At 41.0% G+C, this 72,089-nt stretch overlaps 1 protein-coding gene across 1 annotated transcript; it reads left to right on the forward strand.

Moving 5' to 3' along the window:
- The first annotated feature begins 20,020 nt into the window (after positions 1-20,020).
- Positions 20,021-38,741, forward strand: LOC138752918 (scavenger receptor cysteine-rich type 1 protein M130-like). Its single transcript, XM_069915530.1, has 6 exons — positions 20,021-20,030; positions 29,170-29,481; positions 31,572-31,886; positions 32,729-33,043; positions 35,924-36,180; positions 38,643-38,741. Exons 1-6 carry the CDS (start codon positions 20,021-20,023, stop codon positions 38,739-38,741), a joined length of 1,308 nt encoding a protein of 435 aa, XP_069771631.1.
- The last annotated feature ends 33,348 nt before the right edge of the window (positions 38,742-72,089 follow it).

A 72,089-nucleotide genomic window follows, 5' to 3' on the forward strand; every position in this document is an offset into this window, starting at 1 on the left:
TTATAAACCCTTTTCAGTCACTGAAAGTCTGGCCGCAGAGGCTCAATTTTCCTGAACAAGCCTCCACTGGAGTCCAGTCCCATGCAATCACACCTTATCTGATTATATGCTGAGAACCGTCGTTCCCTCAGAGTCATTTTCTTTCCAGAGTCCTTTCCTCACTTTGTTCCTTCTCGTGTCCGCCAGCTCACATTTCGGGCGACATCTCTCTTGCTTCCACCCATCCCCTACAGTAATTAGCCCACTGACCACATTTGTGTTTATTCGTGGCGCAGGGAGCACCTGGTCAGAGTTTGCCTCCATGAATGTTTTAGTATTTGTCTCCAGGAAACACAGGAGGAAAGTTATCAAATCACGGGGCCTAATAGTGTTCCCTGTTCTAAGTAAGTATAAATTGAACTCCAGGGATCAGCTGATGTAAAGTAATCGAAGTAAAGACCCTGCAGCATAAATTTAAATAAATATGAATGTTGACGCTTCTTACGAGAATATTACAGAAATACCTTCGAAAAAGACTATCTTTGAGGAAATTAAAAAGGAAATTCTGAAGGATGTGTGATTGTCGTGCAATACATAAAAATAATGGAGAAAATGAGATGCTGCGTGAGCTGTTGAGTTTCTCTTGCAAGTTCACGTCTGCGGATGATAGAAATGGGAACAACTTAAATTCTATTCCGTCTATTTCTTCTTCATTAAGACAATCCATTTAAATACTGGGGAAGTTAATGCTCTCACGTCTATAACAATATTGTCCGAAAATCTGCCAGTCATTTGATTGTTGATTTATTTTTGTTTTAATTCCGCTGATTGAGAGGTCTCTGTTCAAATCCTAGCATAGTGATTGTCCCTTTCTCTCTTTGGGCCATCATACTATGGTCTCCTCTCTACCTACTGCCGTGATGTTCATGCACATTGATCTGTTAACTAAGCTATCATAAATTTAATCCCTCATCACGTTTGAAATTTCGACAATCTTGTCGGCCTGCCACATGTATGGCTACCTAATGCAAAAAATGTACATCAAGGCTACTTGTGATCTGAAGGAATCACAGGTGAACCCACTGCCCTGCTGAAATGAATAAAAATTGAGACTGGCAGCTCGCACTCAGGAATCCCGACTTGTTAACGTGGGAAAACCGGAATTGAGGTCGGACCGCTTGTGTGACGTATAATATTATGTATATATATATTTCCGGAAGATAATTGTGGGGTTTTAGAAAGGTTACAAACACTTCAAAACAGATTCTATTTTAAATGCAGGGGCTTAGCTCAAGCCAGACACTTCGGGTCTGAGTGTATTTGCAAAGACAATGGATTCCTGTGCTGGAGAATTTTATAAGAAAGTGCCAATGGAAGGGCCATCTCAGGAAATTGATAAGATCGCTCATGAATACATTTTTTGAGACAGCAATTTTTTAGGAAGGCCATGTGGTTTTATGGTTTTGGCCTGTTAAAACCTCTCGTTTTCCCTATAAGTGAATGATTCCCTTGCTATAAGGGAAAGAGAAAGGAACTCTGTGGTGACCTGAAAGAGAGAGTTTATCATCTGGAAAATCATGATGGGGCATGTTTCTTCGGCAAGATACTGAAGTGGCTGATCGTAAGGAATCAGTTTGTAAGTGTCCAATGATCAACAAATCTCTCTGAAAACCAAGCAGTAACCATTTACATTTCAAGCACCAAAGCCTGGTGAAGATTCATAAATGTTAAATCTGTGCAAGAATTGCCTGAAACCCGTAAACCTGGAGGAGAGAGAAGTGAGATTAAACGGTGAATCACAGAATATTCCTGAATTTACACATGTGCTTAAAATTAGAAGGGGATTAAGTTAGGTTAAGGTAAGTTCATAGCAATAAGTTAAGGTTTTACCCTGTTTTTATGTTTAAGGCAATGAAAAGTATCATTTGACGGTGCATTTCTATCGCTGCTGGGCTTTGGGGTCCTCTGGCACCTTAAAACGTGGCATAACCCAATAGGATCCTGCCAATAACTTCTCACAAGATCCTTTTAATCTTCAGCATCTATCGACATTTACTCTGGCGGCGCTTGTGCAGTATGTGTGCAGTAACCCAATGACTGAGAAGTCATATATTAGTCAAAGAGCTCTCTCAATGAATTTCCTCCCGACCTGTCGATGCCTGCTCAGGAAGTCCTGATGCAAACTCTCTATGCAGAAACAAAACGTTTATATCCGCACCTTCTGTTTTTACGATGGGCCATCTGATATTAAAAACTTAGATTAATGGATTGGATCTGACACAGGCCCTGTGGATCATCTAAGATGTGCCAAATATTATTTTGCCTGGGCACATTGCCAATGTGCGGACCATAGCTCTCTATGCACATCCCATTCATGCACCTATCAATTGTTATTTCAATGTTGAAATTGAGTCCTCAATCACTACTTCATCTGTCGCCTCATACCTATCTCTCACCACTCTCTGCGTGATCTGGATCCAAACAGCAGCAGTTCCAACTGTTTTCAACCTTCCTAAATAATATTTCAAAGACTTCTAATGTTCCATGAAACAGACACATGTTTCACAAAATTCTAAATTTTAGTTCAATGTATTACCCATTCAACTTCAAATGATATTCGGTTTGGGGCGTGGCAAGATGGCGTAAGGATCAGACGTGCCTTCCAGTCCTCTCCTGACTCTATCTTATTGTTTTGTCTAGAAATGCCCATTAAAATTCTTTAAAAGTTTAGATTACTTCAGTGCTGTTAATTTAACTTCTGATGGTACAATTGGTGAAAAAGAGCAAAAAAAAAACGACAACAGATCATCAAAAAACTACATTTTCCAAAAGTTCAAGTTTTGGAGCCTACCTGTAGAAAAGACACCGGGACTCAGTGTGAAATGGATCCCAGGAGAGAGGTACAGTGTTCGGATGCAGAACTCTATGTTACATCGGTAGAGCCCCCTAAAGAGGCCAAACAGCCTTTAGAAGAAAGAGTTACTCAGGTTCGCACATGCGCAGTAGCATCTGACGGCAATGTTATGAATGAACCGCTTGTAGTATCATCAGCTGAAGTATTACCAGCTGAAACACCGGCTGGGGCAAGGCATCTGTCAACTGTAGCGGTTGCGCTGCAAACTGCACCTCTTAAGGTAGAAGAACCTATACAACTTGATGTACTGGGAGAACTTAATACATTATGGACTGGGGAAAAGCCCGGCCAGCGTCCTCCAGTCACTGGTGGAGAGGCTGTGGCTCGGGTTTCCACACGCAGTCATACTACAAGGAAGGCAACCAGAATGAAGGAAGGAACAGAAGATCCTTTGGTTATGCAGAAGAAGCAGGAATCTGTTGAGCCAGAATCTCTTCCAATTGAAAAGATTCTTGTGAATCTTGAATCTAAATTATCTTATACCATGCAGGGATTATCCAAGATTATGACTGAACTTGGTACTAATACCCTGGTGAAAATACATTCTCAACAGATGGCTGAGTTTGGAGCTTTTAACCTTGAATTGACAGATAAATTTAATTCGTGTGAAGAAGATATAGATGAAATACGGGATGAAGTTCTTGATGTGACCAAAATGGTTGAAGACTTACAAACTCAAAATAAAAATTTGGTGAAAAAGATTGATTATTTGGAAAACCAATCCAGACAGAACAATATAAAGATTATTGGTTTTCCGGAACATATGGAGGGACCATGCCCAAGACAATTTTTTACTGAATGGATTCTGCAGGTGCTGGGTCAAGAACATTTCCCGGAAGGTATAATACTGGAACGTGCTCACAGAGCTTTGCATAGAAGACCTATTTCAGGTCAAAGTCCAAGACCTGTTTTGGTTCGTTGCTTGAATTATTATGACAGAGAAATAATTTTACGTGTGGCTATTAGAAGTGCACAACAGAGAAAATCACCCTTGATGATAATCGAGTTTTCTTCTATGCGGATTTGAGTCAAGAGGTTATGTTCCAACGACGGGAATTCAACCCTACTAAAGAGTTGTTGTGGAAGAAAGGTTATAAGGCAACCTTTAGATATCCAGCTGTTTTGAAGGTTTTTCAAGATGGTTACCAATCAAAGCTCTTTGATTCTCCAAAGGAAGCAATAGCATTTGCTCAAGAGCTGCCAATCACTCAGTTTTAACAGAGATATAGTCCGCCGTGATCTCCAAGGAGACAAGAGATGGAAGAAAAGAGCCATGCTCCAAGAAGGAATGGTCATAATGGTGACTCGGCAGTTGAAGCTGATTAAAAGAAGAGTTGTCTTTTTTTTCTAATGCTTTTTTTAAAAAAAAAGGATATTAAATAATGATGATGTTAGTTTAAGATGAAGTGAGAGCTGGGAAGAGAACTGGATAGGCACTATTTTCTGAAAGTCATCTGCTACGTGTGAATAATCTCACACCCATTTTTTTTGGGAGTTACCGCATTGCGCGGTTTAGACGGGAGGGGGTATTTTTAACGTTCTACCCGTTTTTTTCTTTTTTTTTGTATTATTAGATTAAAGAGTGAAGGGTTTTTTTGTTTAAATAATAAAGAATTTTTTTTAACTTTTTTTCTCTTCTTTCTTTTTTTTGATCATATTAAGAGAGGGTAAGGGGGTAAGAGTTGGGTTTTTTTTCTAACTGTTGTAAGACACGTCGAAATTTAAATTTGCTTCTTTTAATGTTCAGGGTTTGAATAATCCTATAAAGCGTAAGAAAGTACTTGCTTATTTTAAAAAAAATTAAAGTAGATGTGGCCTTTTTACAGGAAACTCATTGGACAGATAAAGAACATTTGAAACTTAAGCGGGACTGGGTTGGACAAGTCTTCTATTCTTCATTTAATTCAAAGGCAAAAGGAGTTGCGGTTTTGGTACATAAGTGTTTACCGTTTCAATTGCAAGACGAGGAGAAAAATGGAGGAAGACTACTTATGTTGAATTGTATGATCTCTAATGAAGCCTGGACTTTGATTGATGTTTATGCTACAAATGTTGAAGACACTGCTTTTATTACAAAAATATCTTTATTATTGGGACAAGCTAATTCCAATGTGATGATTGGGGGGGGGATTCAAATATGGTTTTCGAACCGTTATTGGATAAGTATCCAAAGGTAATTAAGAAATCTAAGATGGCGATACATATGGCTAATATGATGAAAGATTTGAATTTAGTTGATATTTGGCGTAGATTTAATCCTACACAGAAAGACTTTTCTTTTTATTCTTCTCGATATAATTCATTTTCAAGACTTGATTATTTTTTTTTATTTCAGAACATTTACAGGATAAGGTTATATCTGTGGATTATAAGGCAAGGTTAGTCTCGGACCATTCATTGTTATTACTGGAATATCAAAGTTCTTATGTTGCACAACATACTTGAAAATGGAGATTTAATACTATGTTACTACAAAAGCCAGAATTTATTGTTTATTTGAGAAAACAATTTGAGGATTTCATTGCTAATAATGTTCACTCTGTTTCTGATCAGTTTGTTTTGTGGGACGCAGTTAAAGCTTTTTATGAGGTCAAATTATCAGTTATGCATCCAAACTGAAGAAAGAGAGAGTTAGAGAAACTGAAGATTTGGAGAGGAAAATAACAATCTGTGAAAAAGAATTTCAAAAGAAAGCTACTGAATTTCAAAAGATCCAATTAAATAATTTAAACTTGAAGTATAAGAAGTTACAGTCATATTGATTTGAATGTCTGTTGAATCGTTCAAAAAATAAATTTTATGAATGGGATGAGAAAGCTCATAAAGTATTAGCTTGGAAATTAAAAAAAGAACAGTTATCTAGGATTATACCAGCTATTAGAAATAAATCGGGTATTACTTTTAGTCAAAAAGAAATTAACGATATATTTTGTAATTTTTACAAAAAACTTTATTTTACTGAATGTAAAGAGGTAAAAGAAGATGCAATAGACTCTTTTTTGAAAAATATTAATTTACCAGTTATCTCAAGAAGACAGACAAGAGTTAGATAAACCTTTTACGGATAGTGAAATTGAAATGGCTATAAAAGATATGCCAAATGGAAAAGCGCCTGGTGGAGATGGTTTTTCTATTGAGTTTTACAAGAATTTTTATGTTGATATATCTTCCTTATTTAGGAATGTAATACAACAACTTTATGATACTTTTCAATTACCTGAGTCCTGTTCTAATGCTATAATTACAGTTATACCAAAAAAAGATAAAGATCCCTTTTTCGGTAGCTTCTTACCATCCTATATCTTTGTTAAATGTATACTATAAAATAGTGGCTAAAGTTATGGCTAATAGGTTGGCTCAGTATTTACCAAAGATAATACATCGTGATCAAACAGGTTTTATAAAAAATATGTATGCTTCAGATAATATTCTACGATTAATTACTTTGATAAATAGATCTAAATCTCAGAAGAATTATCCAATGGTGGTTTCATTGGATGCAGAAAAGGCATTCGATAGAGTAGAATGGAAGTTTTTATTTAAAGTACTTGAAAAGTTTCGTTTGGTCTCTCATTTATTGGTATGATTAGTGCTCTGTATAATGGTCCGAAAGCTAGAGTTGTTACTAATGGTTTGCTTTCAGAATCCTTTAATTTAACAAGATCTACTAGACAAGGGTGTCCATTATCACCCGCCTTGTTTGCTTTAGTTTTTGAACCTCTAGCACAATTAATACGTCAGAATGATAGTATTAAAGGTATGAGAGCCTTGAATGAAGATTATAAAATAAATTTATTTGCGGATGACGTTTTGCTGTATTTGGTGGATCCTGATGTTTCTCTGCCAGCACTTCAAGATTCCTTAGAGATTTTTGGTCAATTATCTGGTTATAAGGTTAATTGGACTAAAAGTGAAATTTTATCAATTAGTAAACATGATTATTTAATGTTTAGAAATATTACGAATTTGAAGTGGACGAAACAAATTAAATATTTGGGAATTAATGTTAATACTGACTACCAAAATTTATATTCACTTAATTATCTTCCTTTAATGAAGAAGATTAAGGCAGATTTAGTTAAATGGAAAGATTTACCTTTGGGTTTATTAGGAAGAATTAATACTATAAAAATGAATATTTTTTCTCGTATACAATATTTATTTCAATCAATTCCTTGTTGTTTACAAAAAAGATTTTTTAAGGATTTATATAAAGTAAATAGGGATTTTTTGTGGAAAGGAAAATTTCCTAGGGTGGCGTTGAAAAAATTGATGTGGGATTTTCAATTTGGAGGGTTACAGCTACCTAACGTTCAATTTTATTATGAAGCAGCTCAATTTAGATTTATTAGCGCATTAATGGCCACACAAGATATGCCTAGTTGGGCACAGATAGAATTGGCAGTTATTTCTGAAAAATTTTCGAATGAATTTTTATTTTGATGGAATAAAAAATTGTTACGAACATATGATGTACCAATATTGAAACATTTAATGAATTTATGGTCAAGGAAATTACATAAAATGGGATTGAAAAATAAGTGGTCAGGAAGATTACCATTATATAATAATCAACTTGTTCCTTTCACGGTATCTAATACAATTTTGTAACAATGGGAGGAGAAAGGAATACATAATTTATCTGAGTGTTTTTCAGAAGTTCATTTTGTTCCTTTGTAGAATTGCAAAAGAGATTTGATATAAGTGGTTATTCTATATTTGTGTATTATCAGTTAAGGTCTTTTGTAAAACAGGTATGCGGTCGTAAAATGAATTTACTGTCTAAAACTGATTTTGAGAAATATGTGATCTCATTTCCAAAAAAGGGTTATATATCAGGTTTGTATCATATTTTGTTGGAAAGTGAAAGTAAAATAGATTGGGATGAAGATAAAATGAAATGGGAAAAAGATTTAAGTTTAAGAATAACTGAAGAAGATTGGTCTGAAATCTGCCGTAATAGTGTTCGAAAATTGATTAATGCTAGATTGGCGATGATTAATTATAGTTTTATACATCAATTATATAGTTTTTTTTTAGTCTTAGTTTTTAGTTGTTAGGGGGAGATGCCGAGATTGGTATTGTATTAACTATGTTACTTTGTACTTTTATTACTTTATTTTGTATTTTTTCTGTACGTGAATTATTTACTTTCTTCATATGTTAAAATTAAAAAATAAAGTTTGGAAAAAAATTATATTCGGTTAAATTCAAAGGTCTATTTGACAAGACTTGAAATTTAAAGCAAATTCTGCAGATAGTTGCACAGTGAATGTTCTGAGAAATCTCGGAAAGTATCTGTGGAAAGTGAACCAGTATTAACGAGCATTCAGAAGATGATTTTTGATCTGATAGATTCCTCTAGCAGTTTGTGGTTTGCTCTTGATGCGAGCATCTGCAGTCTCTCGTGTCACCAATATAAAAAGGAATCCTCTTGGATCTCCACTATTGGGTAGCGTTTACTGGGTGATTTCCAGGATTTACGCAGTTATAATAAAGTAACACAGACATATCTGCATGTCAGGATGATGTCACATTGAGGGCCATCGACCGGTACCTTTGATCTAACCTGCTTGTGGTCCGTTCTGCAAGAAAAGGACTGCTTTTAGCAGCCGACAGGGTAAGTGCAAATTCATTGTGCAGGCTGCACAGTGCAGTCAACTTTAGCAGCCATGGAGTGAACGGCGGTAGGGGACGGTGGAAGGAATAGATGGAGCGTTGGAAATTAATGGTTAAAATGAGATACTTTGTCGTCAGAGATCTCAATCTTTTTGAAGGTTAGCAGAGACTAGTTGTTACTGAGTCTGCTACTTTCATGCATGTGACAATCAACCATTTTCTTCTATTGCTCAGTGCAATGTACTGACGCCGATGACGTTATTCCGGTGTTGAAACGAACTCACACTCTTGCCCATCTTTCCGTGAAGATGTTTGGACGTTGAGTGGGTGAGCGGTGGTGAGCGGTGCGCCGAGAGGCGGAAGGAACCGCGGGCGAGACGTTCCTGCTGACGTTTCTCTTTTGTTTCAGAGAGGGCTGTGTTGAGGCTGGTGAATGGGAAAGTCCGTGCACCGGGAGAGTAGAGGTTTACCACCAGGGTTTCTGGGGAACTGTTGGTGATTATGGATAGGACCTGAACGACGCCGCGGTGGCGTGTCGGGAGACGGGCTGCGGAGCAGCGCTGCGAGCCCTGCGGTATTCTCACTTTGGACCGGGGACCGGACACGTCGTGGCAGGGAGTGTTAACTGCACCGGGAATGAGACCGTTCTGCGGGACTGCCCATGGAGACCATGGAAATTATATAGATATCGACACGCCAACGGTGCCAGCCTTATATGCTTAGGTAATGATCCGTTCTGTCTCACCTCCGATTGGAATGGTTCGGGGACGCCCGGGTGTGAAAACATGCGATTGACCGCGACTGATGTGAAATTAGTTCCAGTGTCTAACTGTGTTAGTTTTGTCATGTTGGATCACAATTTGTGTCACAGAAATCACACTCCTGTTAATTAATCTGCATTAACTTGTGTCAATTAATATTCTGTACAATGCAAGTACCGATCAAAATATAAACAAGATGCTGAAGCTACCAAAGGATCGAGCAGCTTCTATCCTGATACAGGGTCCAGCTCGGAAAGTTGACAAATCCCCCCACCAACCCCCGCTCCTCCCATCACCCCGCAACCAGACGATGCTGTTCGATATGAGGGATTGTTTTCCAGCAGTTTGTAGTTTGCTCCATATTCCAGCATCTCCAGTGTCTTGTGTCACCCATATGGATAAAATCCTCTTTCTGGGTGGGTTTTGCTGAGAGAATTCTGGGATTCACGCAGAGTGATTATAAAGTGATAAGGATAATTTGTGTATATCAGTATGATATCCTTAGGGCCATCAGCTGGTGATTTTGATATAATTGGCGTGCGGATCTTTCTGCGAGAAAAGGACTGTTTTAGCACCCGACGGTATAGCGTCGTGCTATCAAGTTTATCGGTGATGGAGCGAACGCCAGTACAGGACAAGTGGGAAGGAGAAGATGGACCGTTGGAAATGAATCGTTGAAAGAAGTTACTTTGTCGTTGGAAAATTCACTGATCGAGAATGTTATCAGAGAACAGTTGTTACTAAAATCTGTAGCTGAGTGATGACCGCTACCTTTACGCGGGTGACAATCATTCAGCTTCTTGTACGGTGCCGAGGAGTGCACTGAGCCCGTTGACGCTGTTCTCGAGTTCGAATGAATTCGCACTGTGCACCCCACTTTTCTCGTGCTGAAGGCCCAATCCGACGGGTTCTCGTTTGTTGGCCAGTTCCTGGAATTGGTCCACTACCCGGCGATGGGGACTGGATACAACTGACTTCAGAACAAACTAGGCCATCAGGCGCTCTTCGTAGCGTGTAAACAAGAACGTTCTTCTGGTTCTGGGAGCCTCCTTATTCATTGGAATCACCGGGTGACTTCCCGGGAATTAGGATGTTTCCCAGACTGCATGTCTTCGCCACTTTTTTCGGGATATACCACAGACTGGCTCTTCGGTTGAAGATGTGTGGGCGTTGTGCCCAGACGCGCGCGAGCCCGGTGGTGACGTTTCTGTTTTGTTTCAGGGAGGGTCGAGTTGAGGCTGGTGAATGGAAAGAGTCCGTGCACCGGTAGAGTGGAGGATTACCACCAGGGTGTCTGGGATACAGTGTATGATGAGGGCTGGGACCTGGAGGACGCCGTGATGGTCTGTCGGCAGATGGCCTGCGGAGCAGCGCTGCGAGCCCTGGGCTATTCTCATTTTGGACCGGGGACCGGACCCATCTGACTCGGAGTGCAAAGTGTACCGGGATTGAGACCACTCTGCGGGATTGTACATCGGATCCATAGAATTCATATAAATATTCGCACAACCACGATGCTGGCGTTATCTGTTCAGGTAATGATCAGCCTTTTCTATCCTCGACTTTGGATCGTTCCGGGATGCCCAGGTGTAACGACATGAGACTGACCGCGAATGATGTGGAATTATATCCAATTTCTGTCTGTGCTATTTGTGTCATATTGGGATCATAATTCTTGTAACAGGACTCGCATGCCTGTTAATTAATCGGTTATAATCGGTGGCAATAATATTTTTTTGTACCGTGAAAGTACTGTGTAAAGAAAAACGTACAGACTGCTGGAATATATCAGGCGATCAAGAAGCTTCCGTCCTGATGCAGGGACGGGTAGGAAAGTTGACAATACTACCTAACCTTTCCCCCACCCCTAACCTGACCTCCCCGTGTCCAGCAGATGCTGCTCGATCTGAATGGCTCCTTCAGGAGTTTGTGGTTTGCTCCAGATTCCAGCGTCTGCAGTCTTTCGTGTCACCAAGATGAAAAAAAAACCTCTTGTATCTCCAAATGGGTGGGCGAGATTTCCAGGATTTACGCAGAGTGATGATAAGGTAACAAGGATATATCTGCATGTCAGGGTGATGTGACCTCGAGTGGCATTGGCGGTGCTTTTGATCTAAACGGAATGGGTTTCTTTTTGCGAGAAAAGGATTGTGTTTTAGCACCCGACGGAATAGGTGCAATGCTACCATGCAGGCTGCACAGAGTAGTCCAATTTAGGGCCATGGAGCGAAAAATGAAATAGGACGTGGACGGAATCAATGGAGCGTTGGAAATGAATCTTTGAAATGAGCTACTTTGTCGTAGGAGATTTCAATCTTCTTGAATGTATTCAGGGTCTAGATGTTACTGAGATTTTCAGCGCATAGTCGACCGCTAATGTCAGGAGGGTGTCTTCGCCACTTTATTGGGGATGTACTACAGACTGGCTCTTCCGTTGAAGATGTGTGGGCGTTGAATGGGTGAGCAGCGGTTAGCCGCGAGCGAGGTGCTCCGAGACGCGGGCGAGCCCGGTGCTGACCTTTCTGTTTTGTTTCAGGGAGGGTCAAGTTGTGGCTGGTGAATGGTTGGAGTACGTGCACCGGGAGAGTGGAGGTTTACCACCAGGGTGTCTGGGGTACTGTGTATGATGAGGGCTGGGACCTGGACGACGTCGCGGTGGTCTGTCGGCAGATGGCCTGCAGAACAGCGCTGCGAGCCCTGGGTTATTCTCATTTTGGACCGGGGACCGGACCCATCGTGACACGGAGTGTAAACTGCACCGGGAATGAGACCGCTCTGCGGGATTGTACGTAGGATCCATGGAATTCATATAAATATTTTCACAACCACGATTCTGGCTTTATCTGTTCAGGTAATGATCAGCCTTTTCTATCCTCGACTTGGGGTCGTTCCGGGATGCCCGTGTGTAACAACATGAGACTGACCGCGAATGATGTGGAATTACATCCAATTTCTCTCTGTGTTATTTGTGTCATATTTGGATCATAATTCTTGTAACAGAACTCTCATACCTGTTAATTAATCGGTCATAATCGGTGAAAATAATATTTTTTGTACCGTGAAAGTACTGTGTAAAGAAAAACGTACAGACTGCTGGAATATATCAGGGAATCAAGAAGCTTCCGTCCTGATGCAGGGACGGGTCGGAAAATTGACAATAACACCTCACCTCCCCGCCCCCCAACATGACCTCCCCGTGTCCAGCAGATGCTGCTGGATCCGAAGGGCTCCTTCAGGAGTTTGTGGTTTGATCCAGATTCCAGCGTCTGCAGTCTTTCGTGTCACCAAGATGAAAAAAAACCTCTTGTATCTCCAAATGGGTGGGCGAGATTTCCATATTTACGCAGAGAGATGATAAGGTAACAAGGATATATCTGCATGTCAGGGTGATGTGACCTCGACTGGCATTGGCTGGTGCTTTTGATCTAAACGGAATGGGTTTTTTTTGAGAAAAGGATTGTGTTTTACCACCCGACGGAATAGGTGCAAGGCAACCATGCAGGCTGCACAGAGTAGTCAAATTTAGCGGCCATGGAGAGAAAAACGAAATAGGACCGTGGACGGAATCAATGGAGCGTTGGAAATGAATCTTTGAAATGAGCTACTTTGTCGTAGGAGATTTCAATCTTCTTGAATGTTTTCAGGGACTAGATGTTACTGAGATTTTCAGCGGAGAGTCGTCCGCTAACCTCAGGAGGGTGACAATTAAACACCGTTCGGAAGGGTGGGATGCAGTGTGTTGACTCCCTTAAACTTATTCCAGTGTCCAAATGAACTCGTACGGTTCACCCCACCTTTGTAGCGCTGAAGATTTAGTCCGACGGTTTGTCCTTTGATGCGCACTTCCTAGGATGGGTTCACATCACCCCCACTACCCGGCGATGGGAGCTCTTCAGATCCGTCTAGCCGTTCCGAGCATCACGTAGTGTTTAAATGGGCATGTTGTGTCGTACCGAAATGCACCGTGTTCTCTGGAACCACGAGTGACTTCCCGGAAATTGGGACGTTGAACAGACTGCACGTATTCCCCACCTTCCCCACTTTATTCGGGACATATCACAAATTAGCACCTAGCATTCTGTTGAAGATGTGAGGATGCTGAATAGGTGAACGGCGGTGAGCTGGGAGCGCGTTTGCGCCAAGAGGGGGAAGGACTCGCGGACGAGCACGGTGCTGACGTTTGTGTTTTGTTTCAGAGAGCGTCACGTTGAGGCTGATGAATGGGGGAAGTCGGGGCGCCGGAAGAATGGAGGTTTACCACCAGGGTGTCTGGGGAACTGTTGGTGATTATGGCTGGGACCTGGACAATGCAGCTGTGGTGTGTCGGGAAATTGACTGTGGAGCAGCGCTGCGAGCCCAGGGGTATTCTCACTTTGGACCGGGGACCGGACACGTCGTGTCATGGAATGTTAACTGTACCGAGAATGAGACCGCTCTGCGGGACTGCCCTTCGATACCATAGAAGTTTTATAGATATCCACACGGCAACGGTGGCAGCGTTATATGCTCAGGTAATGATCTGATCTTTGTCACCTCCGATTGGAATGGTTCCCGGATGCTCGGGTGTGAAAACATCCGATTGACCGCGACTATATGAAATTACATCCATTGTCTAACTGTGCTATTTTTGTCATGTTGGGATCACAATTTGTGTTACAGGACTCACACTCCTGTTAATTAATCTGCCTTAACGTGTCAATTAATATTCTGTAGAAGATAGCATAGGAGCAGGACTAGGTCATTCGACCCTTCGAGCCTGCTCTGCCATTCAACGAGATCATGGCTGATCTTAAAGTTTAGTACCCCGTCCCCGCCTTCTCTCCGTAACCTTTAATACCCTTATACTGAAGAAATATATCTAATTCCGTCTTAAATATATTTAATGAACCTGCCTCTACTGCCCTCTGTGGCAATGAATTCCACAGATTCACCACCCTCTGGGTATATAAATTCCTCCTCAACTCGATCCTAAATGGTTTGCCTATTATCCTAAAACCATGGCCCCGGATTCTGGATTTTCCCATCATTGGAAACATCCCATCTGCATCCATTCTGTCCAGTCCTGCCAGAATTTTATATGTCTCTATGAGATCCCCTCTCAATCTTCTAAAGTCCAGGGAGTATAATCCCAATTTGCGCAATCTTTCCTCATAAGTCATTCCTGCCATTCCAGGTATCAGCCTGGTGAATTGCTTCTGCACTCCCTCCATTGCAAGAACATCCTTCCTTAGATAAGGTGACCAAAACTGCACACAATACTCCAGGTGTGGTCTCACCAAGGCCCTGTACAGCTGCAGTAAGGTATCCTTGTTCCTATACTCAAACCCTCTTGATATGAAGGCCAACATACCATTTGTCTTTTTAACCGCCTGCTGTACCTGCATGCTCGCCTTCAGAGACTGATGTAGAAGTACCCCTAGGTCTCCCTGCACTTCCCCATCTCTTAATCTATTGGCATTCAAATAGTAATCTGCCCTCCGGTTTGTATTACCAAAGTGGATAACCTCACATTTATCCACATTGTAGTGCATTTGCCATGGATCTGCCCAGTCCCTCAATTTATCCAAATCACACTGGAGCTTCCTGACCCCCTCTTCCGTGCACACAACCCCTCCTAGCTTAGTGTCATCTGCAAATGTGGAGATATTACATCCAATCCCCTCATCCAGAACATTAATGTAAATTGTGAACAGCTGGGGTCCCAGTACAGATCCCTGTGGTACACCACTGGTCACCGCCTGCCACTCAGAAAACGAGCCATTTATCCCAACTCTCTGTCTTATACCTGCCAGCCAGTTCTCCATCCACATCAATACTTTTCCCCCATCCCATGAGCCTTGATTTTGGAAGCCAGTCGATTATGTGGGACCTCACCGAAGGCATTTTGGAAGTACAGGTACACCACATCCACTGGCTCTCCCCCATCTATTTTACCTGTCACCATCTCAAAGAATTCCAATAGATTTGTCAAGCACGATTTACCTTTTGTAAATCCATGTTGACTCCGTCCGATCCCTTCTCTGCTCGTCATATGCTCCGCTATTACATCCTTAATAATGGATTCCATCATTTTGCCCACTACTGATGTAAGGATCACAGGCCGATAATTCCCTGCTTTTCCTCTACCCCCCTTTTCAAATAGTGGGGTAACATTAGCTACCCTCCAATCCATGGGTACTGATCCTGAGTCTATCGAGTTCTGGAAAATAATTCTTAAAGCATCTGCTATCTGATTGGCCACTTCCTTGAGTACCCTAGGATATAGATTATCAGGCCCTTGGGATTTATCTGCCTTCAATCCCATCAATTTCCTCAAGACCATGTCCTTAGAGATACTGATTTCTTTCAGTTCCTCCCTTGCATTAGTCTCTATGTTTCCCAACATCCTTGGGAGGTTATTTGTATCCTCTCTTGTAAAAACAGAACTAAAGTAAGAATTTAATTGGTCTGCCATTTCCTTATTCCCCATTATATATTCCCCTGATTCCGACTGCAAAGGACCTACTCTGGATTTCACCAATCCTTTCCTCTTGACATATTTATAAAACCTTTTGCAGTCGGTTTTTAAATTTGCCGCAAGGTTACTTTCGTAATTTATTTTTGCTCTCTTGATTAATCCCTTTGGCCTCCTTTGGTACATCTTGAACTGCTCCCAGTCTTCGCTTGCGGTACTTTTTTTTGGCCAATTGATATGCTCTCTCTTTGGACACAATGCTGTCTCTAATTTCCCTTGTTATCCATGGTTGAGTCACCTTTTTTGGTTTATTTTTATGCCAAACCGGTATAAACGATTTTTGCAATTTCTCCATTAGATCTGTGAATGCTTTCCACTCTCTATCCACAGTCAACTCCCCCATAAACACCACCCAATCAATCTTACTCAACTCCCGTCTCATACCATCATAATTCCCTTTATTTAAATTCAGGACCTTAGTCTCGGTTTTAATTTCATCACTCTCCATGTCGAGTGAGAATTCGATCATATTGTGATTGCTCCTACCCAAAGGGCCTCGCACAAGATTGCTGATTAGCCCCTTATCATTGCATAATACCCAATCTAAAATGGCCTGCTCCCGAGTTGGTTCCTCGACATATTGGTCTAGATAACCGTCCCATAAACATTCAAGGAATTCCACCTCCTCTGTATTTTTACCAATTTGACTAGTCCAATCTATATGCAAATTAAAGTCTCCCATGACGACAGCTGTTCCCTTCTTGAACGCTTTTCTAATTTCTCTTTTAATGTCTTCCCTCACCTCTACACTACTATTTGGAGGCCTTTTTACCACCCCCACTAACGTTTTACGCCCCTTGCTATTCCTGAGTTCTACCCATATAGATTCCTAATCTTTTGGGTTAATATCCTTCCTGTCAATCGTGTCGGTCCCTTCTCTCACCCCCTTTTCTTTCTTTCCAATCCCTCCTAAATATTGTATACCCCGGAATGTTAAGTTCCCAGGCTTGCTCACCCTGCAGCCATGTTTCTGTAATCCCAATCAAATCATATTTGTTTATCTCAATTTCCACAGCTAATTCATCTACCTTGTTCCGAATGCTTCTTGCATTAAGATATAAAGCCTTCAGATTTGCTTTTTTCACCCTCCTTGCTCTTTCTGATTTTTTACTTTCGCTGCCTAACCTAACTTTTCCTGTTTGATCTTTTCTGTCCTTTGCCCTATCATAAAGGTTCCTACCCCCCTGCCAAATTAGTTTAAACCGCACCCGACGGCTGTACCAAACCTAGCTGCCAATATATTGACCCCTTTTGGGTCTAGGTGTAACCCATCCTTCTTCTAGAGGTCATGCCTTCCCCAAAAGAGATCCCAATGATCCAAGAAGCCAAAACCCTGTCCTTTACACCAGCCCCTCAGCCACACATTCATTTTTCTTAACTTTCCATTTTTGTCCTCAGTTGCACTTGGCACAGGTAGCCAACCAGAGATTACCACCCTGGCTGTCTTATTTCTTAGTTTCTGTCCTACCTCTCTGTAATCCTTTTTCAGTACTTCCTCCTTTCTTTCTATGTCATTGGTACCCACATATACCAAGACATCAGGCTGTTTGCCTTCCCCTTTTAGAATACCCCAGACCCGATTTGAGATATCCCGCACCCTTGCACCAGGGAGGCAGCACACCATGCGGGCATACCTATCTGGCTTACAGAATCTCCTGTCTGTATTTCTGACAATGGAGTCCGCAATGACCACTGCATTCCTCTTTACCATTTGGTCCACCATGCCAGGCTCAGTTCCAGCGACCTGGTCACTGCTGCCAGATTCTGTCAGGTCATCTCCCTCAACAGCATCCAACAAAATATACCTGTTACTGAGAGGGATATTCACAGGTGTGCTCTCCATTTTCCTGGTATTTTGTACAATGCAAGTATTGATCAAAATGCAAACAAGCTGCTGGATGCTATCAGAGGATCGAGCACTTTCTGTCCTGATGCAGGGTCTGGCTCGGACAATTGGCAATTCCCGTCTCTCTCTCTGCATGCAGAAGATGCTGCGTGATCCGATGAGTTCCTCCCATAGTTTGTGGTTTGTTCCAAATTCGAGCATCTGCACTCTCGTGTCACTATTATGAAAAAAAATTCTCTTGTATCTCCAGTGTTGGGTGAGTTTTACTGATAGATTTCCATGATTTACGCAGAGTGATGAAACGACTTATCTGCATGTCAGGACGATGTCTCTGTGGAGCATTGGGCGGTGCTTTGATCTGAACTGCTTGCTGTTCCTTATACGAGAAAAGGACTGTTTTTAGAATCCGACAGTGCACCCTGCCCATAACCCCCCAATACCCTCACATCCATGCACCTATCCAACTTTTTCTTAAATGATAAAATTGACCTTGCTGCAGCCACCTCTTCTGGAAGGTCATTCCACTCAACCACCATTCTCTGAGTGAAGAAGTCCCCTCTCATGTAACTTCTAATCTTTTGCCTCCAATCCTTACCCCATTACAACTCATTCTAATATCACCTACATTCAAAGGGAAGAGCCTATTCACATCTACTCTATCAATCCCCTTCTTAATTTTAAATACCTCTATCAAATCTCTTCTCAACTTTCTCTGCTCCAATGAATAAAGTCCTAGTCTAATCAATCTTTCTTTGTATTCTCGAAACTGCAATCCAGACAACATTTTAGTAAATCTTCTCTGCACCCACACTACCTTACGGATATTCTTCCTACAATTTTGGGGATCTGAACTGCACACAGTATCCCAAATTTGTCCCCACCAATGGCTTGTATAGTTTCAACATCACTTCCCAACTTCTATATTCTATGCTTTGATTTATAAATGTTAGCATACCAAAAACCTTCTTCACCACTCTATCCACATCATATTCCACTTTCAAACAACGATGAACCGTTATTCCAAGATCACTCTGTTCCTCTACATTCCTCAATGCCCTCACCGTCACTGCATATGACCTGGTTTGATTATTCTTCCCAAAATGAAGCACTTTACATTTATTGGTATTAAACTCCATCTGCCATCTTTCAGCCCACACTTCTAAGCATTTAAAATCCTTCTGAAGTCGCTAAAATTATCTTCACTATCCACAACTCCCCCTATTTTTGTATCGTCCGGATATTTACTAACCACATTTACCACTCCATCATCCAAATCATTAATATAAATGATAAACAACAATGGATCCAACACCATCCCTGAGGCACAAAGCTCGTCACCGGCCTCTATCATGACAGATATATATCCACCATGACTCTCTGGCATCTACCTTCTAGCCACCGTTAAACCCATTTAACTATCTCAATATTAATACCTAGCGCCTGAACCTTCCATGTGGAACGTTATCAAAGGATAGAGCGTTGGAAATGAATCGCTGAAATGAGCTTCTTTGTCGTCAGACGTCCAAATATTCTCTTGCATTTTATTAGAGATTAGTTGTTACTGAGATTTGTATCTGAGAGGTGATCGTTACCTCCACGCGAGTGACAATCAAACAGCTCCCTGTATGGCGCGGTGCACTGCACCTGCCTCGTTGATGCTGTTACGGTGTCGAAATGAACTCGCACTGTTCACCCCGCCTCTGTCGGGCTGTCGGCCTAGTCGACCCTTTCTCCTTTGATACTCGGTTCCTCGAATGGGTTCACACCACCACCATGGTTTGGTCCACTACACGGCGATCGGGACTGGCTACAGCTGGCGCCTGTCCTGATTAAAGCATCTACTTAGTGTGTACACTGGCAGGTTCTTCTCGTCCTGGGAACCGCTTTGTTCCCTGGAACCACTGGGTGACCTACTGAGAATTGTGACGTTCACCACTTTATTCGGGGTATACCACAGACTGGCCCTTCCGTTACAGGTGTGTGGACAGGAATGAGTGAGCGTCTGTAACCTGGGACCTTGGTGCGCCAGGAGGCGGAACGATTCGCGGGCAAGCCCACTTCTGATGTTTCTGTTTTGTTTCAGAGAGCGTCGTGTGGAGGATGGTGAATGGAGGCAGTCCGTGCGCCGGAAGAGTTGAGTTCACCACCAGGGTTTCTGGTTGACGGTGGTTTCTTTCGACTGGGACCTGGAGCATGCCTCTGTGGTGTGCCGTGAGGTGGGCTGCGGTGCCGCGTTGCAAGCCCCAGGCAATTCACACTTTGGACTGGTGACCGGACACTCCGTGAAGTGGGATGTTGAGTGCATTGGGAATGAGACATCTCTGTGGGACTGTAAATCGTCATCATGGAATATCAATGTAGCTGGAGTCTTCCCTGAATCCGGCGTTATGTGCTCAGGTAATGATTCGGCGGCTTGGAATCGTTCCGGGATGCCCGAATTTAAAAACGAATGATTTTCTTTTCAAACTTTATTTAAAAGATAATAAAAACATAACATACAATCTAATAACAGCCAAAAATTAATTTTGCAGAAATATATAAAGAAACAACAACCCAACAAAACAAAAAAAGAAACACCCACCCCATCAGACAGCTCCCATAAGGTGAGCCAAAAATATGAATTATATAAAAAAAAATTATAAGTATTAACAACAATTCAGAGATTATCTAAATGCATATATTACAAATATGGAAACCATTTATCAACAAAGAAAGAATAATTATCATGTAGATTATAAGTAATTTTTCCATAACAATACAAGCTTACATTCATTATGCCAGCAAACTATATTAATCTCTGTAGTATCTTTCCAGGTACTAGCCACACAATTACACGCTACTGATAACACTAAATGTACAAAAGTAATTTGAGTTTTATCCAGCCCCATTCCTCTCAGAGAAACCATATCACCCAACAAAAAATCGTTGGATCTAATGGTAATTTAAAGTTATATAATTTTTCTAAAACTATCTTAATTTTTGCCAAAATGTTTGAACTTTTACACAAGGCCAAACAGCAGGTAAAAAAGTTCCAATATATAAACCAGATCTAAATCAAGAATACAAATTGCTAAACCCATATTTTTTTTTCAATTTCACCGGGGTAAAATATAATTGATCATTCCATATTTTACATTGGTCAATTTAATTACATTATCCTGACACATATCCACCCATTCATCTTCACTGAAAATAAATGCTAAGTCATTTTCCCATTTATGTTTAGATTTTTCCCAATCCAGTTTATGCATATTATCCTGTAACAAATGGTACATAATCAAAATATAACCCTTCTTTGGTACAGAGTAAATGAAAGATTCAAATCTCGTCAAAGTAGGTAAATTCATCTCTCTACCATAATTATCTTTTACCAAGGCTCTGTGTTGATAATACACAAACAAATAATTTACAGATATACCAATTCTTTCCCTTAATTGAGAAAGTGAAATACATGGAAACACTATTTTTTAGCGGAAATGTGAAGGATCACTTGGGCTGGAGATTATCCGTCCACCTTGAAAGAATGAGCAATGTGACGAAAGTAGTTGTGTTTATCCTGGGACTTTATATCTATTTTTATTCGCCACGCTGTATGGTAAAGTCAGTTGGTAATAGATATTTTATTGAGATATTCAGATGGATAAGCATGGACCAGAGACCTTTGCTGTTTTGTTCTTTAAACCCCTTGAATCTGTAACAAAGAGCGTCGTTCAGCCTGTCAGATGTTGGAAGAGGCTGCTGAGATTAGGGAGATAGGGATTCTGTGTTATTAAGTGCGGTAGGTAAGGGCGGGATGTAAAACGGGGAAATGGGGGTCGCAGAAAGACCTTGAATGCACTTTTGGCAATAGAGTTCGCTTCGTTGCCTGTGTGCTCATTGGATGCAAGTTTTCAGTCACGTCTCTGCTCAGACTTTCTCTCTTTCGCTCTCTCTCTCTCTCTCTCTCTCTCTCTCTCTCTCTCTCTCTCTCTCTCTCTCTCTCTCCCTTCCATAATTATCTTTTACCTAGGCTCTGAGTTGATTTACAGATATACCAAATCTTTCCCTTAATTGATTAAAAGAAATAAATTGTCCCTCTTCAAAACAGTCCTGTATAGTCTTTATACCCTTAGAATCCCAACTCTTTAAATAATTATTAAACATTGAAAAAGGAATAAGCTGGTTATTATACAATGGAGTAAAGATTGATAATTTACCTTTTGATTCCAAAACTATATTTCTTTTAATCCAAATCTTAAACAAATGTTTCAATACTGGGATATTATTTTCCTATAACAAATTCGAATTCCAATGAAATATAAATTGATGTACCTCAGCCTCAGAAATACATGCCATTTCCACCCTGGCCCATCTAGGAGGATAAACTAAATCCATAAATCTACTAATAAATTTCAACTGGTCCGCTTCATAATAATTTTGGAAATGTGCTAACTGAAATCCACCCAACGTATATTTCCATGTAAGTTTATGCAGTGCCACTCAAGCTAATTTACCCTTCCATAAAAACTCGTGCACTGCCTTATTCAAATCCTGAAAAAAATCCCTTTGAAAGTAGACAAGGTAATGACTGAAATAAATGTTGAATTCATCGGAAAATATTCTTTTTATATAATTGACCTGGCCAATCAAAGTTAATGGAAGATCTTTCCATTTAATCAAATTTGCTTTAATCCCTTTTAATTCAGGCATATAATTTAACTGATACAATGACTGATAGTTAGCATGTACAAATACACCCAAATATATAATTTTATTTGTCCACTTTAATTTTGTAATAATTTTAAATGCAGAATAATCTCCTATTCCAACTGGTAAATATCACTCTCATCCTAATTAACTTTATATCCAGATAATTCACCAAATTTTGACAAACATTGTTGTAACTGCATCAACGGCCGTTTCAGTTCTGTCAAATATATCAAAACATCATCTGCAAATAAATTAATCTTATATTCTTCATTCATAACGTTCATAGCTCTAATTTCATCGTTTTGCCTAATTGTCTGTGCCAATGGTTCAATAGCCAATGCAAATAAGGATCGTGACAATGGGCAGCCGTGCCATGTTGACCGAGTCAATTTAAATGGTAAATAAACATGACAATTTGTCGCCACCCTGGGAATCAGGTTTTTATATAAGGCCTTAACCCAACTAATAAAAAAGGGGCCGAATTTAAACTTTTCTAACACCTTAAATAAAAAAAAATCCCATTCAAACCTATCAAAAATCTCTTCTACATCGAGTGCAACCACCATAGAGTGGTTAGATTTATTTCAGTATGCATTGACCAAAGTAATTAAATGAAGAAATTATCTGATGCATTTCTATTTTTAATAAAACCTTTTTGATCAGTATGTAGGTAAATACTTAGCAAGTCTGTTAGCTAATATTTTCGTTATAATTTTATAATCTACATTTAATAGGGAAATAGACCCATATGAAGACACTTTCAGAGGAACTCTATCTTTTTTTTGGGATAACAGTTATTAAAGAACTTGAACAAGATTGTGGATCAAGCACTTGAACTTGATCCACAATAACGTGTTTTAACACATCTCCAAATCATCATAATTTTTTTGTAAATGCCACAGAAAATCCATCATCCCCTGGAGACTTTCAGTTTGGCATTTCCTGTATAGCTTCCTTAATTTCAAAATCTGTAAATGGAGATTCCAATTCCTGAACATCTTTCTCATACCCGTAATGTTAATTTAGATAAATAAGATTCAATATAATCATTATCCTGCTTCCCCTCAGAAGTATATAATTTTTGATAAAATCTATAAAACTGTTTATTAATTTTCTGAGGCTTATAGGTAATCATTGAATTCTGTTTAGCAGCATTACTAGTCTGAGATGCCTGTTCAGTTTTCAGTTGCCATGCAAGTACTTTATGAGCTTTCTCTCCCAACTCATAATAATGTTGTTTAGATTCGTTAATTAAGCGCTCAAACAGATAAGTTTGTAATGTATTATAACGTCATTTCAACTTCACTTAAGCAGCTTTTATTTTCTTCTCACATCCTTTTAAAATTTTCTTTTTCCAACCTTAAACTTTCTGCCGTATATTGTTTCTTAACTTTCATAGATTAACTAATGATCTGCCCTCTCAAATAAGCTTTCAAAGCGTCCCATAATACAAAATGACTATCCACAGAATCAACATTCTCAGTCAGAAATTAAGAGATATGTTCTTTTTTAAAAAAATTATTTATTCGTTCAAAATACAGATAAGTAACATATAAAACAATAAACTAAACATGAACGATATATGTTATATATATAAAAGAAAAAAAAAAGAATCCCCCTTTTCAGCCGACTCTCCTCAGGAGAGCCATAAAGAAAGAAAAAAAATGAAGCATACATGTTAAGATCTAATCAATGTAAATCAAAATGTAAATATTCTGAATATAAAAATCACTTATTAAAAAGAAAACTATAGTTATCACGCAAAAACCTGGAATGGTTTCTTCCTCAATGCTCTATGAGCTCGATCCAATTCCAAACCTTCAGGGAAAAATTCCTTGCCCAATGCTTCAGGAATCCATTGCTTAATTTTTTTTATTGGATCCGAACCTTCAATATCCTCTGGAAGACCAACTATTCCTCTGGCTTTGACTTTCCAATGAATAAATCTTCTTAAATAAATCCCTTTTTTGAAAGCCCAGTCGACAAAAGAATCCTCCACCTTTTTCATTTTTAACTTATTATGCTCCATCCTGATTTTGACATTCAAAGAAAGCTGTTTCAATTTAAAAAAAAGAATTATCTCATGCAGTATCAACAGATTTCATACATCTGTTAATATCATTTTAAACTACAGTCATTTCTTGTTTCATAGTAGTCATTTCATCACACAAAGTATTCATTTTTGTTATCACCTCCGTAAATCCTTCAGCCATTTGAGTTGACATTTGTTTTGACATATTCTCCATTTGAAAAGCAATCCCTTCCAAAACAGTGAACACTGAGTCCAGTCCAGGTTCCATAACCATCTTTTGAGGCCTACGTTCTCTAAATTCAGACTCCTCCTCCTGAGTAGATTCCACAAGGAAAGTTCCTCTTCCTCCTCAGGCAGAACAGGTCCTTTACCTGTGCAGCTGCAGGTTTGGATACCCAACGGCGGCACACTGACCCGATTGGGCAACCGCCATTTGCTCTCCCCCACAGCCCACACCTTTTCCAAAGGTTCACACACCCGGGAGAGACCCCACATGCCAGAACTGCTGAATGTGCAGGTTCATCTTCCGATGCCTCACTGTGCATCCCGGGCCACCAAGCAATATTGTTGGCTCACGGGATCCTCTGTCGGTCGGGCCGCCCGCGCGCCCGGCATCACGTGCACGCGGGTTGGCAACGGCCGTGCTTACCAATGTGCCAGCGTGATCTTGCGACTGCCAGATCAGTGCTGGCATCAAACTCAAATGGGCAGGAGTTCTCTGTGTTTGGAGGCTCCCAATGATGACTCCATGGATTCAACTGTGCAGGTTGGCCTCAATTATTCTAAACTTTTATAAGGTAGCTTTTTTCTGAAGTTGAGCTTTAGATTTCTTCACATTAGTAGCCATGTTGAATCACTCTTAATCAGACAGCTGTAAATACTATTTTTAACCACTTTTGTAATTTTTAGAATTGGGTACTAAAGAATCTAGCTGGGGAAAGGTGGAATTACATGTCTTTATGCTGCACCATCTTGCCATGTCCTCTAAAAACGCATGACTGACCGCTACTGATAGGAAATTATATCCAGTTTCTGACTATTATTTCTGTCATAATGGGATCGCAAATTGTGTTAATTAATTGGCAATAAAAGGTGGCAATAATATTCTGCGCAGTGCAAGTACTGAGGAAAATGCAACAAACTGCTTGAAGATATCAGGGGATCAGGCTGTTTCTGTCCCGATACGGGTTCAACTCTCCTCTCTCCCAGCATCCAGCAGTTTGTGGTTTGCTCTAGATTCCAGCACCTGCAGTCTCTTGTTTCACCGAGATGAAAAAATATCCTCATAGATCTGAACTGTTGAGTTACCTGGATTTCAGTGATGGGTATGATAAAGTAACTAGGACATATGTGCATGCCAGGGTGAAGCCATTTTGTGGGGCATAGTTTTTTAAAAAATTCTAAATGCCTTGCGGTTCTTTTTGCGAGAAAAAAGGCCTGTGTTCTCAGCATTCGACGGAGTAGGTGCAATGCCATCAGTGCAGGGTGCATAGAGCAGTCAAATTTAGATGCCTTGGACTGAACTATGGTATAGGTCGGTGTAAATAACAGATGGAGCGTTGGAAATAAATCGTTGAAATGAGCTATTTTGTGGTTCGAGATCTCAATCTTCTTGAATGTTACCGGAGCTGTCCAATGTAAGGAAATTGGTGAGTTGATGCAAAGATGTTATGGAGCCATTATGTTCAATTTCAAATCGTGTTCATGTTTATTATCATATCTTTATCAGATAAGAACCTCGTATATTGACATCTGTGCATACACAAAGAAAACGATCAAGTAAAATTTTATCAGGAGGAATCTTCTTGGCCGCAGCCAAGCATAGCCAATGAAGAGATCTTGATTAAACCCTTCCCACATTAGCAAGTGCAAGGTTCCAGAACTCCATTCATATTGAGTTTAATAGTACATAGTGTTTAGCTGTGCGTGCTTCAGGTCACAAGGGAACTCAATGTCCCCTCTTCGCATTACAATAAACAAACAATCTGTGGAATTTGTAGATATGGATTATACACTAAATTAATTTTCTCATCCGTATTCAATGGAATAAAGAAGCTTGGAAAGACAGGGCTAATTTGAGTTAGTCATCAGGAATTCGTGTGGGTTGCATGTCTGGCTAATTTCAATTGTTTCTTTTTAAAGGTAAACACACTTAAAGTGACGTTCAACCTGAACTTTGACTTGGAAAATTCAGTTGATTGTGCTGTTACATGCCTGCAGTCTAAAATACCTAATGATACTGACGATAATTGTCTGTAGCTCCGCTTGCAATTCTTTTACAACGTGGGTTTGTACTGGTGAAGATGCAAAGATCAATAATTGTTATGAGCCACGAGGACACCAAAACCCAGCAACAATACATATTCACCAAGACAAACTGGTACTTAAACAAAAGTTGCTTTTAATGACCTTTAAACATAAAAACAGACTCACACTTTAACTTATCACTATTGACTTAACTAACCTAATTTAACCCCCTTCTAATTCTTAGGACATGTGCATGTAATGTGTATGTGTAAGTTCAGAAATGTCTTTTGATTCACAGTCCAATCTCACTTTTCATTCCTCCAAGTTCACTGGTTGCAAGCAATTCTTATACTGTACACAGAATTTAACATTTATAAAGTTCACCAGGCTTTGGTGCTTGAAAGGTAAATGGTTAATGCCCAGGATGGTTCTTGTCAGTTTTCAGAGAGAGTTTTTCCTGTTCCAGAACATCCACAACTAAGGTATTTCCATCAGTCATCTCAGTGTCTTGCTGACGAAACCTGCCTCTTCATGGTTCTCCAGATGATAACCTCTTTCTTTCAGGTTACCACAGAGTTCCTTGCTGTTTCCCCTATTCCAAAGACCGCCAGTCCACTCTTCTTGCATGAACCACAAGTGTTTGGACTAGGCTGAACTAAGCACTCACAAACCGTCTTTCAAAATTGGGTTTTCCTCAAGTTTGCCATCTTGTCCTGTTCCAATTCCAGTTGCTGCTGCTGACTGTAAAACTGTAGAACTGATCTCTCTCTGTTTCTCTCTCACTGAGAGAAACCCTGTTTGACTATCTCTCTGCTTGCCAAACCACATGATCCGCCTAGAACAGTAAGTTCCACTCCAGACAAAATGCAGCTCTGACAAGTTCTGTCATCTGTTGCCCTTTTGTAAACAAGAAAACATTACTGACGTTTCTTGGGCACTCTCCAAAGCTTCTGGGGCCGATATGTCTAGCAATAGCAGAGGTCTAATATTATAAATAAGATCTGTTTCAGTGTTTGTATGTGACCTACACTTAAAAACATTGCCTCAATTTGTATCCCAAAAAACATATCTATATTCTGTCACATATTCTGTTGGCTTGAGTGGACTTCATTTTTGAGGAGGTATAGGGTGAATTGAACTTCTTCTCCTGAAGGCTAAGCGTGATCTGATTGGGGGATATCCAGTTATGAGAGGCGTGGGTAGTCTTGATGTTCAGCGTCTATACCATGCAAAGAATATTTAAATCAGTCTTTCCACTTACATATCGCTTTAAGTATGCCCTATGCCATAAGTGCTCTGTGATTAGTAAGGGATTGCTTAAGGTGGTATGTGGGTGCAAAGGAAAAATAATTGAAAATCACTATTTTAATCATCCCTAATTGACTCATTATGTGCACGGTTTCATAACTCCACAGGAAATGGGCCAATGGCAATTTTTATCAAGCAAAATATTTCCATAACAATTGGGTCTATAACAATGATTGTCAACCTTCCCTTCCAACTCACATACCACCTTAAGCAATCCCTTACTGATCACAGAGCCATGATGGCACAGGGATTACTTAAGGTTGTATGTGAGTGGAAAGAAAAAAGTTGAGAACCATTGATCTAAATCAAACTGATAAATATATATGGTGAAAGTAATACACGTTAAATGGGATCTATGGGGAAAGACTCAGACAGAGAAGGAATGATATCTGGAGGAGTAGAAGGTGGTGGGACATACAATCACCGCTTGTGTGTCACTTACCAAAGAATTTTAATAAGCAAAAGTATGGAAAGGTATGAACCTAATGTAGTACACGCTTAACATGGAAGAGCGGGCTGTGTGATATCACTCGGCATTATTCCTTGGTGTTAATTGTGCAGTGAAAAGTTTTCCATACATTTTGAAAACGTGCCTTTATCCATCCGTACATATAGGAAACACAACTTCCTCAGACTGTAGAAACTCAGCAGGTCACGTAGCATCTCCGTTTCTCCCGCACTTATGTGTATTTCACTACAATCAAACAGTATGCATATTTTCTTGTTTAACGTCCTTAAACCTATTCACTCGCCTTGTAGTCCAAAATATGAGTTAACAGACATTGGGAAGAAGGAAGAGAGATGATCAATCTGAAAAACAAAACAAAACTGAGAATTATTCTTATCAGGATGTTATCAGAGATCGCATGTTTGTGTGGAACTGGACTGCAACGGAGGCTCATTCATGAAATTTGAATCTCTGTACCGAGAGCGTGAAAAGACGATGTAAGGTCCATTATTCAGCGACGGTAAGAGTGTTAATTACAGAGAGTATGACAATTATTTGATTAGACCTTAATGAATGAGGAAAATAGATGATGCTTTCTGCTCAGCTTCTGATGAAAATTAATGAAGTAGGAAATGTGACAGAGGTTGTTGGAATTTGACTCCAATATTATTTTATTGGCACTTTGCTGTATATTTATTTGGAATAAAATCCACCCTTGAAACTGGAGCGAGGCCAGACTGGAACCCCAATGATTTCAGCCCAGCTACGTGCTCATCTACACAGGAGATGACTGTGCTTCTTATCTTTCTCAGAACACAGAATACCAAGATTGGTATCCGGAGATGACCCCTGCTCGGGAAGACTGGATGTCATGTTTGGTGATAAGTGGTACACCATGTGTGACAATCACTGGGATATACGTGATGCCAATGTTGAGTGCCGTCAAATTCAAAGTGGAATCGCCATGTCTGTGCGGAGCGGAGCTGATCTTGGAGAGATAATTGAGCCTATCCGGAGCGATATCTTTGAATGTAAAGGTGATGAGACAACCTTATGGGCATGTCCATTTTCTTCAGGAACTCGTCAATGTAACTATAAAACTGGAGTCGATGTGATCTGTTCTGGTGAGTAGCCAGTTTCTGAATATTACAAATATTTGACTTCAATTGTCCATGGAACTCAGGAATCAGTTATCGATATTTCCCTGTTATGAAGTGCTCATAAAATTCGTTAGCACAAATCATTGATATATTATATAACGTTGATATCACATTGGACAGCGTTTATATATGTTAATAATTTAATCATTTTATTTTGGATAACAATATTCGTTGAATTCAATGTGAAGATCTGAAGGAAGAAATGGTGAGAAAGCGGATTCCAATCGATTAAATAGCAACCTGCCACAAAATCAAAGATATGCTTATTGCAAAGACATCACCTGTGTAAAGCAAGAAGAGGGGGCTACGAACAGATTTCCTTCTGCTTTGAACCTGCTTTCTCTTTGCCCAAATGGGCAACCCACAGATGACCAAATAAATATATTTTTTAAAAACTTTATTTATTCGTTCAAATAACAATTAATACATAACATATATAACAATTAACCATAAACATGAACGTTATTTTTTATATATAGAAAAAAAAGATAAAAAAAGTAAAGTATCTCCCCCCCCCCCCTTCAGCCAACTCTCCTAAGGAGAGCCATAAAGAAAAAAGAAAAAAATATTAAGGAAAAATTAAACATACATATTTAGATCTAAACATAAATTAAAATGTAAATATTCTGAGTATAACAACCACTTATTAATAAAAATACTATAGTTATCAGGTGAAACATATGTAATCTTTTCCATTATTAAACAATATTTCATCTTGTTATGCCATCTATCAATATCAATCATATTTGTATCTTTCCACATATTAGCAATACATATTTTCGCTACAGATAAAGCTAAATATATAAAAGCAAGTTGAAAATTATCTAATCCCAAACCTTTCAAAGGTTGCAAATTACCCAGTAAAAATACTGTCGGATCTAAAGTCTCTTATACAGATATTATAAAAACAATTGAATTTTCTTTCAAAAAGATTGTATATATATATATATATATATATATATATATATATATAATATATATATATATATATATATATATATATATATATATTTATTTGTACACATGACCAAACAGCATGAAAATAAGTTCCAACAGAATTACCACATCTAAAACGGACAAATAAATAATTGAGAAGTATAAAGGTACTCGCGATTATCCCGAGAATAGGTGAAAAAGAGCACACTGAAAATGAATGTGATAAAAAATTGAGTTGCAAGAACACTTCATAAAAATAAAGGTGCAGTATTTCCTTACCTGTGAATCTCAACCTTTACTTTCCACTCACACACCACTTTAAGTAATCCTTATGCTATCGGTGCTCTGATTAGTAAGGAATTGCTTAAAGAGGGATGTAGGTGAAAAGAAAACCACTTTTAATCGTAGGTAATTCACTCGTTATGTGCACAGTTTCATAACTTCAAAGGGCCAATGACAATTTTTCTCAAGCAAAAACAATTGGATCTGGAGCCATCCTTTCCTTCCCACTCGGATTAAGCAATCGCTTATTAATCACAGAACACCAATGGCATAATGATTACTTAAAGTGGTATGTGAGTGGAAAGATAAAGGTTGAGAACCACTGCCTTAAGCTTTCATACTTTTGATGAGAAGGAGGATTCTGGAAAATCAAGTAATGCACAGTCAAATAAGGAAATTGTGAAAAAGATGAAGGATAACTGCAGGTGAGTTAGACGAAATAACATAATGAACCCGTTGGACTCTGTGCCCCTGTTACCAGGGACTACCAAGAAGCGCAGATCCTCCATGTGTCGGCTTTCAAGGATTGCCAACAAATGCAGACACACCGTGTCCCCGTTTCCCGGGACTGTTTTTATACCCAACCTCCATTTGGTTCATACTGGTGTTCGTACTGCAGTTTACCCATGGACCCAGCCCGGAGAAAATGTTATGAAAAGTTAAAATGGCCGGAGTCCGAAGGATTAAATATCACAGCAAGAAAAATCAAGATTGATCGCCTTTTGAAAAGACATTTAAAAGCGTCGTGTTAAAAAGCGAAAAATAAAGTAATATTTTATTAATTTTCTACGCATTCCTATTTTAAGAGCATTTCAATGTGTGTATTTGTTAATCAGAGACTCATGGACCGCGACTGGTGGGTGGAAAGAACAGATGCTCTGGAATTGTTGAAGTGCCACACGCTGGCCAGTGGTGGACCCTTTGTGACGCCCACTTCAGCTTAGCGGATGCCAGCGTGATCTGTTATCAGCTACATTGCGGTGCAATAATTGGAACTCCCGGAGTTGCTCAATTTGGCGAGGGGTCCAGTCCTATATGGAAGAAGAGCTACCGTTGCCGGGGGAATGAGTCCCGAATAGCCGACTGTCCATTTTCACTCTCGGACGAGGTTAGATGTTCATTTGGAAACATTTCAGGTGTCGTCTGCTCAGGTGAGTCGCCATAGTTTGTTGATCTGAAATAAGTGGACTGTTTCCCAGTCGAAGAAAACTTCAGCTACTTGTTAAAGAAACTCATTGATACTGCTGTTGCGAGACGTGTTTTTATTCCATATTACAAAGGGAGGTGAAACTGCGTAATTTTTTTGTCGAAGGTAAATAATTGCCTGGAATTCTGATTTGGTATCTGCAGGCAAAATGTGATTTTTGGGATGTGGTAGAGCAATGACGATTGGGACAACAGGACCTTAGTTGAAAGCTGCACATTGTTATTATCGTCAGAGGCAAGGAATTGACGAATCAAATCAGAAATTTTGCCACGAAGTACCCTCGCGGGATATGTCAACTGAATTTTCGAAAATTTAAAGAGTGAGAGAGAGGGAGAGAGGAACAGAGATAGATAGATAGATAGATAGATAGATAGATAGATAGATAGATAGATAGATAGATAGATAGATAGATAGATAGATAGATAGATAGATAGATAGAAAGAGCAAAGTGTATTGTTGATGTAGAATCGTCATGAAGTGTTGCACGAGAGTTGAACAAATATGAAGGCAGCGTTCGACAAGATCCTCGCCTTTAAAATATATTTCTCGTCAATTGACAGTCTGCGCCTTGTTGCTGAAACGAGTTTCCAATATTATGCACAGAAAGTGCTTGTCATTGGTTTGAATTTAGACAGAGCAAGATCACGGATTCAGCCGGTATGCGAAACTGACATGAGGCCAATTGGTGCAGAAACCAACCATCACCTCGCCAGACAAGAGTTTAGAATAGATGTAAGAGTTTTGGCTTAATATTAAGCGGTTCACTCAACATACTTCGTTTTGCAGATGAAAGTTGGTCTCTCAGACTGACCAACGGAGAGAGCCGCTGCGACGGCCGAGTGGAGGTCTACCACAATGGCAGGTGGGCGAGAGTGCAGGATCACGTCTGGAGCATCAATGATTCCAACGTGGTCTGCACAGAGCTGGGTTGCGGGTCTTCTATATCAGCCTACAACACCTCAATGTACGGAGAGCGTGACCGGCCGGTGTGGGTGAAAGAAGTCCAGTGTGAAGGAACCGAATTGCAGCTCCGCAATTGCAGCACATTCACTTTGAATCGGTTTTTCAATGATAGCAGCGGCGTTGGGGTTCGGTGTTCAGGTGAGCAAATAATATCACCTAGGAGATGGCAAGCTGCCGGGAAGTTTGTTGTCGAGTTAGGAACATCGGAACCACAATAATAATAAAGTCGTTTGTCTTGCCGTTGCGGTACATTCGCTAAATTGCATAAAAGTACACAATTCCAGTTTTGCTTTGGCCACAACCCTCTGAAGATTCCACCAGCCCTGGGGACAATTACAGTGGCCAACTATTTTGTCCTCTCCACACATTCAATAAAATCAAGGATCGCAAGAAATGAATCATAAACAGAATAGTTGCTGTGCTTTAAAAAAATCGTCAGGAACTGGATGGAAGGTCGAGGAATTATAGGGAAAATGTCAAAGTTGGATATCTGCAGACACCGCAAGTTTTTTTTTACTACTAGGGACGGTTAAAAAGTCGGAGGAAGCGAATCCATGTCAAAACCGGTATACCCGGGAAGTTCGAATGCAGATTTCATGATGGTATATTTTAACCTAATGTTTTGAAATTCAATGATTTCAATTTGACAATAAATTTAACATGAAAATCAATGTCAAATCCTGCTCTGTTGAGCATTTTATAAGTAGTCCAATTTCGTTCCGAAGCTCTTGGTTACCTGCATGAAGTGGGGATAGACGAATAAAAAGAGCAAATATACAAAACAGTACTATATTTACTATTTAAAAACCGAACGGTTGACCAGATTGCTCAATCTTTCAAGATAGCATTCTAAATGCTAAACACAATAATGGCGGTAGAACAAGCGACAATATGATCAAACTCCATGAAGACAAATCGGATGCAATATGCACATTCCGACCAGACCAATGAGAGCCCAAGGTGTCATTGTGCTTGTTCAATGTAAAAACAGTATTTTCTAAAATTAGCTATGTTGGCGTGAGACAATCCAAGCTGTTTTATTTAGGGTCCGGAGAAGGGAGAGAGAAGGAATTATGTTTCAAGGATTATTTTCAGATTTGCTTTGTTTTGCACGTTATATCCAGGTGAATCATCGTACAATTAGATCATAATCCTGACAAAAGAAGTTCGATCTTGAAACAACGTAGTCTCAAACAATCCTTCCACGTGAAAACATCACTTCACTATTGAATCTACATGAGTCATTTACTGCATCGGGTACTCCCGATGTGGCCTCTTCTGCATTTCGGAGCCTGGCACAGACTGGGAGATTATTTCATTGAGAATTTGCACTGTCCGATGCCCAGTGCCCTGCTATTTCAATTTACCCGATTGCTACACTGACATATTTGTCCATGGTCACTGGCGTTGCCAAGTTGAGGCCATTAGTAAATTGAAGGAACGGCACCCTATATTACGTCTCGATATTCTCCAATCAGAGAGTATTAATATAGAACTTTTGATAACACTTGATCTTGGTCTCTCTCTTTCCCTCGTCGTTCTGTCCCCTTTCTACAGATCACCTGCCCTTTCCTTTTCTTCTTTCAGAGGGCATCCTATTTTGGCCTCTGAACTCTTTACCGAGCACCATTCCACCCCATCCATCTGTATCCATCTCTCACCAAACCCCCTTTACTCCGACGTCTACGAGAATTTCGGCACTGCTGAAGCAGCCGAGTGTCTTTTGCTGTTCATGAATACTAAATGAACAGCATCAGGTCACTTGTCTTAGTGCTACTGGTACCATGTAGCATGTCACATGTTTGCGTGGTCAGCAACTAAACCAGCTCCCCCAACCAGATTTCCCTGTTTTGGAGTGTGGCTAGACAACTCGCAGGATATAAATCAGACCTGCAAAAGGGCCGAGGATCCCTCTGTAGGGTCAACGGCCATCTTGCAAACATGTACCATGAAGCACGGAAAGGGCAGCTCTTGCATTGAAGCTTGGACTGGACATTCTCTACAATAGAACTTCTCCCAGACATGGTGGACCTTGACAAACCACTGGATCCTGGAGGGGATGTTGAGAGGGTGGGACTGGACCTGTGAAATCCACTACCCACTTAAAATTCATTCACACACACACACACTATTCCTTTCTGAAGAGTGGGGCATCCTTGCAGTCCCAGTCAAGGATCGGCCTGGCACTCCAGGATGCACATATCAAACCCTAAAAACGGACCGAAAGGAATCATCATCATTCTATGAGGTGGAAAGACAGAATACGAAGAATAAAGATAAGAACATAAGAAATAGGAGCAGGAGTAGGCCAAGTGAGCCGTCTCATCTGCTATGCCATTCAATTAGATGATGGCTGATCTGCTGATGGCTTTTTCCAATATCCCGTAATGTCCTTACTATGTAAAATGTATCTATCATTGTCTTAATTATATTTAGTAAGGCAGCCTCCACTGCTTCAATGAGCATTGAATTCCAATGATTCACCACTATCTGGGAAAAGAGGTTCTTCATCATTCCCATTCGAAATCTACTACACTGAAATTTGAGGCTATGCCCCTTAGTTACAGTTTGCCTAAGCAATGGAAATAAAACGTACATACCTCAATGTTAAATATGCCTTTCATAATTATATGTTTTTATGTGATCCCTTGTTCCCTTGTTATTCTTCTAATTTTCAGCGACAACGTCCCAAAGGACACAATCTCTGCTCATAGACCAACCCCTTCTCTCTGGAATCAATCCAGTGAAGCTACTTTGTACTACCGCCAATACCAGTACATCCTTCCTCAAATAAGGAGCCCAGAACCGTACGCAATGCTCCATATGAGGTCACTTCAGTACCTTGCACTGTTTCAGCCTAGCCTCCCTGCTCCTAAATACAATCCCTATGATCTGCTGAGTATTTCCAGTACCTTTGTATATTGCACAAAATCCCAACATCCGCCAATTGCTTGTTTTACTCTTTGATGTGATCAATATGTAATGAAGTGATTGATCTCCTGCTTTGTTGTTCAATAGATCACTTGCAAGTTCGACTGTCTGACGGTGGAGATATATGTGCTGGACGACTGGAGATTTATTACAATGGTACTTGGGGCACAGGCTGCGATGACTCCTGGGATACGGTTGACTCGAACGTGGTCTGCGGGCCGCTAGGTTGCGGAACTGCTTTGGAGAATAAACGTCCCCCTTACTGCACACGAGGCTCTGGGCCAATCTGGTTGGATGAAGTGAGATGTTCGGGAAACGAATTTTACCTCTGGGAATGCCTGTCGGTGAGGTGGGGAGAACACGACTGCATGCACAAAGAGGATGTGACAATCACATGCTCTGGTGAGGGCGCATTCAATCATTTCTCTTTCTGCTGCATCACAATTATTACGATTTGAAATCTAATTCCTCTTCTGCCATTGCACCTGTCTGAGATAGCAATGACTATTATAATGTGGCGACCCCCTTACCAGCGAGCAAACTGGCTCCCAAAATGACAGGCGTGCTGTGGAAAATACGGGAAATTAACCTATATCTAACACCGGTATTTATCTGGGATGATTACATCACTGACGACATCATTTCCTGTCCATGCGACAAAGCAGTGATGAATATGCCCAGCATGCAAGCCTGGATGTGTCAGTCTTGCTTTAGATTCCAGAGCATGTACGTCGACTTCCCGCGTATACATCAACTCAACAATGTGTACGATTCCATAACGTGTACACTAATGCCTACAGTAGTTCAGTATTCAATACTTTGCTACATTAGTGATTCTGATAGTCCAAATGATATTTGGAGCCCAACATGGAAAATATTTCTTCCACGTGATCCGTGGCTCTGAAACTGCCAATGTTTTCAATTTCACAACCATATGCATGGTTTCATCAAGAAGAAGACCAATTCTAGTTGAGGGAGATAATATCGGATTCGACGAAGTACTACTATTTCGTAAATACCCTGGATCAAGAGACGGCATGTTGAGTTTCCATTTTTCTGCAGCAGCCTCTGGAAGAGGGCAATTATATGGCGGTAAAGAATCCACTCATCTTATCCTCTCATAACGCGAGTGAGCGTCCCGTTTACTTCACTTGGATGACTTGGGAGACAGGGTCACTTCCGCACTCATGAATGAAATGCTGGCACTAGCGGAAAGGCATAGGCCCTGCCTTATATTCGAACAGACCTTCTTGCAGCAGTTGCTAGAATATAACCACATGCTGCTGGCCAATGAGGATTTCAGTACCTCCAGAGAATTGCCGCCCGTGCTGACATTCTATGGCGGGTGAAACAAGAAAGAATGACATCTGTAGGACAGGTCACCAGATCCCACCTGCAGCAGCTTGACCTTGGAACTCCAACATTAGACTGGCAGCAGAGTCGATCAAATCCGTTGTCAGACCACGAGATGGACAGGAGACAACAAGACGATATTAGCACCCAATTCTACAAACCGTAACAGGAAGACCTTCATCTAAATTTCAGCCACTATAGATTCTGTTCGCCATTTTCCACTATTTATGCAGAAGATACAACGAAGCACAAAAGTCTGCAGACGCTCAGATGTAGTAAAAATGCAAATATGCTGGTTGACTCACCAGGTCAAGCAGCGTCCATAGGAAGCAGAGCTATACTGTATATCCAATCTTTCTGGATTGAGCTCTTCTTCAACGTTTGAGCAAAAAGCAGGCAACTATCCGAATAAAAGGTTGCGGGTGATGGTTAGAAATTACAGGGGGTTAGAAAGGCCATTCAATTCAATTATGCTTGAAGCACGATAATTCTGTTAAAAGCTGATTTTCCCCTTTCCCGTGTTTGATTTCGAGCTGCTTTACGGATGGTTGCCAATTAATGACCAAACAGTGCAAGAACATATTTCGGAAAGAGACTGATTCACCTTTCGGGTCCGAGCCACCGCCGGAAAGGTGGGAGGGGTTTGGAAGATGAATATTTCGGATAACTTTACACTAAACTCAGAGTTGGCGTAACTTTGGTGTTCAGATCACTTTTCCGTGTTTGTGTAACGTGTTGCTGAGGTCGATTCTAGCAGATTAAATTAACTTATCTGACATGATAAAAGACAGATATGGTAACCTGTAATTGGAACAAAATGTTATAGAATCCGGAATGGAGTGCCGTGTCCAGATGGAAGATATGTTGTTATTCCGCAAGGTTCCATCCAACACGGGACATCACAGATGGAAAAACGATTGGAAGTGGGAGAGTTATTTGAAATGGACGATGATCTCAGGACCACTTCTGCAGATTGAATGAAGGTACTCTGTAAAAGTATAATAAAAGTAAGAGTGCACAATTGTGTGGCACTGAATGCAAGTTAATTGTTGGAAGAGGCTCAAGTGCATCCTTCTTTCACCTGGAAGGACTATTTGAGTCCCCGGAGAATGTGAGAAAGCAATGATGTCGCATCTTTCGCAGTTGCAGCAGAATCTGCGATCAGATGGAACTGGTTGGTGCAGAGCAGCGGAACGACTTATGAAAGAGATAAACATTTGGAAATTCAGAACATAGGATCCGACTTTCTGAACGGAGATTCCCTGACCACAGCCACCACCGCATCACGGTCAAAATCAGAGAAATCATGCGGATTCCCGACACTCATCACCACACTGTCCACCTTCAGCCTAATCCCGTTACCGTCTTTTCAACATTTTACTGTTCCGCCCAATGAGCCTCTTCCTGATGTGATTTCGCGATTTTATGTTGGTATTTCTTGTTTTTATTCAAGTCCAAACAGATCTTTCCTCGTAGCGGTAAAATGTACACAACCTCTTCCGTTGACAGAGCACAAAGAAATGCGCCTGAAGAACGGACGGCATCGATGTGAAGGAAGAGTAGAAGTGCTGTACAATGGGACGTGAGGAACAGTTTGCCTCGACCGAATGAACTCGAAGGCTGTAGATGTGATCTTCAAACAACTAAAATGTGGACCCGGCAAATCACTTGAAGTTGATGCGGCGAAATATGGAGAAGGCTCTGAGCAAATATGGCTCGATGAGCTGGACTGTACATTGTCCGAGTCGACCCTTTGGCAATGTCAATCATCCCCTTGGGGACACCACGACTGTCAGCACCAGAAGGATGCAGCCGTTGCTTGTGAAGGTAACATTAGGGTGGAATGAAACGCGGCTGACATTTTAAATAGAAGAGATGTACAAATCCGTCACCATCTTCCTCTTGTCAACAGAAGCCCAAGTGCTGGAGGAATCCGACTGGGGAAAGTTCTGCCTTAAAGAATCAGAATCGGAAATTGCAGGTGATTCAGTGCATGTAAAGTTGTGTGAAATGTATTCGCCTATTTCTCATTTTAAATTAATTTAATGATTTATTTTCTGTTCCTCTCAGAACTGTCCTTACGGCTGGTTGGCGAAAGCAACAGTTGCTCCGGGAGGTTGGAGATACTGTGGAATAATCGTTCGGGCACTGTGTGTGACGACTCTTGGGATCTAGCCGATGCAGATGTCGTCTGCAGACAGTTGCGCTGTGGCCCTGCTCGTTGGACACCAGGAGAGGCGACCATTGACAACGGCCACGGTGACATCTTGAGGATGAAGTGAAATGCACAGGAAGTGAATCCCTTATCTCCAGCTGCACCTCCTCACAACTCGGCCAACACGACTGCGACCATAAGGAAGACGTCATTGTCTTTTGCTCTGGTATGTGTCTTGGCACAAATTCAACCTTCTCTTCAATCCAGTCCTTCATGTCATAATTTCGTTTTCTCATTCTTATCTAAATAAACTCTTGAAATGTCGATACATTAATATCCACTGATCCAATTTTGGCGGCTACTGGCTCTACCAATTCAGGTATTTATTACGAATATCTAGTTGATAACATCCATGCGGAATGCGGAGCTGCAACTCTGCATAGCACCACAATTGGATCGCTTGTGTCCAGAACCATTGTATAGTGGTGATAGATGGAAACCTCCTAGTGATGCTGATGCCCTATTTTCTTCCAGTAAAGCAAATCTCAGGCCAAGTCCTACGTAAATATAATTGTATTTTGGCCCTAGAATTCATCATTGGGAGCACCAAACCTGGTTACACACCATCCCTCTTGCTCTGGTGACGGACATTTTCAAAATTTCAAAACCGTCAGTCCCAAAACTAAGGGCTTACACTGGCATTCAAAAAAACATATTAATTCAGGCATGTTTATTGTGGTGGCACAAGTTATCATGCGTCCTGGACACAATGTCAAGCATCCTCCGTGATGCTGCAAAATAATGATGTTTGTTTGATAAACAGTCTCAGAATTGGCTTCGGCTTACCCATGCATCTGGATTAATGCAGACAAAAGCTATTTTGTAAATGGTAAAACAAGAAATTCTGTGGATTCTGGGGTCGAGTGCAATACACAAAGGCGCTGGAGAAACCCAGGCAAGTCACACCCGAAACATTGGTTAGTTATGAATGCTGCGTGACCTGCTGAGTTTCTCCAGCACCTTTGTTCATAGACAGCATCCTTTAGATCAAGATATTCAATCAGTGGCTAACGATCGTAATGTTCCGCTGCAAACGTGTACAGTAGCGTCAATTTTGAATCCTGTAAATCTGTGGTCTATTTCTTGTAAATCTTCTGGTTAGGTTTTAACAATTCGTCAATCATGGTTGCTGCCTGCATCACCCTTGGGGTCCTCCTCATCACTGAGATTATGTGCTGATGACAATAGTAGAGAGAAGGTCGGAGAGACGAGATGAGCTTCAAAGTTTACGCTGTCTTCTGATACTCTATAGTTCATAACTTATTCAAATTACTGTTTGCGGCACTTCCCTCAAGTTTACATGCGTTACAGTGAATAAATGTCTCCCTCTCTTGAACAGGTGATGCGTGGCAGAGGCTCACCCTTTGCCGTTTACCAAGCAACCTATGAAGAGATTGAGAATTTCAGACATCGACAGGATTCAGGTGTATATTTGCATTTAGCATCCACTCTTCAAGTGACAAATACCTCTCGCTCTTCTATCGCCCACGGGCTAGAACCACAGAACACTACAGCACAGAAAACAGGACATTCAGCCCTTCTAGCCTGTACTTGAACATCATACCACTAACCATTCCTCTCCCATCCACGTATCTATCCAATTTAGTTTTTAAACTTAAGAGCGAGTACAACTTTACCACGTCAGATGGCAGCTCATTCCACACTCGCACCACTCTCTGAGTGAAAAGGTTCTCCCTAATGTTCCCTCTGAAGCCATGTCCTCTTGTATGTATCTTTCCTAATCTAAGTGGAAAGATCCTACTCGCATTTACTCTGTTTATACCTCTCATAATTTTTTAAATCTTTATCAAATGTCCCCTCACTCTTCGACACAACATGTAATAAATTCCTAACCTGTTCAATATTTCCCTGTAAATCAACCCCTGAAGACCCAGCAACATCCTAATAAATATTCTCCGCACTCCTTCAATCTTACTGATATTCTTCTTGTAGATTGGTGATGAGAACTGCACACAATAATCCAGATTTGGCCCAACTAATGTCTTTGCAACCTTACTATAACATCCCAACTCTTGTACTCAATACTTTGATTTATGAAGAGCAAGCTGCCAGAAGCTTTCTTTACAGTCCTCTCTACCTGTGACGTCATTTTCAGGAAATTATATATCTGAATTCCCAGATCCCTTTGTTAATCTGCACTCCTTGTATTCTATCATTAACTATACATGCCCTACATTGGTTTGTATTTCCAAATGCAACATCTCACACTTGTTTGTATTAAATTCCCTATGCAATCTTCTGGTCCATTTTCCCAGTTGATCCAAATCCCTCTGTTAGCTTTGAAAAACTTCCTTGCTGTCCACAGCGCCTCCAATCTTAGTGTCATCAGCAAACCTGCTGATCCATTTTCTCATATTATCATCAGATCATTGAAATAAACAAAGAACAACCGTCCCAGTGCTGATCAATGAGGCACACCACTATTAACAGGCCTCTGGTCTTGAAACAATCATTCACTACCACTCTCTGTCTTCTCCCATTCACACAATTTTGAATCCAGTTTACAATTTCTCCATGGACACCGAGTGCCTGAACATTCTGAACCAGCCGCCAATGTGTGAGGTAAAGTCTATGTAGGCAACATCCATTCCTCTATCTATGATCTTGGCAACTACCTTGAAAAACTTTATAAGGTTTGTTAAACATTGCTTACCATGCAAAAGCCATGCTGACTATCCTTAATCAGCCCTTAGTTGTCCAATTACTTCTATATTCAATTTCACAGAAGACCATCCAATAATTTACCCACTACTGACATCAGGCTTACCAGCCTGTAAGTTCCTGGTTTAATTTTGGAGCCAGTTTTAAACAACAGAGCAACATAATCTACCCTCCAATCCTTTGGCACCTGACCCATGCTAAGTACATTTTAATTTTTTCTACCAGGACCCATTCAATTTCTACTCTAGTCTCACTCAAGGTCCAAGAAAATAGCATGTCAGGCCTGGGGATTTATCGACCTTTAGTTTCTGTAAGGCAGCCAATACCTCCTCCTCTTTAATCTCTATATGTTCCATGCCACTACTGCTGGTTTCCCTTCATTCCCTTCATTTGCTAATTTCCTGAGTAAATACTGATGCAAAGAAAACTGTTTAAGATCTCCCCATCTCATGTGGCTTCACACGTAGTTGACCACTCCAAACCTCTAATTGACCAAATTTTTCCCTTACTATCCTTTTACTCTTAACATACTTGTACAAACTCTTCGGGGCTACCTTCACATTATCTTCCAAAGCCACTTCATGTCTTCTTTTTCACCTTCCTAATTTCCTTCTTAAGTATTTTCTTACATTTTCTATACTCTTCTAGTACCTTATTTGCTCCTTGTGGCCTTTTTCTGCTTTACACCTTTTTTTGAATATTTTATTTTTGATTTGCAAAGACTCATATAAATCTAAATAAACAATACATTTTTCCAACAATAATGTATATAATACAGAGTCTATTTTATCTCCACCCCTCTCCACTCCCTCCCATATCCAAAAACAACTAATAAATCATTTAAACAATTACAAAGAGAAGAATATCATTAAAGTCAAAAGCCTTTAAGGGATCTGAAGAAGAAGCAAAAAAAAATCTAAAATAAAAGGAGAAAGAACAAGATGCAAGAGCATGTCTCCTGCACTATGAACCACTTCACTGATTTCAAGCATTCCACTACTCGCAGGGTTGTTGTCTTCATTTTATCTAAACATGGTGTAATTGCATATGCACACAAATATGCTGCAGTTAGGGCTGCAACACCCTAACGAATGTGCCATATTTCTTCCACAAATTGTATGTGATTTTCTCCAGGGGAATACAGCTCTTCATTTCCGTAGTCCATTGAGTAATATTTAGTTAGCAGTCGGACTTCCCCGTGACTGCTATTCACATCTTGGCTATTGACGAGGCGGCCTTCACAAACTGAATTTGGTAGCTGGACAGTTTAAAACTCATGTCCATAATGTTTCCCAGAATGTACAATTGTGAATCCTCCTCTCTCTTCGTCTTAAGCTGATCGCCAATATCTCTTGAAAACCAACGTTCTCTATGCCTGTTAACTTTTCATTTAATTCTGACAAGAACATGCAATCTCTGCATTCTCAAAATTTGCCTTTGAAGGCCTTCCACTTACTGAACACTTCCCTGCCATAAAATAATTTTATCCCAATCCACTCTTTCAAGATCCCTTCTCATTTCCACAAATTTGGCCCTTCTCCAATTTAGAACCTTAACTTGAGGACCAGACCTATCCTTGTCCAAAATTAACTTGAAACTGGACCCAAAATGTTCGCCTACAGAAACTTATGTAACCTGACCTGTTTGTGTCGTCCCTCATTTGTATCTCTATATATTGCTTTAGAAAAATTGCCTGAACACATTTGACAAGTTCCATGCCATCCAGCCATTTTACAGTATCGGGCCCCCAGTCAATATATGGAAAATTAAAATCTCTTACTATTACAACTTTCAAGAAATAACTTTTGAAACAAAAGACTGTGGTAGCTTAAAACAATAGACAATAGTTGCTGGAGTAGGTCATTCTGCCCATCGAGCAAGCACCACCATTCATTTAAAACATGGCTGATCTTCCACTATCAGAACCCTGTCCCTGCCTTCTCCCCATAACCTTTAATTCCCCTGTTCACAAGAACCATATCTGACTCCCAACTGAACAATTCCAGAGAACCTGCTTTTACTACCCTCTGTGGCAAAGCATTCAACAGAGGTCCGCTGGCATTTTAAGAGAGAGAAAATATTTCACATTCGAAAATTAATATGAACCCAGAATTGACGGATGGGTTCCCTGGTGGTGCCCGCTTCACAATTCACTCTCACTTTGAATCACCACTCTCTATTATCCCCATCCCATTTATTTACTTATCCGCCTACTTCCCTTATTCCCTGAATCTTTAAACTATCTTGACCACGAATTTTTCCTCCACTGATAGGAGAACTTCGAACTGCGGTGTTAACTCTGCTTTCTCGTTACAAAGACAACCTGAACCGTTGACATTTCCACCATGTTCCCGTATTATTTGCGTTGAAAATATCGAGTAGATGCGAAAAAAAAACATCAAGAATAATCTTCCGTAATTGTCTGAGGACACCATTGGCATTAACAATCGAATTGGCGCAGTTTATATTCACAATGGGTACGGCTGGCAGAGCGACCAGGGTTCAAATCCGTCGTTGTTTGAAGGGGTTTATACGATTTTCCCTAATTTTCTCGGGGTTTCTGCAGTGCTCTGGCCTCTTTCCACCCTTCAAAACATTAGGGGTTTCTAGGTTAATAAGGTTTAATGGGTCTGAACAGATTTAAATGGGCGGACAAACTTTCTACCTTAATATAAAATCACCCAATTCATGATCAAGCCGGCTTGTTGCATTGAATTGTATTCCGCAATGGTGTCGTGTGATATCGCACGATGACGTCATTGTTATAATGAAGCATTTTTGAATTCTGCCTGAATGTCCAATATAGTTTCGACAATAACTGTGAATTTCATTGACTTCTAGATGCCGATTACAGTGATTTCATCAACAAATTGAATATTACACGAGCGACCCTTCAGATGACACTTTGCTGGAAACAGAATATCCTCAGGAAAACAGTTCTCGTGTTGATGGTTTGATACCTTTCTTGGGGCTTTCTAATCTATCTTATATGATTTAATTAGCTTGTGATCAGAATCTATCAATATTTTCTGTCGTGAAGTAACAACAAATATCACTAATTTTAAATGAGCTCTGTTAACATGTTGGAATGTGAAATAATCCTCTCGAGTGCAGCCAACGTGGAATGCATCGAAACAATGGCCATTATTTGTTTGACCAGAGTGGTTTGCAGGCATCGAAATATCAAATAAGCGCGCAGTCTAGTGTACCATTCAGTCGTTAATGTCCAGGTCGAATATCAAAATGTTTCTTCCCTCAAACGTCATCACGTGAGAAACAATATCTATGTCCTGCGAACGAAAGCTCGCAATTTAACAATTATTTACAGAAACGTAACTCTGACTTTCCACGGATAATCTTCGCTTCCTCCAAGCGATGCAACCTGCCGACTCCGACCGTGCTGGGAGCTGATTCCCAAGACTGTAATTTCCGGATGGACGGCAGTTTTGATGATCCCCTTATGCTCACAGTTGTCCTCGGTGATACTGTGTGAGGACAGTCTCCGATAGACGTTCTTTAAATAGTTGCCTTTGAAGCCAGAATGTTGTAGTATAAGTTATAGACAATGGACAATAGAATGGATACTGCTTTTAGGAATGAAGGAATCATAAGGCAGGTGCTGAAAATTGTTATTAAGTGAGTTATTTGATGTTTCTAGTTGATGAGAAGAAATGTTCAAAACACACATCGATAAGCAAAAAAGGGATAAAATGGGGCTCGGGTCAGCAGACTTAATTCATGTTTGCAAAACCTTCATAAATATGTTAGAAATCAAAGCGATAGCCAGATTCTCTTCGGGACCAAATGGAAGTGTGTTTGGTCATGCAAGTATTGTGTCTTGAATGACAACTTCGCGTCAGTATACACCATGTTCCGTAATCGGGAAATGGAAGTTCAATGAAGGAGTACGCTCCTGATCTGCAACATGTGTGTATCAGGAAATCGGGAGTTTTAGAGGCACTGACGTACAATCAGCTGGAAGATCCCACGGGGGCTGCTGAAATCTGTCACATGGTGTGAATGGGGGGGGGGGCTTTGACGGGCTGTCATTGTTACCAGTTGAACGCAGGAGGCTGAGGGGTGACTTTAAAGTGGATCATAAATTTATGGAGCAAATGAATATATTGGATAATCACATTTACTTTCTAAAGGCGGGAATTCAATTAAAAGGCCAACACTTTAAGGCCATTGATCCTATTTAAGGACGCCAATGTGGAAGATTTTCCACACAGAGTGTTGATGGCCTGTGGAATAACGTGCTCAGGGAGGTGGAAGAGGAAGAAACAATGAAAGCGATGTAATGGTTGACTGGAATGTAGAAGAATTCAAGAGTAATGGTGAAATGATTCGCACTGATAGACATGACGGACGGTATAGCTGAATTGGACCAAACAAACTATTTCGATGCAGCAAAATTCACATTGTGCTCACATTTCAGAGATAATGATTTTCAAGAAAAAAATGATCAGGGATAAAATGCAAGTTTTTGGCAATTGAAAAAGAAATATTTACAATATCTTTACCTTTCTTTCACTGTCTTTATTTGTCCCACTTAATTACTCTGGTATAGTCTATCATTTGCCAGGTTGAATGATTTGTCCTTCCATTATTTTTCAGGTCAATAGAACATTAAGTTACAGATACATTTTTTCTAACGCCAGTCATGGAGAAAAGGCCAACGTTTCATTGGATCCAACATCACTTTCATCTTTCCATCAAGAGGAACATATAGTTCTTCAAGGTGTTAACTTCACTCGCCATATTATGGAAACTACAGCTACTAAATTGATTTGATTTACCATAACTTGATATTTATGGAATTTGCTGTATGTTTGCATTGCTCGGTTTATTCGTGAATTTGACCAACGATTAACATCGAATTGTATGGATGAATAAGTTATGAGAATTTACACTTTCTAAAAACTTTTGATATCCATCTGTAGATGCTTAAGACCCCTGATGGGAACAAGTTGATAAATGTTGATTAAATGACGCCTTTCTTTCCAGCAATGTAATAAGTGTTCGTAATGTTCAGTAACCGTTGAACAGTCACATTGCAAATATAAAAATCGAGGAACCATCATTTACGTATCAGATAGAATTGTGTACGCTCATATTTTGCCCAAAATGTATTCAAATCCAAGATATACGAAAACAGTAACCATTGTTATTACTCGTAGTCTCAATGCGTGAATAATATATACTAGGACGAGAACTTTAATGAGCACATTTATCGTTCTGAATGTTTAAAAAGAAGCTAAAACGAACTTTTCCATTCAGTAATAAAAAATATAAAGTGTAAATATGCCAGCTGGTGCAATGTGTTAAAACGGTCACCTGAATAGTACCTGTCATTAAAAACTTCAAATAAATTGTAAATCCTCATTTCCAATAATGTGCCACTGAGCACATTAATGTCTTCAGTAAACTCTGACCTCAATGAAACTCTTGTCCTGCCTTGTAATTCCTGTTCGTCAAAGTAAGTTCCACTTACTTCACAAATTAACTTGTGGACCAGCACTGATGTTGCCACTACGATATGATAAGTCCCTGACGTTCATAAAAGAAAATAATTAGTGATGAAAAACAGAACAAGTGTGCTTCTGAGGAAGATGTCTCGTCTATTTCTCACGCCAATTAATAAAGAGATAAAATTTAATTAATTGTGCCACTTAATGAAGTGTATTTAATTTCGGGAACAAAATGTGCATATACGTAATTCTTAAACTTTATATCTAAATCCACACAAAATATTAAATATTCAAAGACCACATGGAAAATTCAGAAAGAAAACACACCACCACATTCCCAAAGATAAGTAGGTTTGAAGAATTAAAACTGATCTTACCACAATACCATATACAGAAAGCATAAAGTAGTTTGAAAACTCCCAATGTCTCTGTGAAATTCTCGGTTATGTCTAATGATATTAGAAGAGCCTGTCCACGCTCAGTAAACTCCGTCAAATATCTATGCCAATCTTCATTTACTTTTCCTACTTCTTTGCATTTATTGGTGTTCACCTCAAATGTCACTTTACTGTTGGAACAAAGGACCAATAAACCGTTTAGATATGTAAAATATTTGACTGTACGTTTCCATTAATAGTCTGCTTTGCAAATACAAAAGCGAATGGATACTACGATTCTGTTTCGATGGATATGTTTGAAAATGGCTCTGAAAACCGGAAAGGAAAACATGAATTATTAACATGGATTGTCAACAGAATTAAATGTCTGCGGTTAATCAGGAAAGGAAATCAACCAGGAAAGGATAGGAATTAGGAAAGGAGACTGTTACGCAAAGTGAATTCATTTTCACATTTTGCAATGACTATAAGATATAAATTAACCTTTGTTGACCTGACCAAAGCCTTTGATACTGTGAGCAGGAAAGTGCTTTGGCAAATGCTAGAGCGCCTCGGATGTCCCCCTCCCCCAAATTCCTCAATATGGTTATCCATCTGCACCAAAACTAACAAGGTCGGGTCAGATACAGCAATGAGCTCTCCGAACCCTTCTCCATTGACAATGGTGTGAAGTAAGGCTGTGTCCTTGCACCAATCCACTTTACTATCTTCTTCAGCATGATGCTGAAACAAGCCATGAAAGATATCAACAATGAAGATGTTGTTTACATCCGGTACTGCACGGATGGCAGTCTCTTCAATCTGAGGTGCCTGCAAGCTCACACCAAGACACAAGAGAAACTTGTCCGTGAACTACTCTTTGCAGACGATGCCACTTTAGTTGCACATTCAGAGCCAGCTCTCCAGCGCATGACGTCCTGTTTTCCTGAAACTGCCAATATGTTTGGCATGGAAGTCAGCCTGAAGAAAACTGAGGACCTCCATCAGCCAGCTCCCCACCATGACCAACAGCACCCCCCCCCCCCCCCCCACATCTCCATTGGGCACACAGAACTCAAGCGATCAACCAGTTTACCTATCTTGGCTGCACCATTTCATCTGATGCAAGGATCGACAAAGAGATAGACAACAGACTAGCCAAGGCCAAATAGTGCCTTTGGAAGACTACAAAAAAGAGTCTGGAAAAACAACAACCTGAAGAAACACACAAAGATCAGCGTGGACAGAGCCGTTGTCATACCGACGCTCCTGTTCAGCTCCGAATCATGGGTCCTCTATCAGCATCACCTACGGCTCCGAGAACGCTTCCATCAGCGCTGTCTCCGCTCCATCCTCAACATTCATTGGAATGACTTTATCACCAACATCGAAGTACTTGAGCTGGCAGAGACTGCAAGCATCGAATCCACGCTGCTGAAGACCCAACTGCACTGGGTGGGTCACTTCTCCAGAATGGAGGACCATCACTTTCCCAAGATTGTGTTCTATGGCGAGCTCTCCACTCGCCACCGAGACAAAGGTGCACCAAAGAAGAGGTAGAAGGACTGCTTAAAGAAATCTATTGGTGCCTGTCACATTGACCACCGCCAGTGGCCTGATATCGCCTCCAACAATGCATCTTGGCGCCTCACAGTTTGGCGGGCAGCAACCTCCTTTGAAGACCGCAGAGCCCACCTCACTGACAATAGACAAAGGAGGAAAAACCCATCACCCAACCCCAACCAACCAATTTTCCCTTGAAACCGCTGCAACAATGCTTGCCTGTCCCGCATCGGACTTGTCAGTCACCAACGAGCCTGCAGCAGATGTGGCCATACCCCTCCATGAATCTTTGTCTGTGAAGCCAAGTCAAAGAAAAAGAAAAAGAGGTTTTCTGCAATTTGCAACAAATGATAGCATTTAAATTTACTGTCGTTTGTGCGACATCTCTTTGGAAATATCGCTGAATCAAATTCAATGTAGAAAAATAAGGCTTATGAGCCGGAATTTGGCACGGAAAGAGGCTCTATGTCCTAATGAATATGCACAATCTGCAACACCCAAACAATAAATTCATCCTATTGTTATTTTTCCAAAATTTACACCGATTCATCGCATATTCTGCGACTGAACCACACTAACAGTGGTCAGTTAACCCACCATAACGGTCATCTTTGGGATGTTGGGAGAAAGCTTGCACCCAGAGCGAAAACACAGAGAACATTAAGAAAGTTACTCTACTTTTGACCAATTAAAAAATAAATCAGCATCCTTTGTTCAGTTATTTGGTGAAGAAAGTCAATTATTTAGCTCTAATAACTGTATGAAAGGATGTCTCGGGTGGATATAAACACTCAGTATTTCTTTTGTCGTTTTGGTAGCCTCAATAAATATTTTAATCACCACCTAATTAGCTTCTTTGGGAAAACTGATGCTAATTAGCATTATATGCCAATAGCTGGTCTCACCCGCAGGGAATCCGCGTACTTCATTGTTTTGCAAGTTTCGGACAGATGTGAACTTTCATCAAAGAACGCAAGAGGGCACTGTGAATGAGGTGTCTGAGAACAAGTTGACTTTGTTGAAGATAAGTAAACGATTACGCTAAGTAGAAACTGCAAAAATGTATGATCGTGATCAGGAAAATCCCAATATTCTGTCGAAGCTGATAGAGGATATTAACATCAGTGCAGGTTCTGGTAATGGGAACCAGTAAGAAGGCAGGAGTCAGGGAATTGGGTGACTGTGAGGAAAGGAGGGAGAGCGCCAGTGCAGAGTACCCCTTTGGAAGTGCCCCTCAGCAACATGTATTCGGCTTTGGATACTGTTGGGGGGAACAGCCTATCAGGGACGAGTCGTGGGGGTCAGGTATCTGGCATAGGGGCTGCCCCTGAGGTTCAGAAGGGAAAGAAGGATAAGAATAGGATTCTTGTAGTTGGGGAATAATTAGTCAGAGGGACAGATAGGAGGTTTGTGGGAAGAGATAGGGGATCCAGGTTCATATGTTGCCTCCCTGGTGCCAGGGTCAGGGATATCTCTGATCGAGTACATAGCATTCTGCAAGGGGAAGGAGATCAGCCAGAAGTTGTGGTCCATGTGGGGACCAATGACTCAGTTAGAAGTGGGGATGAGGTCCTGAAACAGGATTATGTAGAATTAGGTAGGAAGTTAAAAAACAGGACCTCCAAGGTAGTAATCTCTGGATTGCTGCCCGTGCCACGAGCTAGTGAGGGTAGAAATAGGAGGATGTGGAGGATGAATGCCTGGCTAAAGTGATGGTGCAGGGGGCCAGGGATAACATTTCTGGATCATTGGGATCTCTTCTGCGGAAGGTCGGATCTGTACAAGAGGGACGGACTCCACCTGAAATGGAGGGGGACCAATGTGCTGGCAAGTAGATTTGCTAGAGCTGTGGGGGAAGGGTTAAACTAGTTTGGCAGGGTGGTGGGTATCAGAGGGTGAGAGCGGTGTCCAGGGAGAATGGCCACGTAGCTAGGAATAAAAAAGATAAGAAAGGTAAGATGGAGATTAGAGTAGAAGGTAAAAAAGAGAATATATGTGAGGGTAATTCTCAGATGCATATATTTTAGTGCAAGAAGCATAGTGAACAAGGTAGATGAGCTGAGAGCATGGATAGATACTTAGTGTCACGATATTGTGGCAATTAGTGAGACCTGGCTACAGGAGGGGCAGGACTGGCAACTTAATATTCCGGGATACATTTGTTTTAGATGTGATAGATCAGGGGGTAAAAAAGGAGGAGGAGTTGCTCTGCTTGTTAGGGAGTACATTACTGCCGTGAGGTGGCAGGATGGTATGGAGGGATCGACCAGTGAGGCTGTTTGGGTGGAATTGAGGGGTGGAGGAGGATAGAAGGTGCTAATATGGGTGTATTACAGACCACCAAATGGGCCAAGGGAATTAGAGGAACAAATTTGTAGGGAGATAACGTATATGTGTGAAAATCATAGGGTAGTGATCATGGGAGATTTTAACTTCCCACACATTGATTGAGATACCCATACGGTTAGAGTGCTGGATGGGCTGGAGTTCGTTAAATATGTTCAGGATTCTTTTCTATATCAGTTAGTAGAAGAACCGACTCGGGATGGTGTAATACTGGATCTCCTGTTAGGGAACGAGCTAGGTCAGGTAGCGGACATTAATGTTGGAGAACCAATTGGGCCTAGTGATCATAATTCTGTTAGTTTTAGGGTAGTTTTATGGAAGAGCAAGGAGAGGCCTAAATTTGAGATTCTGGATTGGAAAAGAGCAAATTTCGAAGGAATAAGAAGGGATTTGGGGAGTATTGAGTGGGATAGGATATTTTCAGGAAAGAATGTTAATGAAAAATGGAGGACATTCAAAAAAGAAATTTTGAGGGTACAGAGTAGTTATGTCCCAGTCTGGATCAAAGGAAAGGCTGTAAGTCATAGGGAGGCTTGGTTTTCGAGGAATATTGGAAATTTGGTTAGGAGAAAAAGGGAGGTGTACAAGAGGCATAAAGAGCAGGGAGCTGAGAAGTTGAAGGAGGACTACAAGGAGTGTAGAAGGAATCTTAAGAAAGAAATTAGAAAGGCCAAAAAAAGGCATGAAGAGGCTTTGGCTGACAGAGTAAAAATAAATCCAAAAGGTTTCTATAAGTACATTAAAAGTAAAAGATTAGTGAGAGATAAAATTGGACCCCTTGTAGATAGCGAGGGTAGGCTGAGTGAGAAGTCTGAGGAAATGGGGGAAATTTTGAATGATTTCTTTGCCTCGGTATTCACTAGGGAAAAAAAATGTTGAACCAGTTGAAGTAAAGAAAAATAGTGGGAAGTCATGAAGCATATAAGGATAACCGAGGAGGTAGTGATGGCTGTGTTGAAAAAGATAAAGGTGGATAAATCTCCCGGACCGGACAAAATATTCCCTAGGACACTCAGGGAGGCTAGTGGACAGTTAGTGGGGCCATTAACAGAGATATTTAGGATGTCACTGGCCACGGGGGTGGTACCAAAGGATTGGAGGGTGGCACATGTAGTTCCTCTGTTTAAGAAAGGGTCCAAATGCAAACCTGGGAATTATAGGCCTGTACGTCTGACGTCTGTGGTGGGCAAGTTGATGGAAAGTGTTGTGAGGGATGCTATTTATAAATTTTTGGAGGTACAGGGATTGATAGGGAGTAATCAGCATGGTTTTGTCAGGGGTAGATCATGCTTGACAAACCTGATTGAGTTCTTCGAGGGGGATACAAAAAAAGTTGATGAAGGGAAAGCTGTGGATGTTGTCTATTTGGACTTTAGTAAAGCTTTTGACAAAGTTCCCCACAGGAGGTTAGGAAAAAAGGTGGAGGCATTAGGTATAAATAAGGAGATATTGAAATGGATTCAGCAGTGGTTGGATGGAAGGTGTCAGAGAGTAGTGGTAGAAAATTGTTTGTCCAATTGGAGGCCAGTGACTAGTGGAGTTCCTCAGGGTTCGGTCATGGGTCCACTATTATTTGTTATATATATTAACGATCTACATGTAGGGATGGAGAATTGGATAAGCAAGTTTGCGGATGACACAAAGATTGGTGGTGTTGTGGACAGTGAGGTAGATTACCATAGATTAAGAGGTGATTTAGGAAGGCTGGAGGAATGGGCTGAAAAATGGCTGATTGAATTTAATACAGATAAATGTGAGGTGCTACATTTTGGAAAGGCAAATTTAAATAGGTCATATACATTGAATGGTAAACAATTGAGGAGAGCAGAGCAACAAAGGGATTTAGGAGTTATGTTAAATAGTACCCTTAAGGCTGATACTCAGGTAGATGGTGTGGTGAAGAAGGCATTTGGAATGTTGGCCTTCATAAATCGGAGTATTGAATTCAAGAGTAGGGAGGTTATGATGAAATTGTACAAGGCATTGGTGAGGCCAAATTTGGAGTACTGTGTACAGTTTTGGTCACCAAATTATAGGAAAGATATAAACAAAATAGAGAGAGTGCAGAGAAGGTTCACGAGAATGTTGACAGGATTTCAGGGTCTGAGTTACAGGGAAAGGTTGTGCAGACTGGGTCTTTTTTCTCTGGAGTGTAAAAGATTGAGAGGGGACTTGATAGAGGCGTTTAAGATTTTAAAAGGGACAGACAGAGTAAATGTGGATAGGCTTTTTCAATTAAGAAAGGAGGAGATTCAAACTAGAGGACATGGTTTAAGATTGAAGGGGGAAAATTATAAGGGGAACATGAGGGGAAATTTCTTTACGCAGAGGGTTGTGGGGATGTGGAATGAGCTTCCAACAGATGTGGTCGAGGCGGGATCATTGGTTACATTTAAGGAAAGACTGGATCGTTACATGGATAGGAGGGGACTAGAGGGGTATGGACTGGGTGCTGGTCAGTGGGACTAGGAGGGTGGGGATTTGCTACAGCATGGACAAGAAGGGCCGAACTGGCCTGTTCTGTGCTGTAATGTGGCTATATAGTTATATGGTTATAACATCCTATTGGCATTCTTGATCAATGACGCAGGGGCCTCGAGTTATCATGCCAAGTCATCGTGAAAATGTATTCATTGCTCATGGTTCGTCACTATATTCCAGTCACCTTTGAAGACACTTGGAAAGCGAGAGGCAGATGAATTCTTTACACTGCCTATGGAGCGTTTCCTTGGGTTGAAGATGCTGATCAAGTTCAAAGTCACTGATAGAGCACAGACGTGATCCCTGTGACACATGTCGTGTTCCACCATCAAGTACCAATCTATACTGGTTCCCTTCACCAGTACCTGCTCTGATGTTAATGTCCTCTATCAGCTTCGACAGAATATTGGGAATCAATGAAAGGTGCGTCACATCATGAGCAGATCGTAAAGAGAGTTTTTGTTGATTGGCATTGATAAAGTAAAGTATTGAGTACAGGTGTTGCTATGTTATATTGAAGTTATATAATACATTTTTCAGACAAGATTTGGAATTTTGTAGGCAAATTTGGTCATACAGGAAAGACATCAATGAATTTACATGTTTGTTTTCGGGACTTGGAAAGCCGAGTTAGAAGGAAAGATGTATAGGTTAAGACATTACACCCTGGAGCTTTGGAGAATGAGTGAGTTTTGACAGGGTATGTTAAGCTATGCAGGTACCGATAGGGTAATTGCCAACAGGCTTTATTCATTGAGGATGGATCAGACAAATAAAAGAGCACATAGGTTAATGGTGAAAGATGAGGGGAACTTCTTCACCCTAAAGGTGGTGAGAGAGAGGAACGAGCCTCCAGCGGAAGGTGGTGGATGTGGGTGTCATTCATACTGAACATTACGGGAATTAAAAAAGTGACTGGAAAGCAGTGATTAACCATGAGCAATGAATACATTTTCACAATAACTTGGCATGATAACTCGAGGCCTCTCAGTTGGGTGTAAACAAACACACACAACATTCCTTTTCCCCATTTGGTGATTTAAAAATCATTACCTAATTTGGGACTTTTGGGAAAATAGTGACATTTAGTTGAGTTTAATCTTCGATAATCCAGTTACTATATAATTGTTGAAGAAAACAGGACACACGTCGGCCGACAGTGCGCAATTCATGACTTAAACGGGAAATTGTGCAGATGCTTGTAGGGCAATGCCCAAAGTGCTGCAGACGCTGAGCAGGCCACACATAATTTATAGCAGTGGATTTTAAACAGCATCCCCCTCCTCACTTAACTTATGCCATCGGTGCTCTCTGATGAGTAAGGGATTACCTAAGGTGCTATGTGAGTCGAGAGAAAAGGTTTGAAAACCACTGTTGTAATCATCTCTAATGGACTGGTTATGAGCACGGTTTCATAATTCCAAAGGAAATAGGTAAATAACAATTTTTCTCAAGCAAACTATTTCAGTAACAATTGGGTCTAGAGCAATGATTTTCAACCTTCCCTTCCCATACATACCACTTTCAGCAATCCCTTACTCATCACAGATCACCTATGGCATAAGGTTTGCCTAAGGTCGAATGTAAGTTTAGGGGGCAGTTTGAAAACCACTGATCTATAGGAAATATAGGTAATAAAAGTTTCGGACCCGAACTCTTCATTAAGGTAGGAGAAATAAAGGTGGTAGGTGTCTGAATTTAGATGATGGGAGAGTGGAGAAGAGGAGGGAAGAAGCGGCAGGGAAGATGCACCGTGTGGTTAGGAGAGATAGATGGAGTGGGTATCTCTGATTCGAGAGTGAAGCTGTGCGGAGCTGGAGGAAAGGAGACAGAGGGCTACAGAGAGTGTGAGTGAGTGAGTGAGAGAGAGAGAGAGAGAGAGAGAGAGAGAGAGAGAGCGAGAGAGAGAGAGAGAGAGAGAGAGAGAGAGAGAGAGAGAGACGGGAGAGGGACCTAATGGAACATGGAAAAGTAAATATTAAAGCAATCTGCTCGAAACAATCTCCTAATTGCGCCCAGTCTCTGTGATGAGGAAGAGTCCACAACGGAGGCACCAGATGTAGTTGGTGTCCCCTACCGACTCACTAGTGAAGTGTTATTTCACCCGGTTGAAAAGTCTGTTTCTGGGCCCGAATGTTGGTGACGGATGAAGTGTGAATGCAAGTGTACCATTTCCTCCGGGTACATGGGTAGGTACTTTGGTGTTTGCGATGAGAGAACGAAGAAATCCAGGAGGGAGAGATCCGTGCGTGAGACAGAGAGAGGAGAAGAGAGGTCTGGAGAAAGGATCTAGTTGCAGGTGTCGGATACTGGCATGTGGGAGGTGCGGAGCATAGGAATCCCGTCCTTGTTGCGTGGAAAGGGAGAGGGGGCCAGGGCAGATGTGAGGTTTCGAGGATTATTTATTATTGTTGAAGATATATCGCATTAAATAATAACTTACTTGATTTGTAGTTGAAAACAAACTACATTTAGATACAATTTTGAGAAAAAATTTATGCCTAATAAATCCAGATGAGGGAACTCCTTTGACCGACCGATTGCCTTATTCCGCAGAAAGCAACGAGCCTTTTCCCAGTGGAGTGTTGTTATCTATTCATGTGATCCCATTCAATCTGGAAAGTGGCTCCACTTTGTGCCTTCTCTGTTCCTTTTTACAGTCTATTGGACAGTAGATTAAGTCACAAACTTGGCTGGACAAATCTCCCCCACCCCCGGCCACACAAAGAGTGAGATGGTGCCTATATATATTCAGCACCCCCCCACAACAATAATAAAGTCTGACATGTACTCCAAAAGGACATTAAATTGGGACAAATGTGAACATCTGAACTGGAAACAACCAATGGTGAAATAGTGAAATAAATTCAAAGTCACCAACAAAGGAATTTATTGAATAAGGGACTGTCTCAACTCAGAAACAATCCCTATGCTACCATAGGTCAATGTGGACCATCAAGGACATGTCTCTAATTATCCTATTTACCAGCACTTGGCGCATTGCCGACCGTTCATTGGTAATTCACCCACTCCATCCGATATAAAGTGTTGTGGTGATGCAACCTTCTCCGTTCAATCTGTCCAGGCCATTCCTTTCATGTTGCAATCTATTCCAGGTGATTAATTTTGACTACATTGTCACGGTTCACGACGGAGAAAAGGCCTGTTATGACCCGTAACGAGGTAGAAACATATTGTTCCTGCCCAGCTCCTCTGCTCGAAGGATTAAAAAACCATTCTGCGCCGACTCTCCACCTCACTGAAATAATCCTACCCATCTTACCTTTAGGCGTTTCTTCTCTGCATGCTGTCCATTGTCATTACATTCTTTCTGTGGTTTGATGCCCAGAACTGCACGCATAATCATAGCTGCGACCTAACTATACACGAGTTGAGTACCTCCTGAGGTATCAGTGTTTCAGTTGTTCACAGATTTCTTCAGGAAGTAACTTTGAATGTAAATAGCAGGTAATGCTTTTGTGAAGGAGTCTCCAAACTATTGCAGCATTTACATGAGGCTGCAGAATTTAAAACATTCACAATAGACTGACATTGTAAAATGTTCACAATATCCTGTCTGTCGAAGGTTCAGCAGATTTAATTTACAAGATAAAGGTGTCATTTTGAAGACCAGTATTTGCTGTCCATATCTAACTGTCCTTAAATTGGTACTCTTCCCGTCCAGCTTCAGTCTCATGGTGCAGTAATGCTCAGTGGCTTGTAATATCGGGACTTACACAAAAATGTGGCTCAATGCATCTGTTTGTCTGGTTACTATGACAATTGGAGGAGAAAGCAAAATGCACTGCATCTTTTTGGACTGTTTGCAGAATGTAAGAAATTACATGGCAACTTCTGAACAAGACCTGGAAATTAAATCCTTGATCCTTAAATCCATGCTTACACCCAGATTAGGCAACATGTATCTCTGACAGTCCTATCCTCAGCCTTTTACCCTCATCCACAGAATCTGAATGGGATCACAATGAAGGAATCAACAGTCTCATTTGACCATTGCCACGTGGAAGCAGCAAACTGAAGTTAAAACATGCAAATAAAAAACACTGTTCCATGTGGAAGCAGCAAACTGAGGTTAACAAATGCAGATTAAAACACTGTGCCATGTGGAAGCAGCAAACTGAGGTTAAAACATGCAGATTAAAAACACTACAGATTTTATGCAGATTAATGAGAATATTGTTGCAATTTATAGAAAGACAATGAACATATGCATTTACACTGCTGTTCACTTTGCACATTCTCTTCCATCTATCCTAACATAGATATTCCATTTTGTTGTTCTAATACCTATCGCTACTCACGGCAATGCAAATGGTATAACTTATATGTCTCTACACATATGTTCCATGTCAGTTAGAGAATTTCTGGATTTACTGCTTGGTCTCACATAGTATGTGGCCATGGGGAAAAAAAAAACATTGGGTGTCAAGCTTTAGTCTGGCGGAGAGTCCAACTGACCCTTGACTCGATTGGTATTCAGCCATTTGCAGTTATTGGGCTATGAAGACTTAGTTCACGGATATGGCATCCTGTGTTTTAGTTTCCATTCATTGTAACAGTTTAAAAGACAAAGAAATAAAAAGTTTTTCATTCTAAATGCTTTAGTCTAATTACACTCCTCTTTTCCCTCACCTCAGTCGACTGGGATGCTCTTCAATATCTCAAAGCCATGAATATTTAACCTTTGGGTGCACAATATATTTGGCAGTCTGTTACCTGTTACACCACCAGTACTATGCCAAAAAATCAATGCTGCAATCTCTTCGTCCTTTTGTGTTGCCGTCATCTATCCATCAAAGGGTTTCTTGAACACCATCTAAGAAACATTTTCTTTTTTTTTTACCTCGCAGCCTGATGAAGTAATGCTTCATTTAATTTTATTTTCAGCAACCCCGCTGGTGAATGGGAAAATGCAACATCTTTTAAAAAGTTGTTTCGGCACCACGGCCGCTGATGTGCATCCGGGAAGAGCAGGAAATGGGAACATAGCCCTCCACCGCAGGGTCCTACCGCCCAAACGGATTGACATGGCTTCTTACGGGCTGGTAAAGGAGCCGACGGTGTTTTATTGAAAATCGCGCCATCTCGATATGTGGGCCCAACATGAGTGCCCCTGGGGGTGAAGAACCCACACTGGCTGCAGGCTGCTGGCGACGTGGTCAAAATACTCACAGCAACCTGCGGGCAGCTGGAGACTGGCTGATGAGAACCGAGTCTTGGAAGCAGGAGTCGAAAGGCCACTGTGGGCAAGAAGGCGTCCCGAAATCTTCCTCGCGATGTCGGAGATTTGGAAAACGGACCGTCTGAAGGAAACCAGAGTGTGGGGAGGCTGCAGAGGAGACGGGAGCATGGGGCGCGGATCCGAGGACACTAAGGGACTCTGGGTGGACTTTGATTTGCTTCTGTTTTCTGTCTGTACGGGCGCCGAGCAATGCTAATTGCGAATCTTTGCCTGCCTTTTGTCAGATGAAGAGCACTTTGGAGTAATATTACAATGCCCTCCATAATGTTTGGGACAAAGACACTCTACGCTTTTATTATCCCCTTTGATCCACAGTTTTAAAATTTCTAATCAAACAATTCACATGATTATGTGCACATTTCATGTTATATTAATGGTTATTTGTATACATTTTGGTTTGAACATATAGAAAATACAGCACCTTTTATACAGAGACCCCTTATTTCAGGGCACCATAACATTTGGGACATTTGGATTGACGGGTGTTTGATACTCAGGTTTGCTTAATTGCATCATTGATGCAGTAATAGGAGAGCTAGGCATGTTTCTAAACTTCTGATAACCTTTGGAGTCTGTAGTTGCCATTTTTGAACCTGCGGATCAGTTTGTGCCAATGAAAGTCAATGAGCCTGAAAATCAAGAACAAAACAGTACGAGACATCGCCAAAATCTTAGGATGAGCAGAATTTTCAACTGTTTGGAACATCATTAAGAGGAAAGAGCATAGTGGTTAGGTCAGCAGTCACAGCCTGACTGGTAGGCCAATGAATACTGATGATGACAGAAGCATTCTTATCGTAGGATAACTCCCCAAACGCCTGTCCAACACATTGGAAATACTCATCAGGAAGTGGGAGTGGATGTTTCAACATCTACTGTCGCCAGAAATACAAAGGTAGCATTGCAATATCGAAACCATTAATTGGCCACAGAAATTGGATGCACACATTAGAATGGGTTAAGTATTTAAAACAGCCTGCAGAATTCTGGAAACAGTTCTTGTGGACAGATAAGTCCAATATTAACCACTATCAGAGTGATGGCACGAGCAAAGTGTGGAAGCATGACGGAACAGCCAAGATCCAAAGTACGCAGCCTCATCTGTAAAAGTTGGTGGTGAGGGTTTGTATTGGGAGGAGTTGTGGTTGTCATACGAAAGAACTGCCCCTACGTAGCAATCAATCAAGGTTTTGCTCCGCCCATGTTGCTGGCACCATGTAAGTTACCTGGACTAGACTCTCCAGTCTGTCTGTACTTGGGCTTGGGCCATTAGCTATTTATAATTGTATTAACTCTTCCTGGTACTGAGCCATTAACCCTGATAACGACCTGGGCTTGTCCCTCCAGCACTATAAAGTTGCCATGTGTTCTTTGTTCTCTCCTTTTGTCAGTTTGGGATCACCCTGCTTCATCCCAAACATAGAAATGTGGAAGGGCACTGGAGAAACCTGGTAACGTGTGCACTGTTAAAAGGGTTGGGAGCATATGATTAGTGTTACTTGTAGCATGGAGGTGTGTCTGTACTGAGTCAAGGTGTGGTGCCTCATCAGTGTGATTTTGTTCCTTGATAATTGTATGTACCAATTCATTGTGTGTGTGCCTGTTTATTTTGTTCCCAAGTTATTTTCCCCACGTTCATTATTAATTGTCCGCTATTTCGTTCCCACTGCTGTTTTAAACTGTATGAGTTTTTGTGACCTGTTTCCTCACTCACAACAAGGTGTCATGGCCTGGGCAGATATGGCTGCCACAGGTACCGACGCACTTATCTTCATTGATGGTGCAGCTGCTGATTGTAGTAGCTAAATTAATTCTGAGGTTGGCACAAATGCCTCCAAACCCATTGGACGGTGCTTCATCCAACAACAAGACAATGAACCCAAACATGCTGCTGAAGCAACAAAGGTGATATTCAAAACTAAAAACTGTAAACCTCTTGAATGGCCAAGTCAGCCACCGATGTAAACATAATGAGCATGTCTTCCTCATGCTGAAGAGAAACCGTGAGTGGAAAAGCCCCAGAAACAAGCGGTAGCTGAAGATGGCTGAGTCAAGACCTGGCAGAACATCAGTGGAGAAGATAACCAGCACCTGGTGATGTCTCTGAATCACAGACTTCAAGCTGTCATTGGGGCAATTTGCTTTGTCACAAATTTTATGATGCAAGGAAATGAGGAGACTACACATAAAAAAGTGCTGTCATTTATAAATAGTCAAACCAAAATCTATACAAAATACCCTTTAATAAAATCGGGAATGTGCACTTTACTCACATATGAATTGTTTGATTAAAATGTTTAAAATGTGGAGCATTGGCCAATTGAAAGACAATATTGTCTTTGTCCCTAACATTATGAAGGCACTGTGCATTTCTGTTGTATTACATGATAATAAATAGTCTCTGTTCTGATTACATCTGAAATTTGAATCACCTAATGGTTGCTGTGTGAGTGACATATCAACTGGCCATTGTACTAAGCTATCTTCCACTCTGATCAGAGCAATATTTAGATTTCATATTTCTGCACTCAATCCCACATTTTGCTGTTTTATCCATTCAAAGTTACTGTCACCACAATACATTTGTTGCTGTTTGCTACCAGACATTAATAACTAAACAGACGAAAAAGCAGGACCAGTTCTAGACACAAAAATTATCCTGTTTTTAAGTACATGCGCAACCTCGTCTGTCAAGCAAGGGCAATCGGTTTAAGAAAACATCCTCCTTTTGTTCTGTAAGAGATTTACCATTAATGCACTCGTGTGGACAGTACATGAACACTAATGCTTCCTGTATTTGGACTGCAATACTTCATATTTTATTCCTTAGACTTTGAGTGGCAAGTGTGGTTTTAAAGTCAACACGTGTGGCTAATGTGGTCGTAAAACGGGACACAAACCTTCCTGTATCAGTGGAGCCATTGAGTATAAAAGTTGTAACAAAATGTGGTTCAGCCACTTAGTGAGTATTGCAAGCATTTCCAGTTCACTCATTGTAACGATGCGAGATTCAGCAGGATGTTATCTATATTATACATTATTAGCTGTGAGGTGATATTGGATATACATTTTTGATTCTTTCTGGTGTATTAGAGACAAAGAAATTGAAGTAACTAAGATTTTGAAAAGCCACTCATTTAAAGGATACTGTCCGTTAGCTCATACCATTCCTTCAGCAATACACTGGAGAATCCTACAGTGGCATTTTGGATTAAATGTCAGGAGTAGAACTTGAACCTCAAACCTTCTGATTCAGAGACCCTCATGCAAATAGAACATATATCTTCATTACGCTGTTTCAGGGGAGAACATAAATAAAAGAGAAGCACATCTCATACCACAATGTCAGGTGTTTCCTGCCAGCTCAACTGCAAAATAAATTTTACTGAGACTTTTAAAGTGCACTCCATAATGTTTGGGAGAAAGACACAATTTTATTTGTTTATTTTCCCCTCTGTTCCACAGTTCAGAAATTTTAATCAAACAATTCACAAGTGATTAAAGTGCACATTCCTGATTTTATTTGCATACATTTTGCTTTGACGATGTCGAAATTACAGCACATTTTACACATAGACTCCTCATTTCAGGACATGATAACATTTGGAACATAGCGATATTATGTATGACTATGTTGTCATATTTAATACCTTGATTCACATCTGCAGAGACATCACCAGGTGCACTGTATCTACTCTGTTGATGCTCTGCCAGCCCTCTACTGTAGCTATCTTCAGGGGGCTTGAGTGGAGGTATTTTGTCTTCAGCATCGGGAAGGCATACTCAATTGTGTTTAGATCAGTAAATGACCTTGCCATGTAAGAATATCCTGTTCTTGGCTTTGAAAAATTCCCCTTTTGCTTTAGCAATATGTTTGGGATCATTGCGTTTTTGTAGAACCGTTCAATGAGTTTGGAGGCATTTGCTGTATCCTGAGCAGATAAGAAGCTTGAAACACCTCAGAATTGATTTTGCTATTGCAATCAGAAGTTACATCATCAATGAAGGTAAGTGAGCCAGTACCTGTTGAAGCCATACATGTCCAGTCCATAACATCCCTTCAGCATTTTTCACAGATGAGGTGTTTGGTTTGGATCTTGGGCGGTTCCTTTATGTCTACTCAGTTTCCATTTGCCATCACCCTGAAACGGTTACTCCTCTATCCAAAAGACCTTTATACAGAATTCTACTGGCTAATTAATATTCCTTTTGTCAAGATGTAATCTGGCCATCCTGTTTCTGTAACTAATTAGTGACTGGTATCTTGCAGTTTAGCCTCTGTATTTCTGTTCATGACACCTTCTGTGGACAGTAGTCATTTATACATGCCTCCCGAAGTGTGCTTCTGATCTGTTGGACTGGTGTTAGGAGATATTTCATTATTTCTATGAGAATTCGTCTGTCATCAGCAGTGGAGGTCTTCCTTGTCCACCCTATCCCTTTTCCATAACTAAGTGTCCAAGACACTCTTTCTTTTTAATGATGTTCCAACAGATGACTTGGGTATTCTTAATCTCTGGGCGATGTTCCTTGCTGTTTTATAATTATTTTCAGTCTCATTATGGCTTATTTGACTATTATTTGCTTAACTCTGGTCCTCATATTGAAAATTGGAACTACAAACTCCAAAGGTGATCGCAAGTTTAGAAGCAAGCCTGGCTCTGTTATATCTGGACCAATAAAGCAACTAAAAATATCTGAGTACCTACAAACCCGTGTGAAGCCAAATGTCCCAAACATTAACTATGTCAATGAGGAACTATGACTACAAAGTGCTACAAATTGCTAGATGGTCAAACCATAATATATTCTAATAATCTTTAATAAAATCTGGAATCCAAAATAGTGGAAAAATACAGAATGTCCACAACAGTGAGAGCAGAATAAACACATGTATACTGTTACATCTGACAATGGACATATAGTTCAGACTAAATAGGTAAATCCAGCAAGTATATCCTAAATGAAATAGCATTTGAAAGCAGTATCTTTGTCGTCACACTATCATACAGCTTGTGTAACGACGAGGAGTTAATGGAATAAAACACTCCCCAACAAAAGAGATCTTGGTGAATATAAATGAGGTCGTTATGAATAATTATTTAAAAATGAATCTCTGAGTCAGGCTCGAGGACGGATTCACTAATGTCTGTATCGCTACAAGATGCATACCATATTATAAACCTTAACTGTTCTATCTCAATCTTCTATAAAGTGTAATTCAGAAAACGCAAATGATGAATCACGTGTATTAAACATCATTCCATTTACATTTAACAATATCTTCATGACTGTGTTCTCTTTCTAAATTTATCCACCGTGCAAGGATTGAACATTATCCTGCCTTCCCAAGGTGATTAGATTTATTGAATTCACAGCTGAAGCTATAAATCGAAGTTCGATTCGTTACATGCTAAACTAATTACAATGTGCTATCTCTTCTTAATGCTGACATTGAATTATAGTTTTAATTTTTTCATGAAATTAATACAACAATTCTGTTTCCATTAAAGTATCGTTGATGCAGTAGAAGTTGAGATTTGAAGAAGAACTTTGTGTTGATAATTATTGTGGGAAAAGCATCCAGAGATCTGATTGATGCTACTAGCGCAGTGGGGAGTAAACAAAACCTTTGCTATTCAGAAAGTTGGAATAGAAACACTGGAAAGAGGAAGGTAAAAAGTGGTGCTGATTGAAGTGAAGAAACAGATATTATATTTGGAAGATGTACCGTTGACTATGGCTTAGAAAGTGGCTGAGATATTTAAAAGAATTATCGGTACCTACTAACTTTTCTTTCTCAAAACTTCATGACTTCTTTTCTTTCCAAATATTGTTCAGCTATAGAATATACCTTTTCCATTCTCATGCAATTCCCTGAAAGGCTATACTGTTTCCAGAAAATCAAAATAATCTGGGAATAATTCTTATTTATTTATCGACAGCTGATCACATGTTTTGTGACTCAACAGTGAATTCATAACTTTCAGGTTCTAAACACTGCTCCCATATTCAGAGAATGTTCCGTCTATTCATTCTATAGTGTACACAGCCTGTCCTACTATGAACATTCCTTAAGTTCTGCCTCTGCTCCCGTTACCCTTTAATTTACCTCAGCACTAGCTCGTATCCATTCACTGTGATGATTATCGTTGGCGGAAGTGGAAAGTCAAAGGCAAGGTCTTGACGTTTTTCACTCATCAAGCAGTTCCTGGCCTGCTGTATGTTTCTACCATTGCAGATATACATCATGGTAATTTGTTCTCTTTGTTCATTGGGGTGACTTCCAGTTAAGTTCAAGCCATATCCCTTTGAAATGATTTTAAACAATTATCCTATTCGAGCGTGGAGTTGCCACAATGACATGGCAGTGTAAGGCGCGAATTTACTAGCAGAAAATGATGAAATAATTGCATTTTCCAAGCATGGGGAAATAGGGCAGGTACAGTCGGATAGCCCGTTAATCAAGGTGGAGAGGAAAGTACAAAGAAAGAGAAAGGAAGTGTGTGCAATGTGCCATGAACAGAACGCAAAGACGGAGAAAGAGGATATAGAGACGACTGAAAAATGGAACAGAAACTTTATGTGCAATGCATGTTCAACCATTGAACTTATTCATACACACTGGAGATATTTTGCATCCTGACAGCTGGATACAGATCCCAGTAATGCAAGAAATGTTGCAACATTTTCTCACAGTCAAAGAGAGTCAGTCTGTGAAAACAGGCCCAACTTGAGTATTCCTACCAAAATGTACCTCCGGACCACACTTGACCATTACCCCGAACCATATCATATGTATGAACTTGACACAAGAATTTCACAACTTACTCAAAAGGAGGAAGAAAGATGAAGAAGACATGAATTTGAGCACATGTAAAATTCTAGCCAGGATGACAGCGAAGAGGAGAGCCTGAGAGAATTAAAGAAAAATAATATATGCAGAACCTGGAATCAAGTGCAAGACCCAAATGTGCAGTAGAATTTCAGCTGGTCACACAGCATCTAAGGCAATCCATCATTAGACTTGACGAAGCGCCCAGTCCGGAGTTTCTGGATGACCCGCTGAGATTCTCCAGCACGTTCCTGTATTGATCCAGGGAGAATGTCCATGAAGTAAATTCATTGCACTGGTTAGGGATAGCAATACCGGTAAAAGAAAAAGTTGGGGGGGGGGGGGGGGAGGCGGGTGAGAATGTGAAATACATGGAAATAATATTTTTTTAGCAGAAATGTGAAGGATCACTTGGGCTGGAGATTATCCGTTCACCTCGAAAGAATGAGCAACGTGACAAAATTAGTTGTGTTTATCCTGGGACTTTATATCTATTTTTATTCGCCGCGCTGTATGGTAAAGTCAGTCGGTAATAGATATTTCATTGAGATATTCAGATGGATAAGCATGGACCAGAGTCCTTTGCTGTTTTGTTCTTTAAACCCCTTGAATCTGTAACAAAGAGCGTCGTTCAGCCCTGTCAGATGTTGGAAGAGGCTGCTGAGAATAGGGAGATCGGGATTCTGTGTTATTAAGTGCGGTAGGTAAGGGCGGGATGTAAAACGGGGAAATGGGGGTCGCAGAAAGACCTTGAATGCACTTTTTGCAATAGAGTACGCTTCGTTGACTGTGTGCTCATTGGATGCAAGTTTTCAGTCATGTCTCTGCTCAGACTCTCTCTCTCTCTCTCTCTCTCTCTCTCTCTCTCTCTCTCTCTCTCTCTCGGCATTTGTTCCTCAGGAGAAGGGGAAGAAAAAAGATGACCTGTTATTACCATGAATGGTAATAAAGCAAGGTGGTTTCCCATTGGTTCATTCATGCAGATTGCAGTTCACGCCTTATTTTAGTGGAAGGATATTGGTTATTGGTTGTAGTATAACATGAAATCTGATGAAATGGTGCAGCCGAGATAGGTAAACTGGTTGACCGTTTTGAGTTTTGTGTGCCCGATGGAGATGTGGGGGGGCTGGTAGTCATGGTGGGGAGCTGGCTGATGGAGGACCTCAGTTTTCTTCAGGCTGACTTCCACGCCAAACATTTTGGCAGTTTCCGCAAAGCAGGACGTCAAGCGCTGAAGAGCTGGCTCTGAATGGGCAACTAAAGCGGCATCATCTGCAAAGAGTAGTTCACGGACAAGTTTCTCTGTGTCTTAGGATCGACAATGAGATAGACAACAGACTCGCCAAGGCAAATAGCGCCTTTGGAAGACTACACAAAAGAGTCTGGAAAAACAACCAACTGAAAAACCTCACAAAGATAAGCGTATACAGAGCCGTTGTCATACCCACACTCCTGTTCGGCTCCGAATCATAGGTCCTCTACCGGCACCACCTACGGCTCCTAGAACGCTTCCACCAGCGTTGTCTCCGCTCCATCCTCAACATCCATTGGAGCGCTCACACCCCTAACGTCGAGGTACTCGAGAGGGCAGAGGTCGACAGCATCGAGTCCACGCTGCTGAAGATCCAGCTGCGCTGGATGGGTCACGTCTCCAGAATGGAGGACCATCGCCTTCCCAAGATCGTATTATATGGCGAGCTTTCCACTGGCCACCGTGACAGAGGTGCACCAAAGAAAAGGTACAAGGACTGCCTAAAGAAATCTCTTGGTGCCTGCCACATTGACCACCGCCAGTGGGCTGATAACGCCTCAAACCGTGCATCTTGGCGCCTCACAGTTTGGCGGGCAGCAGCCTCCTTTGAAGAAGACCGCAGAGCCCACCTCACTGACAAAAGGCAAAGGAGGAAAAACCCAACACCCAACCCCAACCAACCAATTTTCCCTTGCAACCGCTGCAATCGTGTCTGCCTGTCCCGCATCGGACTGGTCAGCCACAAACGAGCCTGCAGCTGACGTGGACTTTTTACCCCCTCCATAAATCTTCGTCCGCGAAGCCAAGCCAAAGAGAACATGAAATAGAGGTAAGGCAGTTATCAAATAATTAAGTCTCCGGTGAAATGTAATATCAGAAATCTTGGAGAAACTGCTTCAGGGATCATGTTCTAGCCGTCACTGTAACTGAGCACCGGGAGAATGCTGCGCCCTTTCTTGATACTGATGAGATTGATCATCTGGAACTGTGAGTTTATTATGAATATTGATGGAATCCGGTTTTTATTGGCAACGTTTTCATAATTAACAATGCGCTTCGCTTAAATTGATTGGTAACTTATAGAACGTCGAGGAACAGAGGAAGCAACATTTCCTTTTGTCTCTGAATGTTTTCACTGTGGTGAAATATCTTTTCCATGGTAAATATGTCCTTGAGCGGTGAATCTTTCACCCATCTAATTGGTGATTTGCCTTATCTTTTATATTAAGGGCACAAGAACAGAAAGAATCAGAACGTTAAGCCAATTTAATTCCTGACCCCGAGAATAGACAGTGAAATGATTTGCCTATTTTTTCAGGCCATGAAAACTCTTACTGATTTGCTTGTTATTATACGCTTGTTCATTTCGGCCGGCGACTTTACAAATATTTGGATTTCTTGACATTGATGGTGATATTATAAATTCCCATCAATATTTCTGGCAAGGGTGGAATTCCGCAGAGGTGACGTCATTTCAAATCGCCACCACATGATCCCCGCGGCTCTTGTGAGATCATCTTCGAATAAGATGGTTCATATGAGGTAGAGGGAGAATCATTGTTGGGTCACAGTGAATTTAGAGGCGGGAGTGTGTAAACTCAGCGTGTGAGAACAGAGCCGAACCTGAAGCTGCGGCTGACTGAGTCGGTGAACACATTCCTCACACTGATGGTTATCGGTCAGATCTCTTTCTTCCCACCATGAGATGCAGGGACTGACGAAGTTCAACTAATGTATTTACAATCATATTATTTGGAAGGGTTTACATTTTGCATTATTAAATGTGACCCTGATTGAGAATCAACATATCATTCACATTAATTCGACATTAATCTTAAACGCACATTTGGGAGGATGGTGGCACTGACACTTCTAAAGAGTGGCGGAGTTTAATTTGTTATCGGTTTTCCTCGAACGTATGATATTATACTTCAATTTAAATGTCCAGTTTGCCCTTTAATGCGCTCGGAGTAAAGCGACAAATGTTTGGTTTTAATCTTCCCGAGTTAATGCAGAAAATAACCTTAACTGTTAAGTGGATCGTTGCTCGAAATGTCTTTCCACGAGCTGCATTCAGGTGAAAGGATTTTGGTGACAAATGGTGACTGGATTCTTCTGTCTTTCAAAAACTGAAGCACAAATCGTTGGATAGACATTTGAGTGTCATCCCCATCAGGAGAGCGGGATCTGATATTAGAGAAACAGTGAATATTAAACAAAATGGGCAGCATAACAGACCGAAAGATAACTCAAGGTTCCTTTCCGTCATGTTATAACATCGTGCAATGTTACATGCAATTTGCTTAGCTCTACTTCGTAATGTCAGAGAACGAGAAGCAAAGGTGAGTTTCCACAGAGATTCCGAGTGTCCGTGGAGCTTTCTCCAGCGTTCTTGCAGCCACGCAGAGTCCAGTCCAAACCATCCGCAGCCGGAGCTCCAGTTCAGAACTTCCGACACGGTCAGGAATCATCCAGCGCCCTCTCCACTCTTTCGCATCCTGCATCTATTACTGGGTGACCCTTCAGCCAGTCTGGAGCCGGTGTTCAGCAGTCCGCAGCCTGATGTGAATCCTTCGACCGAATTCACCAGCAGTCCCCATCCTGCACAGGTTGTTGGCCCTGAATCATCAACAGATGATTCTTCAAACTGAGTTTCTCACTGTTCCGCCGCCCTGGTCACTGTTCTATGGGCTTTCACCTCTGCTTCAGCTTCCGTAACGGAAAGGAGCTGAAGGGTGGGGTGGTGAGGAGGGGGTTGTCTCCCGTTTTCTGCGCTTCGCTGGAGTCTGCAACCCCTCGGGGTTGCTGCCGATCACAGGCGCCGTCATCTTGGGCCAGACATCGCCGGCGCCAGATTTTCAAATAAAACCACCGTCGGCTCCATTTACAGGCCGCAGCGGACTAGTCAGACTGGGAGGTTGGACCCCAAGGGGAACGCTGTATCTCCGCTCCACGCTCTCCATGGCTCCGTCCCGGCGGCACTGCGGCCGTAATAGCAGCTCTGGCAGAGCCATCAATTCTTTCGAGCGTCTCTTCCTTCAATAGTTGCCTTGTCTGTTGTGTTTTTCGTTGTTGACTTTCTCTTGTTTGAAGATTTCTTTCACAGAACAGAATTTTACAGCAAAGAACAAACATTTCAGGTCTTTACTCAAGCAACTGCCGGGAGATTCTCTACTGCATCACCCTTCATTTTTTTCTCAGTTCACGGCCCCATCTAATAGTCTAAACTATTTTATTTCACGTCCCTCCCTCAACCCTTGCGGATAGAGCATTGAATGCACTTCCCAGATTCTACGTGACGAAACTCACCTCGTCCACGCCACTTGTCATTATCCCAAGCAACAAAAAGCTGCGCCATCTGTTATTGGCCATTTCAGCCCTGGGACTGTGTTTCTGGCCATCCACACGACAAATATCTCTCAACATCCTTTCACGTGGGAGCCTAAATTTAGACAGACATGAACCCTTGCTTCTAGATCTCCGTCCCCTTCCATGACAGGAATATTGAATGCGCTTCTCGATCGGTGGATTACTTTCTCAAATTAGAGAGTTCATGTTTAATTATGTGTTCATCTCCATCGACACCAAATTCTCGCTGACTAAAAGGGAAGGTTTAGGGCATTTCCTGCTCCATGACCGTTTGTCTGACACGATTTGTCGTTTCCCAACGTTCACCCTAACTTGACTTAACAGGAATGTGATCACTGTTATCCCATTTACACTATACCTTGTGTTTACCAATAATGTCCATTCTCAGCAATTCTCCGCCTTGTATTTTTATTTCATTCCGATCGCAAAGATTTTGCTGTTAAGATGACGTGTCATTTCGATGCCTAAAGTCCCTAACTCTCATGTGTCCTTTAATATATCATGCTATAGATGCTAAAAATGGATAGATCGTAGAAACTTGTTTTCTTAGCTAATTAATGAAAATCGCTTTTGAGATGCGAAAACATGTAGGAAAATGAGTCCTAGAGTAACACTCAAGAAAACTGAATTTTTAAAAGTTTACATCATTTGTATTGAAAGTTGAATTGTTTGGTCAATATTTCATTATATCATGATGTTCCTTAACTGACGGATTTACTCCATGATATTTCTAAATATCTAAAACCGAGTGCAGGGAAATGCCGTGCTGCGTGGTGGAGCTAAAGCGCACGGAAAGAGGACCGAGGTCTCACTGAATCCGCTAGGAGCAGCAGTCACGCATATTCACGATTAGTATCAATAACATTCGGGTCAACTGCTTCTACCAGAGGAAGGACAATTTACATTGCCCAATTAATCTATCTTCAGGCTCATCCTTGTTGCGTAAGGGGGAACCAGCGTTGTCAAAGGGAGCACGTGCAACCTCCAGACAGCAATTGATCATAGGATTACACCTGGGTCAGGCTGCAGCTCTCCGTAACGAACAG

Source organism: Narcine bancroftii, chromosome 2 (assembly GCF_036971445.1).
Source record: "Narcine bancroftii isolate sNarBan1 chromosome 2, sNarBan1.hap1, whole genome shotgun sequence".
NCBI classification, from domain to species: domain Eukaryota; kingdom Metazoa; phylum Chordata; class Chondrichthyes; order Torpediniformes; family Narcinidae; genus Narcine; species Narcine bancroftii.

Coding starts and splice junctions, on each gene's coding strand:
- LOC138752918 (XM_069915530.1), top strand. Junction 29,482..31,571: donor AGTCGATGTGATCTGTTCTG/GTGAGTAGCCAG, acceptor TTTGTTAATCAG/AGACTCATGGACCGCGACTG. Junction 36,181..38,642: donor ACCTCTGGGAATGCCTGTCG/GTGAGGTGGGGA, acceptor TTTTTATTCAAG/TCCAAACAGATCTTTCCTCG.